This window comes from Dipteris shenzhenensis, chromosome 7, assembly GCF_047967505.1.
Source record: "Dipteris shenzhenensis isolate YYH24624 ecotype China chromosome 7, Dip_SZ_1.0, whole genome shotgun sequence".
NCBI lineage: Eukaryota > Viridiplantae > Streptophyta > Polypodiopsida > Gleicheniales > Dipteridaceae > Dipteris > Dipteris shenzhenensis.
The window spans coordinates 42,927,733-42,999,821 of record NC_141602.1 but is presented as its reverse complement, the minus strand read 5'-3'; the positions used below and the strand labels follow the sequence as shown (position 1 = coordinate 42,999,821).

Below are 72,089 nucleotides of genomic sequence, written 5' to 3'. Positions count from 1 at the left end.
ACCCATCATATCTCAGCCTGTCAACTGGATACTTAATACGAGTGGACCTTCGTACAACTGGATCAGTTGCAGGCGTCTTTAAATCATGCCTGCTTTTCCTTGCACCAGGTGTAACAACAGAAGGAATCCCAAGTTCCTCATCAAGGCTCATTTCAGAGCCGCTTGACTCTCCATCAACATGAGAGCTACCAGCAGACACATCAAATACTGGAGCATGGTCCACTTTTTCTTTTCCCTTATGTGATACCTGCACAACACTATCAGGACTGCCATGTGACGATTCACTAGATCTCAATCTCCCTGTCCATGCATTAGATCCACTAGTAGAAGACTCTTTGGGTCCACTCAAGGCTTGAGATTGCTGCTCTGCATTTATTGCAGCATTCCCATTTCCTGCATCTGCATCTCCTACCATAACAGTTGGTGCATACCAGCTGCTCATTTCATCAAAAACAACATCTCTGCTCACTTGCATTTTGCGGGAAGGGTTATAACAGCGATACCCTTTCTGGTGCTGAGCATATCCAATAAAGATGCATTTTTCTGCCTTTGGATCCAGCTTTGTTCTCTTCTCATCAGGAACATGAACATAAGCTATGCAACCAAATACCTTCAAGTGAGAAATATCTGGTTTTTGGCCTATATACATTTCTTCAGGCGTCATGCCATGGATAGCTGCAGTGGGGGTTCTGTTCATAATATAAACAGCAGTTGCTACTGCTTCAGCCCAAAAATAATCAGGCATGTTTTTCTCATTTAGGATCGCCCGTCCTACTTCTGCAATATGCCTATTCTTCCTTTCTGCAACCCCATTCTGCTGAGGGGTAGACCTGCATGAGTACTTCCTTTGAATTCCCTGTTCTTTCAGATATTCACAAAATTCTTCTGAAGAGTACTCTCCCCCTCCATCAGATCTTAGCACTTTAATATGCACACCTTTCTCTTTTTCAACCATGGCCTTAAAAGCCTTGAAATGGCTGAACACTTCACTTTTGTGCTTCATAAAATAAATCCACACCTTCCTAGTGTAGTCATCAATAAACGTCACATAATAATGGCATCCACCAATAGAAGCAGCTTTGGTTGTCCAAACATCTGAATGGATCACTTCCAAAGGTCTTCTGCTCACCTTAGCATTTTTAGGAAATGCATGTCTGGCCTGCTTACCCATTTGGCATGCTTCACATACCTTTTGCATTCCCTCAACTCTGAATTTAGGCAAACCTGCAACAATGTTTTTCGTTTGCATAGATTTCAGCCTTTGTATATTCACGTGCCCAATGCGCTTGTGCCATATCTCAATATCTGCAATGACACCTCTCCCATGCGCAAACATAGCAGCTTTCACCTCAGGCATATCAACATCCAAGGTGAACATTCTACCATTTTTGTTGCCTTTTGCAACCAAGCGGCATTTATTTTTCAGGTCCTCAACAAAGCATCCATCAGGATTAAATCTAACCTGCAGACCTTGCTCAACCATCTGGCCAACTGAAACCAGGTTCTTAGTGATTTTTGGAACATGAAGTACATCTGCCAAGTACTTCGTTTTGCCATCCTGCATAGCCAATGGCACTTTACCAACCTGCGTAATTGGGTGCGCAGTATCGTCACCTGTTTCAACATAACCTGGCTTATCCAAATTTCTAACATCATGAAACCACTCACCATGACTGGTCATGTGGTTAGAGGCACCTGAATCAACATACCAAACATCATTGCAAGCTACAGCATCTCCTGACATGGAGTTAACCATATGCTGCATCACAAAAAGGTGCTCATTTCTGTCGTCACCATGCCCACTTGATGATGCATAGTTGCTTTGCTGCAACTTCCCACTTTTGATGTCATTCTGCTTTTTATAGCATGTATTCTCCTTGTGTCCAGGCTTTCCACAATAATAGCATTCTGTGCTGCTATTTACTTGCTGGTTCCTTTGCCATGAACCACGGCCTCTTTGGCTCCCCCTGCCTCTAGAACTACCACGTCCTCCTCCATAGGACTGGTTTTCCTGTTGTTGCTGTTGGTTCTGATTTCCTGCACGGCCACCAGAACGGCCTCTTCCTCTACCCCTGCCTCTACCTGTATTCGAGTAGAAAGCAGTCTCTTGAGAAGTTGAGGTGGCTGAACCACCATTCCTTTGCTCTTCACTCAGCAAGAGAGCAATAAGTTCTTGAAAATCAGGAAATGTTTCACGGACTCCAATGGATGTCCGAAATTGTGCATAATCTTTCCCAAGACCATTCAAGGTCACGGACACTAAGTCCTCATCATCAACAGGTGCTCCAATGGAGGCAAGAGAATCTGCAAGGCCTTTCACCTTCAAGGAATACTCATTTATATTCATATTTTTCCTTTGCACATTGTGCAACTCCTGCTTTAGCTGCATCTTTCGTGCTTTGGTATTTGTGCTATACAGCTTCACCAATGTATCCCATGCCTCCTTAGGCGTCTCTAGATCCTGTATATGCACAATCATAGAATCTGAAATGCTAACGGACAGCCAATACAGGCATTTTCTGGCTTTTTCATGCCATTCTTTAAAGGCCTTCAATTCAGCAGGAGTGGGAGCAGCACCCAAAACTGGTTCTGCAGTTTCACCACTGATGTAATCCCAAACTCCCTTTCCCATAAAGAAGTTTGTCATCCTGAACTTCCATGCTTGGAAGTTGTTCTTGTCAAGCTTCTCACTGACAATGGTAGACAGATTCTCAGACATTTTACAAATCACGAATTGCAACAGCAACCTGTAAACACAGCAAATGCCTCAGAAGGGCAAATAGCAAAACTTCTGCAAAGAGCCTCACAGGGGCAGATCTGCAACACTGACGAAAGTGGTATTTCACCACACAGTCACTTCCTCGTGACGATTTTGCATCAACAGGCAACAGGCATGAATCTGCAACTCCCAATATCTCTGCACATAGGCATACGATGCAATTTCTGTGGCACCTTTCCACCGACTAGCCGCGCGGTGGTCGCACAGCAAAAACAGGGCCTTTTTCTGAGTGCCTGCGAAGAACTTCCGCCTTCAAAACGGGCCCCGAAACGGCCTCAAATCAGAAAAATAAAGTCACCAAGGGCTTCGCCCTATCCCGCAGCATATACTGCGCTCTCGCCGCACCGCAAAGGGCCTCTCAATCTGAAGCAGTGCACTCCTGCACTTCTGGCTGTGCTACCTGCAGAGATTTGCTCCCAAACTCGAAATAGGAAAGCTACACTGGTCCTCTTACCAGGACACCACAAACTTGGCTAGCTTTCTTGAGCTCCTTACCACGAACAAGGCTCTGATACCATGTAAAGAAAGAGGGAGAGAGATAGGAGACTCAAGTTCAGCTTTCTTCACAACACACAAAAGAGAGAGGACACAAGGTTGGAGGGTGAAGCCTTTCTTCACTTTTGCACACAACAACAATACAATAGAAGAGGGAAATACCCTATATGTCAAAACCTAGAATACGTGGTTCATATGTAAACCCAAACCAAAAACATACGTGGTAGTCTAACTACACCACGAGTACAACTAACATAGACGGTGACATAAATGATAGTCATCCAGGAGATATGTCGGGGATAGAGCTTGATATCTCAACAGTGCGAAGGAATACATATGCTAGTGAGTGCTCGTGATACAATCTAGTCCTAACTATGGAAGACTTGGGGTCCCCAAGTCTTCACTATTGTCAGGGATGGCTTGTAGTAGTGCTTCAATCAGCTCCCGTTTATTATTTTTGTGAACTGGACTCCATCCAGTGTTTCTAGCAGCACAGCTCCGATGGGATTCATTTTTTGACTCTATAAGGTCCTTGACCTAGAAATTTGAGCTTGCCCATATGGACTTTGGTATTGTACAACAGAACCAGGTTACCTTTCTTGATGTCTTTGTCTTTGAGGTTTCTATCAAACCATGCCTTCCTTCTTCGTTTTTTTGTTGTCATGGCATGGTAGGCAACTAATCTGGTCTCTGTATGCTTCTCTAATTATGGTAGAGTCTTTCTTTCAGTGGTGCATGATCTCCCATAGATTCTTGTACTGCTATGTGTAGACTAGGTATTACAAATTCTTGCGGGACCACAACTTCAAGGCTGTATACCAATTGAAAAGGTGTATTTCCTGTACTGACCTTGAGTGTGGTTCGGTATGCCCATAAGGCTACATTTATTTTCTCTACCCAATCAGAACGCTTTGGTTCTACTACCTTGGTGAGGACAATGCATAAAATTTTGTTGGTGGATTTGGCTTGTCCATTCCCTTGGGGGTAGTAAGGTGTGCTCTTTCTATGGATCACCATAAAGCCAGACAAGAGTTCTTGGATGACCTCATTAACAAAATGTGTGCCTCTATTTGACACAATTTCAATGGGACATCCAAATCATGTGATCACATTTTCGTACAAGAACCTTGCTGTGCTTCTAGCATCTGCCTTTCTGATTGCTTTAGCTTTAGCCCATTTGGTAAAGTAATCAATGACCACAATGATGTAGCATGCATGTGTTCCTTTTGACTCTGCTGGATGGATGACACCCACAAATCAATCCCCCATTTTTCAAAGGGTTTTTGTGCAATGATTGTTGTTATGTGATTGAAGTCTTTGTGTTATGGTTTAGTAGTTCATTGGCATACATCACAACTTTTGACATATTCATAGGCATCTGACCAAGTGTTGGCCACCTGTATCCCTGCGAGCAGGGTTCAAGTAGTCACATAATCACTAGCCTTTTTTACGTTGATAATGTGTGTTAATAACAACTTCACATCATCACGTTATTAAGAGCTTGGTAACAAGCCGGTTTAGGGTGACCCAATAACCTAGAAAAACCCCATTGGGATTTGGCAAAATCCTGCCCGGGCCTATCGAGAAATATGCTTTTCCCACCAGGCCCTGTGGGAAAACTCAAAAGCCCGTCGAGGCCCGCCGGGATAATCAAAAAGCCCGACTGGCTATATATTCTATATATGGCAGGCCCGCAGTAATCTCCCTCACATTCAAATATCTCCCTTCACTCTTCATTGTTTAGCCTTTAGCCTTCAGCCTCTAGGTAAAATTTAAACCTTTAGGCTTTATCATTATGTTATTTTGAATATTAATTTCATAGTTTTGATTTGGCTCTATGTTGTTAATTCGACATAATGAGTCGTCTCACTAGTTTAGGTAGTTAATGTAAAAATAATCGGCCTGATGTCGTACTTTCGACATATCAGGTCATTCAAAAATACTATAACTAGTAAAATAGTAGGCCATATATATGGTACCTAGCTATCGGCCCTTTATCGTTCATTCAGCAAGTTGAGATGTAACACCTTTCTTTCCAACCAATATCTAGGTATAGTTCAGCACTTAGTCGTTTATTCGACTATGTGTGTCATTCTTAGAAGTGTGCACTATTAGGTAGAAGTGGACTCGGCACTTGGTCATTTAGTCAGCCGTGTATGTCATTTCTGGGCAGTAGGGAGTTATGTAGGGTTTGTTTAAGTTATGTAGGATTTTGACACTTGGTCGTTTACTCGGCCATCTGTGTCGTTGCACTAGGTTCGTCTCTACATGAGCTTGGCACTTTGTTGTTCATTCGGCATTTGTGTCGTCTCTCCTTGAATTCTCATTCTCATGCGTGCACTGTAGTGACATCAGACAATGCACATTCCATCTACAATCTACATCTACACAAGAAATTTGTGCTTGATGTTCACGTGCATGCAAAATGAACGCACTTATGTTTTCTTCTTTAAATAATAATGTGACCAACTAACTTCTCTCTCCACATGCTTTGTACTGTGTACATGTTTTAATTTTTATATAGTGTATCATGTATGTGTACATGTTTACTATGCTTATGTTTTGACATCCTTATTTTCTCGCCTACAACAATCTTGTTATCAAGAAGCATGCTCTTTGTCTCATTGTCAATTGGTCTTGTATGCAGAATGGGTGATGTCAGCTATGGGAAAGATGAGAGAAGGGATGTGATGAGAGCTCTTAGGTTGGAGCTAGTCAATGAGATTAGTCACATGTTGCCGACTGCTATTGAGAGCACCATTGAGAATGCCACATCACGCAATGACTTCACTCATGCAATACTGAGTGTGGCAAAGATGCGACTTCAAGGAGAGGGAAAAAGAAATTTAATGGAGGCAAGATTATGGCGCCCGGAAGTGGTCAAACACATGTGTCTCAGTGTCATTGGAAATCTCACTATGTGTGTCACTGACCTAGGACTCCAACGATCAGCTAAAGATATGGAAAGAATATCTTTATGGGATGCTCAATGGGCAAAGGAGAAGTGTAGGATCAAGAGAGAAAAGGACATTGACTCGCAATTGTCGCTGAGCAAATGTCAACGCAAAGCATTAGATGAATCAGGTAGAGGTGGCGAGAGAGAGACAGATGTTATAGGAGCATCATCAGGTGATACAGGGGGTTTGGACACTTGCAACGGATGACAAGAAACAATGAGTGTATTGTAGTGCCATACGATGCTATAGTATGGCAAGAAGAGATTGGGAAGGGTGCATATGGAGCTTATCACAAGGTCCAGTTTGCTGGTGTTTCTTACTTTCCTAGTCATCTAACATACTGTGTAAAGAAATACTCAGCAAGGTCCATAGGGAAACAGCTTGAGGCTTTTGAGATTGAGCAAGGGATGCAAAGACTGCACCCTTGTCTCATTCGTTGCATAGGTAAGACAGGCGAGACTCCATGGGTAACTATCTTTCCATATTTCAATGGTAGTACCCTAGGGAAAATAATGATGCAATTACCTTTCTGCAAAGGTACATATAGGCGTGCACATCTCAAGCTGAAGCAAGGAGGAAAACCTGGGGAGGATCCAAAGATCGAAGCTAATGACATGGCTAGATTACAGGGGTTTCTAGACCATATTCCCTCAATTGTGTATGCCCTTGTGGATGCAGTGTCTATTACTGATACGGCAGGGATCATGCATTGCGATCTACATGCTAAAAATATTGTACTGGACTTTACGAGAGACCACTGTCCTAGAGTAGGTGTCATTGGTTGGGGTCTCATACTAAAGGCTGGTGAGATTAGACCGGCTTCTTATTTTATTACTAGGCCCCAGGGAATGCATGAGGAAGAGTTCGAGCTGAGGAAAGCAAAAGCACAACAAGGGAGGGAGAGACTGAGAGAGTAGGTGGCTCTAAATATTTTGGATCTGACATGCTCCAATGCATACTCCAAGGCCTCCGATGTATACTCTCTCGGTTGGATCATCAAGCAAATGTTCACTTTTTGGAAAGAGTGCCTGGATGTATATCTGAAAGTAGACTACCACTTGCATACAAATTTTGTTCAAATGTCTCATATAGATATTATTGCAGATCTTATGTTGGAAAAGAAGGCAAATACACGTGTTGCTATGATTGATGTCAGAGAAAGAATGAGCAAGTTGAACATTAATTAATAGCTGTTGGTAATGCAACCAATGATTGAGATGAGCCCAAGGCTCTAGTTGGGCATGTTGTATTTGAATTACAATGAACATCTAATTGTACTAGACATTGAATAGCTACTGTGCTTGTGGCACTATCTTATTCATGTACTTGTGTCTGTGTATTCAACTTTTCATCAATTGAAGTTTGTGTCTACGTTTTGAACTTGCTATCTCTACATGACGCACATTGTTTTAAATTTAATTGGTATAGACGAGTGTGGATTAAATTATTTAAATGGTATTGTTTAATTAGTATCCAATTATTTTAAATTTCTATTGTTTGAATGGTATTTAAATGGATGCTCATTGTTTTAAGATTAACTGGTATTTAATTGTTTTTAATTTGTATTGTTTAAATGGAGTGTGTTAAATTGGTATCCAATTGTTTTAAATTTCTATTGTTTAAATGGTATTTAAATGGATGCTCATTGTTTTAAAATTAATTAGTATCTAATTGCTTTAAATTTGTATTGTTTAAATGGTATTTAAATGGACGCTCATTATTTTAAGATTAATATTCAATTGTTTTAAATTTCTATTGTTTAATTTTTATCGCATATTTGCTTGTGTACTGAACATCATGTCCTTTTGTTCTATAGATGCCTATCATCACAATACAGTGTACACGTATACTTCCATGGCTGAAGAACAGGACCTTGGACATAACACAGATAGGGGAAAAAGACCATTGACTAAAGAGGAATTGGAAGAGGAGGTTGCAACAAAGGAGAGAGCTCAAAAAGCATTTGAGCGAATGCGAGTCTTAGCCCTATGAATGGATCCAACCGGAGTGGCTCGTGTTGCTACTAGAACTAGCAAGTGGGCCAACCCTACATCCCTTCAGTGGAAGGAAATCAAGAAGCAAGTTTATGTTGAAGATGTGCATTCAATATGGCCGGTGTCATTGATCGAGCCTCGTTTACCGAGTCTCGAAAGGGATGATGGAAGGTGGACAAGTGCACGAATGATGACATAAAGGAAAACGTTGAGAGGATCTACCTCGAAGTGTTTGGGCATCCCCTTCATCACACCGATTGCCCGTTATTCAAGTCGACCTCTCCATCCATGACAAGCTCACGTATAAAGTGATATTGAATCTCAATGTGTTTTGTGCAAGCGTGGAACACAAGGTTCTTTGTAATTGCCATGCAACTCTGATTGTCACATGATAACTCCGTAAGCTTGTTCTGCATTGCACCCATGTCCCCTAAAATCCTCCTCAACCACACTGCCTCACAAGAAGCAAAACATGCTGATTTGTACTCAACCTCGGTAGAAGAAAGAGCAACCGTAGGTTACCTCTTGCTGACCCATGACATAGCTCTCCAGATCCAAGTGAGAAATAGTAACCTATCACTGATCTCCTACTGTCCACGTCTCCTGCCCAATCCGAGTCACAGAATCGGTCAAGATGTTGTCCTTAGTATAGGTGATGCCATAATCAAGTGTGCCTTTGATGTATTTCAGCACCCGCATCCCTGCCCTCCAATGGTTCTCCCGGGGCTTATTGGAAAACGTGCTTAGTACACCAGTCGCAAAGCTGATGTCCAGTCGCGTGTTGCACAAGTAAATCAAACTGCCCACAAGCCTTCTGTACTCCATTTCATCCACCAGTGGTGATGAATCCTCGTTTGAGAGCTTCACGTCAACCTCCACAGGGGTGCCAAGTGTCTTGCACTTAGCCATGCCAAATGCCTTCAGTATCTCTCCAACATACTTCAGCTGAGAGATAATCTGTTTTGGCTCTTGCCAAACTTCAATCCCCAAATAGAAATGCATCAGTCGGAGGTCATCATTTCAAACTCTCTTCCTAGAAAATGCTTTGTCTACGAGATCTTCTCTTCATGGTTCCCTGTTATGACAAGGTCATCCACATAAAGGACCACGATCATACACCTGCCTCCTTCTCTGAAGATATACAAATTTGCATCAGATGGGCTCCTCCTGAACCCGTTTTACAAAAAGTAGGCATCAATTCGATGGTACCACACTCGTGGGGCCTGTTTCAACCTGTAAAGTGCCTTCTTCAGTTTACAGACTTCACCTTCTGAACCGGGGATCACAAAATCTGGTGGTTGTTCCACGTATATCTCCTCCTTGAGATCTCCATTCAAAAAGGCAGATTTTACATCCATGTGAAACACGGACCAACTTTCTTGTGCTGCTAAAGCCAAAACACTGCGAATTGTGGTTAGTCGAGATGTGGGAGCAAAAGTATCCTGATAATCAAAACCATGTACCTGTGCGAATCCTTTTGCCACGAGCCGAGCCTTGTACTTATCCAACGTACTGTCGGACTTGTACTTGGTCTTGTACACCCACTTGGTGCCGATTACCTTGCGTTTTGGTGGTCGATCCACAAGGTCCCAAGTGTTGTTCTTCATTATAGAGCCATACTCCGACTGCATAGCCTCCATCCACCTATCATCACCCTGTACCTCTTCAAGACACTTGGGTTCTTCGGCATGGATCACATCTATCATCAAAGCATAGTTGACCAAGTGTTCCTGCGCCCTTCTTTGCTCCTCTAATCTCTTGGACCGGTGGTGTTCGGATGGTTCCTCCTCGATGGCTAGAGGTTCTCTACCGTCTAAAAGCTGCTTTACCCACTTCGGTAATGGCCGTTGCCGTTGTGGTTCTACAGGCTCTTCTTCCTCTTCTTTATCTTGAATCCTCCCAAGCACCATTAGGGGAGTTCGGTCTGCTGTTGGTGGTTGTACTGGATGGATATCCTAGTCTTGGTTGTCTGGGAAGGAAGCATCCTCCTCCAATTGATGCAGCTGTTCTGAGAAGACCACATCGCGACTTACTATTATCTTCTTGGTAACAGGATTATAGTTTAATTCATATTTCAAGTCAATATGGATAAAGAATCTGATGTTGATGTTAAATTACATGGCGTAGCGAAACAAAAACTGAACAAAGAATAGAGAGTACATAGCAAACTGAAGACGAACAAAATTTTCCTTCAATACTGATGTAGTACAAATGATGGCTCCGTCCACCCGTGTGCTCCCATAGTGGAGCTTAGATGGCGATCTAGACAAATACTAGGTGAAGAGCTACTAGCTGGAAGATCTCTATTGGAAGATCTAATCTGAACTGATATGATACAATGGACTGGGGAGGTTGCCTCTTTATAGCTATGAGGGCAGTAGTCAGATCAACATAGTCGATGGAGCCGACCAGTCAACCTAGTCAGTGGAACTGACTAGTCGTCCATGGAATATTCAGGGAATATTTCCTATACATTCACCTCGGGGGCTCTTGCTCCCGAACCCCCACCAAGGAGGCCAGCTAGCCCCCAAGCCCCAGCAAGAGTAAGGGGCTCCCACACAATCAAGACAATGTGCCTCCTTGTGCCACTAGCTTACCTACCCTGCCTAGCCCATAGGCTAGACTCACATAGATCACCTTTCTACCATCAACGGTCTCATTGATAGACCTCATCTGACATGCAAGTAAGGATCCATCCAGTGTCCCAGGCTCACACATGGCTTCTCCTCATATGGGGGCCTTACAACTTGAGCACCTTGGACCATTGGTGGTTACTAGGAGGGTGGGGCATTGAGCATAAATGGACACAAAGCCTATCTAGGAGCTTTGGCAAGCACACTCAAATATTGAATCTAGAGGAGCTCGAGGGATATCAAAGGCAAAACAAAGCATAAGTATAAGGCTAAATAAATAATATATGCTCTAATCAAGAAGTGGGAATAATAATCAAAGTGGAGAAGAAAAAAGCTATACATTTACCTGCAAGACTACTTAGTGACCCCTCCATGTTCTCGAGATCACCCATAATTTGGTGCAGTCCCAAGGAGACATCCATGGGATGCACAAATAGACATACTTGATCCAATAGTGAATGTTAATTGGGAAATGATTGATAGGTACTCCATGTGGAATGGTCATATCAACCAATAAGGATCAAAGCACTCGAGTTATGTGACAAAAGAATGGGTAGAAATTTGTGAAATGCTAAAAATATTATTTATTAAATTCACACACACATTTATACACACATGCAATCTACTGAGAAGAAAACTTGAAATCAAGTCTGACCAAAAACTTTATCTCATGTAAGATAACTATGTTACAAAACCGTAATGGGCCCTCCTCATCCCTATGGGGCTTGTTAGAGGACCATAGTCTAATTGTATCTAATTGTATGCTAAAACATGTACAACAAAACACACATGAGCTATCGAGCTTCACAATTATCCCAAAGCAACAAGCCATTGATAAGTTAAAGTTGCAGGAGTTTCTATTGTCACATCGAGCATATCCAATCCAAAATTCATGCAAGAAGAAACGTTTCAACCAAGATAACTGTGCCATGGAATCTAAAGCAAACGAGTTATGAACACTATATGGTCACCCACTAGGTCGTCCAATAGCTTTGCATGCATTGCTCCATGTGTCACCTATGTGCTCATGCTGGATGAGTGTTGTAGTTCTCCAACATTCTCAAGGCACCAATCTCAATAGATGAGCATGTGCATACACTAATCTCTGACCCCAATTGAAAGATAGTCTCATTGCCATTAACTCTCTATACCATAAAGTTATTACACCCATAGGCTACTCTGTATGCGTATTTGAGAAGGTGGTCAATTTGCGAATTCTTGAATCTTGGAAATAAATGATATGGATCCAAATCCTTAAGGTCTAACAATCTAAATCCTTGAGGTCTAGCAATCCAATCCAAAAATCTGAGTCAAGTAGCACAAACAAACATACCAACATGAAAGAAATACCACACCTCCTTAGTGAAAAGAATAGCAAAAACCCTTGATGCTCGAAAATAGGTAACAAAATCAAGCCAATGGAGTTTCTGACCTTGAATGCACTATCCTATGCACCAGCTAAGATGTAGTGAGAACTACAATCATTAGAGGTGCAATGTGTCTATAGAGTAGCAACAAACTTTTTCTTGTAATAAATTTCGGCGAAGGGAATACTTGATGAAAGTGATAGCCAAAAAATAGCTAAGATGCACTCTAGACTACATTTGGCCATTTTTCTAGATTCCCACATCTAGTATTCTAGAGACAGAGAGAAGTCTGGGAGAGTATTCTAGAATATGCTAGAATGCAAAGCTCAACATCTTCTGCTACTGCTTTAGTGCTAACTAGTTGTTGAGCATGCACAAACTCACTATGAATCTTGATCATCTTGAGAAATTCCTTTGTGGAAATATTAAGCTTGGAAAACCAAAATGTGGTCATTGAACAAAACCTCCATACTTCCACTATAGAAAAGAATATTGACCTTATGTCCTACTATCTATCCATAACACATGAGGACCTCTATGATTGGGTCTTCTAGAGCTTCTCCCTTCTATTGTATGGAAGACTGGGCACAAATCTAGGAATCTATAAGCTCCTAGTATCTAGAACATTGCATATAGTTAATAATTAAAATATGATTGAGAAATCTATAGACTGCTATCATTTTGGAGAGACAGATTAATAAGTGACATAAAAGCTATTGGATATCAAAGCCTTTGTGTGAGATTCCTAGATTCTAGAGTGAGTGTCCCAAATTGGAGTCTTGTGGGTCTAAAGTATCCTTGTCCCACTTGTGCAAATGGGACTCTTGTCCATGTTGAACAAGTCTTAAATTAGATTAGATTCCTGTGTGAGGTGGAGGTCTGGTGGCCTCATCTGTGATGTCATGAGAGAGGGTTTACCCAACCCATTAAAAGGTCATGTAAAAATCAATCCAATAGTACTTTGCCTCATACCTATGTCTCATCATGTGACTGCCATTTGCGCTCTCTCACCATGTTTGATAACAAAAGATTGGGAAGATTTTGTATTTTATATAGCATTCAAAACTATTTTAAGTGGTTTAAGAACTTGTAGTAGCAGCCTTTAAGTATAGGCATAAGGGATTATCCTCAAGGCATTCCAAAATCATCCCACAGGATCAAAAAATGACTAGACAGTGCTCTAGTAGATATGCATACATTCTTACCATACTAGGAAGCAAAATGAATTGGAATGAATTATTGCTTTAATAAGTGTTGAATCATACCTAGCTACAAGATTATCTAGCTATCATCCAAGCTCAAAATATGCCTTCATCACATTCCTACTGGCCCAAATATAAAATATTAAGCCTAAAGGGTGCATTTATATGTCTATTCAAGAGACGAGTAAAGTAAATATTGGTTTGAGTTTGTAAACATCTAATTGAGCATAAATGAGCTCGAGAGAGGAAGGATACCAACTAACCTCTTCCTATAGCATACATACAATCTGCTTGAGCAAGTCTAAAGTCATTGGGGATGAGGAGGAAAAAGGGGATGATGCATGGAGAAATTTTGAAGCCCATACCATTTGAGCCAGCAGGTCTAGATTGAATCGGCTCCAAGTACGCGACATCCCTTAAAAGAACTTTTATGAAGTTCTAAAAGGAAGCATTTGCAAGAAAAAATAGATAAGATTTGCGCAAGATTATAACTAAGTCCAGCAAAATAGCTCAATTTTTTAAAAACCCTTTATGTGGTCTATCTATTAATAATGCTTGGGAAGCCATCTTGTCAACAACATATTTATACTACATTTTCACAATTCAAGAGCAAATATTGCCTGTTAGAGACTATTAGGCAATGCTCTCATTCTATTAATAATGCCATGGAAGCCATCTTATAGTAGCTTCTACAACATCTTTACTCTCTACCATTGAAGAGAGACATGCTTGATAAGACCTTCATGATAAAGAGCTCTTTGAGGCCTTGGTGTAGCTAGAGGATGAAATGGCCCCAAAATTAATGGATGTTGCTTGGTTGACATGGCTAACTGTTAACACTAGAGAGGTTTCCTTTCCAACAATGTCAACATTAGGCTTGTCAAATTCATTCCTAGAAGACCCAAAAAATTACCAAGGAGAGTGATTGGAGAAACATTGGCCTAGGACCCCTCCCCTTTTCTTCCAATTCAATGGGAGAAAATGTGTGAAGGCTATGGCAAGGTTCATGTTTCACACATCTTTAATTATTGATGTGGGAAATTATGATGTGATGGCTACCATTCTAAGCCAAAATTGGAAAATTGACCTCTATTGACACAAGATTCCCTCTTTGCAAGTGTGCAATTCCACATTCTTTTGAGAATGCTTAGTTACCAAGAGTCTTTGCAATGTCTTACACAAGACGTATGTTCTTCTCGGCTTATGACCAAATGTGTGGTTAGAATCCAACATGCATTATTTGGTTACATTTAGTCCTTAAACTCCAACTTGTCTTTACTTTGTAGGGATCACATGCTCTATTCTACCTAGCTCCTCAAGGATGAATTCACCTCTAGACATCAATCCTTCATTGGTTATGAGATAGACATATGCAAGAGCTTCTTTTGGTCAGAAAGAATGATATTTCCATTTCTTTCTTAGGCAACATGGCAGGCTCCTCGATCCCTTGGATAAGTTTTAGTGTCCCTACCTTGGAGTGAAGTGAAAGGGAGAAATCATACCCAATCATTGTACTTGTTCCTTTCTTTCAAATCAGAGTCTAAAGTAGTTCTTTTAGTAAGAGAAAACCATCATGTCCCATAAATCTCGAGGTTATCACTACATTTAATGAGGAAAGAATGAAAGAGGGAACTTCTTCCTAAGCTAGCCTAAAGGAGGCTTGATTTGTGAAGTGCTTCTCCCTCCATCATATCTGCAAAGCCCAAAAATTTGCATCTTATCTCTACTCTGTTCAATTGATGTTCATTCAAAATCAACCTTCACTTACCTTTGCCTTGGACAAATCTTTGTGCATTTGAAGATGGATCATGACACCCAAACTACCCTCACCATGTAGAGGATGAGGCATGGTGAAGGGCTTGGACATTGGTTGCAACACACAAAAGAATTCTAGTAATGCAGGAGGAGGAGAAGGAAGGCAAAAAGCTTTGTTTCAATCCCAATTTCTCTTCCAAAAATTAGAGTGATATGATGATGATGGATATGGTATTTTCCCTTTGGGCTATTAGCAGGTTGTGGCAACATCCTTCCATATTTCTCATTAGTTGCTGATGGCTAAGCAACTTCATCAATTGCCTCGCCTCTCTTACCACATTTTAATTCACATGGTTGATGATCAAGAGTCAATGTGCTACCACCATGGTTTTGCATTGCACCAATGCCTTGTCTATCACTTCTTCTTTGACTTTGCATCCAATACCCTCCTTGGGTTCATCCAATAGAACTATCTCTTAGCATCCTTCAATGTAGCCTAGGCTATGGCAATTCATTACTTTTGACTAGCCAACCTTTGAATTATCCTTTTTCTAACCTTTTCTAGTAATACACATTACTTTCACTTGTATATTTGAGTATGGTGGGCACAATCATTAACATCATTGCTACAAACACTCCAAAAGATGCACGAGCGCATTAAATGTGTGCTTCCAACTTTTCATGCAAATGTTCATCTTTCCATCACAAATGGGGCTTGTGTATTAGGCAAGCTTTCTCTTCAATTATGCTCCTACTCAATCCAGTGTTGTTGCATGGGGCAATTTTTATGTAGGCCATCCGACTTCCATATGTCACCTGAAATGCATGCCCCCAATTTGATACCCAATTTCCATACATCGCCTTGGAATGCATCGAAAGTAATGATGTGGTATGCTTTGGTTTCATTTCCACACTATTGGCATGTATTCTTCGTATACAACCTGTCGGAATGTTATGCCCCCAACTTCCATGTGTCACCTAGTGTTGATGTGGTACACTCAGGTTTCATTTCCATAATGTTGGCATATCTTCTCTTATGCAACTCCTCAACTTCCTTTTAATATTGAAGAAGAAAAGTGCTTCGGTTTCATTCCCACATTACTAGCGTGTCTTCTTTGTATTCTACCCACCAAAATGCATGCGGCCAACTTCCACATGTCACCATAGCACTCAGGTTCTAATGTGTTACACTCAAATTTCATTTTCACAATGATGTCATGTCTTCTTAAGCAACTCCTCAGCTTCCTTTTAATATGGACAAGTGGCATGACCCATCTCCAATAAGCTAGGGACACCTTTAAACGATGCATTTCTTGCCAAATCCATTGAAGCAACTTCTCCCAAGCCTCTCTCAATTCATATAGGATAACTGCATGTAATGTCATATTGAGCAACATGACCCATCTACGACACACAATACAATCATTGGAGATAGTTTGATGATGATCTTTTGATGTCCACGGCTGCACCCTTAGCTTGCTTTCATCCACAACATGTCCTTCCTAAACCTAATGTAGGACCACCAATGAACAAGAGCAAACCTAGTGATTCTTTCAAGTAATAGCATATTACAACCCCATCGGAGGGGATGGGTGGTAGCAAGGAGATGGGTCACAAATAGAAAGAAAGTTGCAAAGATTGTTACTAAAGAGGGACGAATTATCCAAAGGAGCCACCGTTTATGGAGGAGGCAACCTCAAAACGATGTCAGAGTCAATTCCAAGAGCTCAAAGAGGATGGGGGAGGACAACTATGATTCAGATTGTTCTTAAGAGTAGCTCAAGCATTGTGATCTTGACCCTTACTTTGAAGAGCTTAAATGTAGCACAAAGATTTTGATCATGAATGGAAGGATGCAGACATAGATAAACAACAAATTATTGAAGATAAGAAAAGATCGATCATGAGTGAAGGATGCTAGATAAACAACAAATTATTGAAGGACTTAGGAGATGCTAGCAAGGAAGAGGAAGATGAAGGAAGGTTTTGAGAGGATTTAGGCCTACAATGTTGTTGACTGCACAAAGAGTCTCATGGTGATTTGGGATATTAATAGGATCGCCTCTCCACTGCTCACCAAATTTGAAGGCTTTGCGTTAAGTATTATAGCAGTCGAGTGAAGGCTTCAGCCATCACTAACCCCTAAGATGTATATTCTCAAGGCTCGGTTGCATTGTGTAGGCCTTTATGGAAGGACTCAAGTCATGCAATGCTTGGAAAAATGGGAGTGTTGCAGTTTTATACAATGCGAGGTTGAAAAACTGCCCAGGAGGAGGATGCTATTGCAAATGGATCATTTGTTCCCACTAAGAACTTAGAAGGAGTTGACATGGGAAACCACTTCCAAATCAGATCATCCTCATCGTCTCGTAATTGCACTCTAGCAAGCTATGGCGAGAGGTTGACCATTCCATGATCTTTCCCTATGCTAGTATGATCTTTGAAGATTATGTCTGTTATAATAAACTTTGTTAGCACTAGTATGCAGATCGGAGGAGGAAGAAGAAGGGTGCACCTTAGAGTCGTTGGAAGAAGACATGTCAAAGAAGAAGTGCATTGGAGGGGGAGATATCTATATTCCATGATTGCTAAAGCTCGCCACATTCATTGGATCCCATTCTTCCCCTTTCATCTCTATCTTCTTGTCCTTAACCCCCATCTTCTTGCTCTCCTACTTCATACTCCCGCCTGGTGATAGTCCTCGTTCAAATAGAGAAATACTTTAGACTCAGTTGCTCTCACAGCCACCAACTGCAGTAGTACTGGTTGGAGCCTCCCAAATTACATCCACCATATCCTTGTTGCTCAACACATCAGACAGAGCAGGGAGAGTGACACAGAGAGAGAGAGAGAGAAGAAGAAAGAGAGAGGGGAGAGAGAGAGAGAGAGAGAGAGAGAGAGAGAGGTTAATTAATATATATATATATATATATATTTATGTCTATATATTTCTATATACAAATATATAGACATAAATAAATAAATAAATAAAAATATATAAATAAATAAATTACTATATATATATAAATTAATTTTTATATATACTATTTATATTTATTGTGTTTCCTTTTAGAGCTATTGGTTGAGTAGAGGTTGTAAGTAAGATTTGGAGAGTGGTAAAAGTTCTCTAAAGGTTGCATCTTCTCATGTATAATGTGAGTAGTTTGGGCGCAAAAATTGTATGTCCTTGAATAATTTGTCTGCTTTTAGAGTCACACCCCAAATCACATGGATGGCACTGAAATAAAACACCATGGCATACCATGGGACAATATTTGTGATGGAACCAAAGCTTTTGTGAATTTTTTATTCTAAGACAGACACAGACACACAGACACACAGACACACACACACATGGCATACCATGGGACAATATTTGTGATGGAATCAAAGCTTTTGTGAATTTTTTGTTCTGAGACACACACGCATGTGAGAGAGAGAGAGAGAGAGAGAGAGAGAGAGAGAGAGAGAGAGAAGAGAACACACGTGCACACACACACACATAGAAATATATGATATAATATTATATATATATATATAAATAGTGATATAATATAATATAATATATATTGAATAAGATATAAGATATTATACTATAATAGAGACAAGAGAGAGAGAGTATAATATTATATATACAAAATAGCATTCTCCCTCCACTCCCTGCAACTAGCGCTCTCCTCCTTCTACCTCCAGCCAATGCTCTCCTCTGTTGTGCAACACATGGCACCCTTTTCCACACAACACATGGCAACGTCTTGCCTCTCTCTCTCTCTCTCTCTCTCTCTCTCTCTCTCCCCTCCCCCCCCCCCCCCCACCCCCCATTGTCAATCAAATTTAGGCACTTGGTGTATGCACGTCTTCAAATCAAACTCTAAACAATGTGGAACGTTTAAATAAAAGTTGTTATGTATGGCTTGAGGCTTGATTGTAGATGGAAGAAATCTCACTCACATCTTATATTACTTATATCACTTATTGCTAATTCGCTTCGAGCCACCACTGGAGTGATGCTCTCTGTACCATCGTCTTTGCCACAAAATAATGCTCTTTGAAGCTGCTTAAAATTGCATTGCTCTAACAATGCATCCTATATTTTCTCTTCTCCCTCATTAATTTTAGCGGGCGATTTGGATGAATTTCATGAGTGAAAGAGAGCTTTCTTGAATGGGATTGGACATTGCAATAGTGATTAACATGATCTCATACATAAAAGCACTTAATCGAAAAGAAACTTCAGCCCCACAAGCACATACAAATCGTCATGAGGGACAAAGGATTTGAATCTCAATACGCATTGGATGCAATAGAGAGGTTGCAATGTGAAGTGTGATCACTAGGTTGCCGCGTTTGGTGAACTTGGCAAGCATCTAAGTGAGGAGCTCTTGATTGGTCACCAGGACTGAGCTACACTCTAACTAACAGAACATTTCCCATCCTCTTGCAAATCCATCTATGCCTATCAGCATTTCCTCGGCCTAATCCCACATCTGGGATCTGAGCTTGATGTAACAACATGGCCTACATGGTGTTGCTTAGCTCAGGATAGGTCCCTCCTCCACGATCAAAGTGCAATCAATTGCACAAGTAGGATGGAGGATGCAAGAACCTAGAACTCAAGAAGTTTGCTAGATTTTTATAAAATGATAGAAGCAAGAGTCGCCCATGCATGTCAACACATGCACACATATGCACACACATAAACATAGACATGCATATGCATAGAGACATATGCATAGCAACACCACATGCGCACATACATAGGGATGCTTTCACTCACATATGTCCAAATTAATCTACATATACACATCTTAAATACATTTTCCATTTTTGAGTGCTTATCTCCCTTCCCTATCGATTTTATGTTCTTGCTCCCATTGGATGATGGCTTTGCCCAAGACATGTTGCATGCAATTGCATAGAAAAGTAACCTTGAAGCCCATGGTTACTACTTGAAGCATTTCAAAAGTCTACTACAGCCATGACGCATAACACGTTAATCTTCCAAGCATTGGAGAGGAATAAAGGTCTCAATAACTATTCCAAAATTTTGCTTCCATTGTTTCTTATGTAGCACCACAATGACATTGATACTAGATTTATGCAACAATGAGAGCACACCTGCAGCTAACAAATTGAAGAGATGGAGGGGAGGGGAGCGGGGCTCTAACCCGTGGTAGACGGGTCATGTTACTCGTCCTTTTGATATAGGCTAGAAGAGAAAAAAGAAAAGAAGAAGAAGAAGAAGATGATCCCAGAATGAAGAGCTGCCTGAGAAATAACTGAGCATGGCTCTCTCTCTCACTTCAGTTGCTCTAGCGAAACGTCCACCACTGCCTGCCCTTCATCAGCCCATCAGTAATGGTCGATGTGCCTCTGCTTCCCGCTTCTTCAACTGTGGCAATGGCTTTCATCGCGGTACGCGACGCATCGTCCTTGATTGTGTCGTCAATCAGACCTACCAAATGGGCGTAATGCAAGGGAGCTTTTCCAGGATTCGACAAGCAGGCGTCATTGCTTGTGTAAGAGCTGAGAGGTGACGCCCAACACAATCCGGCAAATTGGGAAATCGAATTTTCGAAACTTGGTGTCTTTGGAATAGTCGGGGGGATGGCATATAGATTTTAGCTGCGGTTGGAATGACTTAAGTATCGATATCCACTCACGTTATTGGCTAGCAGTGCAGAAGTAGCGCTGGACATGGCACGCGCAGCTCTTGATGGTGGACTTAGCGTGGTAAGCTGTACAAGGAAAGGAAAAGCGAAGTTGTGGAATGATTTGAGCTTTTAGCAATTTATTTAACTCACGTTTATCCTTGCCTCTGTTGCTCACGGCCTGGTATGCTATCGTTGCAACAGCTTGAGGTGACAATGACGACTCCCGGTGCAACAAAGGTTAGCCTCGGTCAGTTTGGGGTTCTTCATCCACGTTTGATTGCATTTTCATCTTTGCGCAACGTGTCTTGCCTATCCAGGTGATTAACAAACTCGTGGAAGAATATCCTTCAGCGCTAATTGGAGTAATTCTCTTTTCTTTACCTTCAATTTTTTTAAATACAACAGAGTCATTCAAAATAATCATGCAACGTGATTGCACGGCACTGGATTAATACAACAGAAGTAATGTATGCATTTCTTTACCCTTCAAATTTTTATTACAACAGACTTAATATATTCATTTCAAAACAACAGAGGTAGGAGAGTAATCTCAATCCCTATCCTGTCAAAACTCAGCTAAGAATAAGAGAATAATGTCCAATCCTCCAAAAGAAATAAAACGGATTACAGCAGAGGAGCTGCAGAGTAGTAGACTCCTGGCATGAAACACAGGTACCAATAAACTATTCTGATGGAGCAAACATGAGTTCTGCTCAGGACAATCAGGATAGCTTGGCTGAATAAAGAGAACTTAAACTGTCCATGCAAAGCGCCACCAAGCATGCGAGAGGAATTTGAACTCAACCTGGTTGTAACCATTGCAAAAGCAAGAGGATCTGACTTGAAACATGAACTAAAGAACCATGAATCGTTGCCTGAAGTTAGCCCCAACTGAACTCGCCACTCTCCCGAAGATTGATGTTGAGACACCTTCCTAAATAAGGTGACAGAAGTGCTAATATACCCTCCATTGTCACAAGGCTGGTTAGAGAGGGTAGGAGAGGCCGGGGGGGAGAGGCAGCAATGGCCAAGCAAGGCGGGGGGGGGGGGGGGGCGGCTAAGCACGACGAACCTCAGCACCACCCCATCTCGAACAGGCTAGGGCTCCTCTGCCCAAAAACCTTTCATGTTTTTCAAAAACGAAATCCAGAATTGTAAGCTGTCCTTTATAGGCATTTACACCATGCAGATGGAATGAGTGTTTAAAAATTGATGGTTCTTTTGATATGTGCACTTTTAATCTATGATTTTGCATACTGTAGGCTGGTACCGTTTTGTCAACAATTGAAGCTGATGGTGCCAAGAATGCGGGAGCGAAGTTTCTCATGAGCCCTGTGGCAGTCAAGGTCTTGCTTTGCAGATAATTATGTTTCTACTTATTTTGCATGATGCATTCCAGCGCTGCACCATTGTCAGTAGTCTTCTTTACTTCGAGAAATGCCTTTTTGTTGGTGCAGGAATTGATAGCAGCACATTGTCATGGGCCTACTCTTTTCATACCTGGGGCAATTACACCAACTGAGGTAGGATTTTTTCTTGTGTTCTTACCACACACTCTGCACTCTTAGGTTTAAGAAGGAAATTGAAAAGGCAATCCCTTGGTCCTGCTGAGCTGTAGCATTAGTTTTAACTTGCTGAAGTTCATTTAACAAAAGTCAAGATTTGAGACTTTTTAAATTGGTGCAGGTGTTTCATGCTTACACCTGCGGGGCCATATTGGTCAAGGTTGGTCTGCATTTTTTTACATGTCACGTTCATGGCCTCTTTTAATTTTGCAAAAGATCAGCGGTCTTTCGGTTTTTATAGAGAGGGATAGAGCAAAATGATAATGATGTCTTTTCATTTCCCCGTAGTACTTGTTATCTCGCAACTTGAATGGGCACCATCCACGTCTTCTTGGGCTGGTCACCTTTGGTCCAAGGCATATTTGTGAAATGGAGACAGGTTCCTCATCTAGAGGCCGAAGTATCTCCTTCCCTTAGAATTGGATGCCCGCACCGTGGCGGAAAGGCAGGGGGAAGGGAGCAAGCAGCAGTTGTCTTAAGTCGGGGAGTGGATAAAGGAGATCACAGTGACTTCTGTGCCTGTGCTGTTGTGCAAGTTTACTCTCAATGCGCCTGTCTAGGACCCCCTGTGTATGTGCCTGTGTGTACAACCATCTTGAGGGGAGTGCTTTGGGCACACTGATCTGGTAGCTGACTAGATTGAGAAAGAGAATCTTGAGCCTTTTTTTGAAGTAGTAATACTAACCCTTTATGTATAGTTCTGGTCATTTAGAAATGGCTCAAGGCTGATTCACACTCTTGATACATGCATGTATAGTTATGAGTTTTGATAAAAGCTGGTGGGAGGACTTTGGAGACCTTGAATTGTATCATAGAAATATGTAGCGCATTTGAGAGGTAGAACTTTTGAGGTGGGAGCTGAAGGAAAGCGTTTGGTAAATTGCTAGAATTAGGTTTGTAGTTATGTTTAGCTATAATTTCTTCATATTTTTCTTCGATTGCAAAAATGACATTGTCTAAATGGAGCTTATAGAAGACCTCTAGACTACGTTGGACTGGCAGGAAGTTGTCCTCAGCCGCCCTTTGTTACTTCTGTAATGAAGGGGAAAATATGCTAAGTTAGTGGGGTTAGCAAAAGGGGTACAATTAGCAGGAGAGCGCTAAATAGGAGGATTTGGGTAAGGACTACTTAAAAGTCCTCAGCCTTCCCCTTTCGGCCTCAATGTGAACTGGACCAACAATGCAGTGGAACTTCTACTTTGACTTGGACTTGCTGATGGAGAAAACCTTTGATTTGATCTGGAATCAGTGCTGGAGAGCCTATCATATCAGAGCTGAAACAGATGTGACACTGCTGTGGTTGTTAAAATAGGTCCGATTACACAGTAAAAGTTGATGACACTTTGCTGATATACCAGCTGAACAGGTCAGAAAAGATGTTTACTCCCAAGAGATCCCCTATGTCCCCCCACCCCAATTTCTACAAGATTTATGAGGCAATGATCAAATTGCAACATGAAAACGCCATGCTAGTCAAAGAGGTCAACCAGCTAAGGACTGCGTAAATGAGCTATGCTAGCAATGGAAAGCAAACTGGGTATGCCAAGGTCAGCAATATGGAACAGAAAATGCTAGAACAAATAGTGCAGGGGGGAGCAAATCAGATCTAGGCCCCACAGATGCCAAAACCACAAGATATCATTAACACATTGACGATTTAGTCAACACTAAGATCGATGAATTAACCTTCACGCTGAAAGAACAGAAGGAGCAGCAAGATAAGGCCCTCAACCTACGAATTGTGGGGGTGGAAGAGAGTGAGAATGAAGATATGGAAAGAGCCCTCACCCATGTCTTTCAAAAAAACAATGCACATCTCAGCAACAAAATGGCAGGATGCCTTTACAGTGGGGAAGAAAGGGGGAAAGCCAAGGCAGATAATTGTTAAGTTTCAGGATATACATTCCTGAAATCACCTCAAGGGGCATCCATTATGGACAAATGAGGGTCTCACAAGGATTCAATACTCCCAGAGGCTCAAGGAACTTGAGGTAATAAAACAGAAGGGGAAGAATGCATACATGAAGGGTGGGAAAGCTGTCATCATAGAAAGAAGCAACAGGGAAGGGAAGCAAACATAGGGACTGGAGGCCCTCAGGATCAAAATATGGAATGCGCGAGGACAGTCCTTGGACACGGCCATCGCAATGGACAAATGAGGGTCTCACAAGGATTCAATACTCCCAGAGGCTCAAGGAACTTGAGGTAATAAAAAAGAAGGGGAATTATGCATACATGAAGGGTGGGAAAGCTGTCATGATAGAAAGAAGCAACAGGGAAGGGAAGCAAACATAGGGACTCGAGGCCCTCAGGATCAAAATATGGAATGCGGGAGGACAGTCCTTGGACACGGCCATCGCACTGGAAGAGGAAATATGAGAAACTGACATACTTATATTTTGGGAGACATGGGAACACAAAAAGGCGCATGGGATAGCATGCTACATCTGCACATCGTGGGAGAAAACAATCAAGGTCATAAAGGGGAATCCACACAAACAGTATATGTGGTTAAAGATAGTGGCAAAAGAAGGAAACATCCACCTGGCAGCATGCTACTTTGCACCTCCACAATCTCCTGTCCACAAACACAACAGCCATATAGGCATTTTGGGGAGGACATTGCCAGGTTTTCTAAAGACCATGCAATTATTTTCGAAGGGGATTTCAATGCACGAACGGGATCAATGCAAGTAGTCATCACAACGGAGGAAAGATACTCCATATGGATGGAAGGAACGAAAAGGACAATAAGAGAAAGGAGGGGCTTGAAAAGGACATCGAAAGACATGGGAGAACTACTCACATGGGGAGACAACTGGTCAACCTATGTGGATGCTTTGGACTGCAGATATGTAATGGCACCTCATTTTTCAAAGGCATAGACTATACATGTAATACCCCTCAAGGTTCAAGCATACTTGATTATGTGGTCATAAGCCCAGATGCAATATACACAATGGAACATTTCAAGATTGAAGAGGAATCCATGGAGTCTGACCACAAAGCAATGTCACTAGCCCTCAAAGGAACAAGGTTTGCTGCAGAAAAACAATGTTAGATGCCTTCTACATGCCAAGCAATGAATGAATGCATATCAGAAATAGTGCACGAAACAGCCCAAAAATGCTTTACAAAAAGCAAAGGGAGGAGCAAAGGCATGCCCTGCAACAATTGGCATGACAAGGAATGCAGAACAGCAAAAAGGCTTTGAAAAAGCAGACATAGTCGGAAAAGAGTTCAAAGCTAGACCATACAGACGGGATGGTAAGAAGCAAGAAAATAGATTTTCTCAAAAGCAAATAACTTGAAAGTTTCAAGGAGCTTAAAAAGAAACCGAAAAAGTGTTTTTAGAAGCTACATGGCAGCAAACATCAAGAGAGGAATGTGTCATGGGAAGACAGTTTTACAATTTATCAAGGACCTCTATGTAAGAGATGCGGAAGAGAAGCTCAACCATGATTTCTCTATAAAAGCAACAAATGACGTCATAACTAAAGAAGATGTGGGGAGAGGTCTAAAGAAGCTAGCAATGGGAAGTTCTAGACACATAAGGGCTAGTGGCTGAGATGTTGACATGGGGAGGAGAGAAGACAAAGGGAATGCTAAGAAGGATTCCCTTCAGAATAGCAGCTTAGCAGGATTGTACCAATCCACAATGGAGGGGACAGCAAGATGGCAAAAAATTACAGCAACAGCCAAGCTGTATGGCACCATTTTTGAACATAACATCAGCAGATGGGTGGAGGCACAAGGAATTAGGGCACCATCCCAAGTAGGATTCCGTCCCAAGCACTCGACAGTAGATCATTTAGTCGCCATAACAGCAGCTACGGAGGGAGACAAGAATAAGAAAGGGGTTGTCTACTGTTGCTTTGTAGACTTCACGAAAGCCTTCGATACAGTTCCATGTAGAAAGCTATGGGAAAGACTAGAGAGGCTCCAACTCCGTCAAGAACTCAGAGAGACCACATACTGACTATACGGGAGGGTTTTGGCTGAGTTAGCGCATCCACTAGTAAATGGATCATTCTCCAGGGGAAGGGTCATCATAAGTAGCGACATAGGGGTCAAGCAAGGCTGTCTCCTCTCGACAACTCTTTTTGGTCTTTTCATTAATGAAATGGAAGAATGTATGAGAATACATAGTAGAGGAGGAGTCCAACTTGCAGGGTATGCCCTACTATTGCCCATTTGCGCAGATGACATAGTGTTCTTCACAAAAGACAAGAGGGACATGGAAGCACACTTAGATGCACTAGGCCAATTATGCAGATACTCGGACATGCAAGTCATCATAGCCAAGACAAAAGTAATGGTAATTGGGACCCAAAATGACAGTTGGAATTCACTTTTAAAGGGGAGCCTGTGGACACAATCACCACATACAAATACCTAGGGCTGGAATTTGAAGATAATTACAAGTGGAATGCATGCATGGAAAGGAGAATTTCGGAAGGTTTGAAAGCTCTATACGCTTTCCAAAATAAGGGCAAGAAAGCACACCTATGGAACTGAAAAATGAGAAAGTTTCAATATACCATGCTTGTGCAAACAATGACCTTCTATGGGTGTCCAGCCTGGGCACCCGGTTTCTCTAGAACTTATTGGAAAAAATAGAGACACTACACAAACACTCTCTCATAGGAGAACTAGGGGTCAAGGTGCACACACCCTTCCCCATCCTACTAGCTGAGATTGGTATGATACTTCTTGAGGGGGAAGTATTATGCCAATACATGGTCTAACTCAACAAGCTTGAGAAGATGAATGTGAACAGGATACCATGCAAAGTCATGGAGGCTACAAAGACCACTAGATGGCACAAAGAAAGCATGAAATGGATGGAGTAATGGCTGCTGATATACCAAAAGATATAAGTGAAATGAGAAATTTAGTAATGCAGAAAATGCTACAGAAACTATGGCAAGACTCGGGGACGAAAATGCAGTTTTTCAATGGGAAATTAATCAGATGGATGGATGTGGTATACAAAAACTACCTCGGGGAGGATATCAATGTTCCAAAGGCATTAAATATGCACAATAAGGACCAGCTCACATGACCTAGAGGTGGAGAGGGGCAACTGGGTTAGAGCCAAGATCCCAAGAGATGTAAAAAATTGCAAACTCTGCACCACAGGGGAGGTAGAAAATGAGCAGCACGTGCTCCTAAAATGTTGAGCCTATGCACACATCAGAGAAAAATATAGTGACACTGGGGACAACCTGAAAACCCATTTGGAACAACCAGCCAAAAAGCTGGGAAGCTACCTAAAGGAGGTTTTGGAACACCGCAACAATGTCCCTGGGCTAGCACACAAGCTAGCCAAGCAATACTCACAACATAGCAAGTTTTTGTAAAGATGGATGTAGAAGTCCACTATTAGTTAAATAGTGGCCTCCAGTCCCATAGTTCCTAAAGGGTCTCAAAGAGGACTTTAATATAATCACATCATATCATCTCTCTCTCTCTCTCTCTCTCTCTCTCTCTCTCTCTCTCTCTCTCTGTGGAACTGTAATGGTACCTTATGGTCAGAACCAGGGAACTTCTCGGAATCCTATACAGGTCACGACATAGTCTTTTACACAAAGACACATCAGAGTCCAGAGCGCCCAATACCAGTTGTCAGCGGGTATACATGGGAGTCTGTCTACAGAGATGAGAGGAGGGATACAAGAGGGGTTCGAGGGCCAAGAGGAGTCGCAGTCCTTTACAGATCCACACTTTTGAGGGCCATCTCAGTGGAGCAGAGAGATCCACACTCAAGGTTTCTCTGGATCCGGATTCGACACATGGATAGCCGGGATTTGTTTATTGCAGTTTGCTACTTCCCCCCCGAGACCTCCCACTTTGCCAGAGATACTCGAGGGGAGGATGAGACATCCCCATTCGCTGCTCTTTACTAGTCCATTGTTAACTTCTCTAGCCATGGGGAAGTCTGTTGGAAAGGTCACCTCCCCATCTGTAAGCCCCCAAATGAGGAGAGCGTGGGGGAGGGAGACCTAGGGCAGAAGATGCCCAGAGAAGAGAAAGGGAGGGGGACTGCCACATGGGCAGCACCTCACACAAAGCAAGAAGGGTACTTGGCAAGTCGTGGAGCTCCTGATGTACAGGGCAGACACGTGGACGTCAGGGACCTGCAGCAGCCTGATTGCGCAGGGATTTCCAGCAAGGACAGACAGCGCAGCAGTACGGAAGGGTACGGTATGCATACGTGGCTGTACGGGGCTGGTGAAGGCCTGGCAGGAGGCAAGGATGCTGCAGCAGGAAGGCGCCTGCATGAAGAAAGATACGGGGCAGATGGCAGAGGCTATGGACAGGAGTACAGCCTGCAATAGGGTCTCCAGCAGCAGCAAAGGGCAGCCTAGCAGCAGCCCAAAAGGGCCTGGGTAGGGCCCTTATATAGGCTGGGCCCTTGCCTTGATTGGAGGGCCAAAAGCCCTAGAAGTGTGGGTCAAAGGGTCCTAGTTTTGTGAGCCCTTAAAGGGCTGGTTGGGCTGAGCCAACCAGGTCGGTTGGGCCAGCCAACCTGGTCTGTCCAGTCGGCCCAGATTGGGACAGACTGGTCGGGTTTTTTGACAGGCCCCTAGGCCTATAAAAGGAGAGGCTTGTGGCCTCATTTCTTATCCAACAGTTCAGCAAAAGCAGGAGCAGATAGGAGCAGGCAGGAGCCACTCCCTTGGGCCTCACACTAGGGGTGAAGGAGAGTTGAAGGTGAGCTGCAGACTGAGTTCCTAGAGGCTGGACCTTGGCTTTCTTCTAGGGCAGCAAGGTGTTGTGATCATCATACCTTCTGGAGCAGCCATTCACAAGCAGGTTGGAGCAGTGGAACAGGGACCTGTGTGCTGCAGACAAAGCTTGGCAGGGGCTGCCCACCTAGGCTGATTCACAGGCAGTAAGGTGGAGAAGAACACACTGGACGGAAAGTCTACAGACGCTCGAGGTGGAGCACGCGGACTCAAGTCTAGAGATAGCCGGCAGATAGGAGGAGGACCTTGTGGTTAGATCAGAGGACCACACCATTGGTGGGACTCTGGATCTATCTCTTTTGTATTGTGGCCATAGTTTTGGACGGAAATATATAAGTTTTGGTGTCTTCTATATCTAGTTGGTTCATTGTCTATTGATGAGTCTGCACATCTATGTGATGCACATTAAGTAAAGAAGTTTGTGATTTCACATCCCACACGCACACTGTGTGAGCTCCTGGGCATTACTATAAGTCTTCCGCTGTGTGTACCCTTTGTTGGGTATTTTCTAACAAAGTCCTCCTAGTTGGGGACTTCAATGTGAGGACAGGGGCTCGTCAGGCACCACTTCTTGACTTCAGGGATGATTCCACTCTACTGCCAGACATTGACCTTGAGGAGGTAGGTATGCTACGAGTTTCAGCTGACAGACGAGGACCGCTCACATTTGATGGGCAGGCACTTTTAGACCTCGGCAGGATGCATTTTTATTATCTATAATGGTCTTGGAAGATGGCCCGCATCAGGTGGCTTCACTTGCTTTCCGCATAGGGGAGGTTGCAATGTTGTGGACTACATCATGGGATCCCCTACCTTCACATCTTACATCATTGACTTTACTGTGGCACCTCTCTGTTGGAATACTGAAAGGAAAGCAAAGAGTGGACACAAACTCAGAATACTTGCTTTACTTGCTTGTAGAATGAAGAAGAGTGAGGTCCTTAAGTAGGCACCTCATACATGCTCACTGACATCACTGATGACTTCAGAGCTCCACAATCATCTCCTCAATCTGCTCCTAGATTCTCTCAATCATCCTATGTGGCTCTTCCACCACCTAACTGTGCTTGTGGGCACCTAACTGTGCCTCTAGCACTCACACATAGAAACCAAGGTGTGCCTGAGGCATACACCTTGAGATATCCCATCAAACCCCCCCTCAAGGAAATGCCTCAGGCTATGTCAAGGATACATCTAGTCTCATAGTTTCTCATGCCATCTCATGGTGGTCAAGGATTAATCTATGGCTAGGTTCTCATGCTAGCAAGGGTTCCCTTGGGTGTAAGGTAAACAGAAAGGGATACAAACAGACCTTCCAATGGTTATCTCCCCTGCATGTACATGCACACAATGTCTGCAGGAGGTACCATGGAACAAAACATACACATGGCCTACATCATAAGGTGACCAGAGGTGTTTACAAAACACACAAAACACAATAGTTTATTTTCATTCATTTTGGAGGACTATCCAGGCTGAGTACCTTGACATAAAAGAGAGATCTGGAGCATACATAGAGATGAGTTTAAAATGCATAATCTTCAAAGGATGCCTCATCTTGTGGAGGCTCATTAACTGTAAGTAGATTTGCATTTTCTGTCTTTGCTTTGGCTCTGCAAAACTTCTCACTATGGTTGTTTTTGCCACAGTGCTTGCATGGATTAACTTTGAAGCAGTCCTTTGAAAGGTGATTTGTCTTTCCATAGTGATTGCAAGGAGTATACTTGCCCTTCTGGAATTTCATAACATAAGCAGTGTCATTGCCTTTCCTTAACTCCATATGCCTTTCTTCTTCTTGGAGAGCTGAGATAATGCCTTCAAGGTTAGGATTGGGAAGATTCTTCAAAGTGCTAACAATGTGATCAAAACTTTCAGGCATACTTTTAAGTAACACTGCCATAGCATCAGGAGTGATAGGAGAGTTGATAGAAGCTAACTGAGTCATAAGACTCCGCATATAGTTGACATGAGCAGCTAAAGTAGTATCACTTGCCATCTTTAATTCAAAGAAAGAGATTTTAAGTGATAGTTTAGATATGTGAGAGCTTGCACCAAAAATCAAGTCTAGCTTCTGCCAAGCTTCCGAAGGAGACTCCAAGTCAGAGATATGATGTATGTAATCATCACCCAAAGCTAAAGCAATTATATCATATGCTTTTTCTTCTCTTGCTGGATCCCTTGCCGGTCGTGTTGGAGTTGAAGATTGCCCAGCATTGGAGGCCGTAGAAGAAGCGGTAGGAGTAGGTTTGACAAGTCCCCATAAGTTCTCCCGCATCAATGCAAATTTCACCTTCATTTGCCAAGTATGGAAGCCCTTTCCATTGAACTTCTCAAGATTATATAAGGTAGCCATGAGAGGGTCTAACCCAGATATTGGGCAGTGTCTATCTCTCTTACAAGGCAAAAATATAACTGAAATACTTCCAAAGTATGAGCAATAGTAGTGACTAGATTTCAAACAATGATGCTTCCTTTTACATGCTTCATAGAAGTGGGTGAAATAAACACTTTCCAATCAAAACCAGGTCTAGCAAGTCAAAACAAAACTGAATCCAAACTTGTACTGAAGTTATTGAAAGCTTCAAAAAAACCAGAAATGCTAGAGTAGCATTTTATGTAGCATCATCTTCAAAAACTTGTCCAAAACTGTCAAAACTGAAAAGCTGAACTTGGAGGGCTTGTAGCTCACTCTTCAAAGCAAGGAAAAGAAGGCTTTCTGAAGCAAAAGAAAGCTCATATACCAGAGAAGGTTTAGCACAGAGGTTGGACGAAATGGTGCGCACTTTTGCCCGGGAGAGTTGCTACAGGCTGAAACTGAGTTTTGACGATTTCTCCCTCGTTACTGAACCAAATGACCTGAAAAATGGCTCAAAATCTTCGTCTTGAGGTCGCCCATCTACTCCTAAGAGGGCTCAGGGAATGGCGGAGCAGGCAGGGAGTATTGAGCAACAGAAGAAATTCGCTGTTTGGAGAATGGCAGCCACCACAGACGTTTTTTTTTCAATTGCTTGTAGGTGGAAGTTCGCCCATACTAGAGGAGTTTCCAGCTCAGAGGGTTTGGGCAATGGCCGTTTCTAGATGGAGAACCAAGCTCTCAAAGATTTTGGGAAGAAAGAGGAAAATGGAGAAGAAGAAGATGATGATGTGGCAGAAATGGGCTCAAGGGGGATCAAAGGGCTCTGATACCATGTTGGAATACTGTAAGGAAAGCAAAGAGTGGACACAAACTCAGAATACTTGCTTTACTTGCTTGTAGAATGAAGAAGAGTGAGGTCCTTAAGTAGGCACCTCATACATGCTCACTGACATCACTGATGACTTCAGAGCTCCACAATCATCTCCTCAATCTGCTCCTAGATTCTCTCAATCATCCTATGTGGCTCTTCCACCACCTAACTGTGCTTGTGGGCACCTAATTGTGCCTCTAGCACTCACACATAGAAACCAAGGTGTGCCTGAGGCATACACCTTGAGATATCCCATCACTCTCCCTCTAGGGGTTGATCACACCTATCTTTTCTTTAGCATTTCTACCCCCCGCCGCACAGCACTTTCTACCCCGTTTAGTTCTCACTCCACCTACCATGATATATGCTTTGATTGCGATCACTCACCCACTTACTCTGGCCGTCTGTACATATTTCTCGCATACATTGACTTTATACTCCTATTAGAGAATCGCGCTGCCGTAGTCACTCGCTCATGGCACGAGGTTGCTCTTCACGTCTTCCCCCATACCACCCGCCCACCACCACCTGGGACCATACCTTGTAATAGCTTGTACGATGATGAGTGTAAGGCTTTACACCGTGGGCTCAGATTTGAAACAAAAAACAGCCTTCCGGGTGAACCAGAGACGCTACGTGAGTACCATTGTCTGGTACGCAGGAAGAAATTGGACTTCGTGCGTCGGAACGAGGGGAGCTATTGAACATTCTGTTCAGTAACAACTCTAAGGACTTATGGCGGAGATTTCTAGAGGGACGATCCCCCCCACCACTCACTGACACTCAGGTGTGGACTGATTATGCACGCATGCTCTATGATACTCGAAATCACCCAGCCCCTAACCTATTACATATGCCACGCCCCATGTCTTGCACCCTCTTCACCCTCTTCACCAGGGGGGGTAAAGGATGCCGTAATGAAACTTCATAATGGCCGAGCGAAGGATCATGAGGGACTATGCACTGAGTTCATTGCATATGGGATTAACCTCCTAGTCCTGATCTCAGCCAAGCTATTTAATGAGGCTGTCTACTTGGGGTTCCCATGCATTTGGACCATCAACACTATCTCACCCATCCACAAGGCAGGGGATCCCATGAACCCGGAGAACTACATGACCATTATCATTGGACATGTCATGTCCAAGATTTATGCATCAGTACTTGATTCCAAGGTCAGCAGATTTGCGGAGTGTCGAGGACTCAGAGCAGTGGGGCAGGCCGGTTTCAGGCGGGATCATGGGACCATGGACCATATTCTTGCGCTTAGATGTATCATCGAGGAGGCGAGGGTACGGAAGCAGAGGGTATGAGACACCGTTCCGAGAGCCCGCCGCATACGACACCTACAGGATTTGGGTTACGACCAGGAGATCATTTGGGCTGTCATGGCACTTTATGAGCGAGTTTCAGGCAGAGTCCGGACAGGATCTGGATGGACAAACAAGGTCATGAGCACTATAGGGGACGAGCTCGAGACAGTGATGCAGGCACATGGTGGGGTAGGTTGCTCCCTTGTGAGCATGCTGATCCAGATATTACTTTACGCAGATGATGTGGCTCTCTTGTCCTCTTCAGCAGAGGGGCTCCAGAGACACCTTGACACACTACAGTCTTTTGTGAGTCTCATGATTTGAAGGTCAACTTGGGTAAAACCAAGGTTATGATCTTCAATACATCTCGAGCGGTCATGCGAGATGAGCATTTCACATTTGATGGGTCCCCTGTTGAGATAGTTTCATCATACACTTACCTTGGGGTCGTATTTTTCGGACCCATCTTCACCATGAGACCCGCGATGCGTGCACGCCTGAGCAGAGGATATGCTTCATTGGCTAGGCTAGAGAGACAGTGCTTCCGCTCTCACTTTTAGGATCCAGGGACCCAAGGGTTGCTCTTTGACTCCTTGGTCCACCCAGCAGGGATGTATGGCAGTCCATGCTGGGGGACCAGACTTGTCGGAGACAGAGTGGGCCAGGGTGGAGCGGCTACAAGTTCTCATGTTATCATGGATGATCCGTGGTAAGCCATCTGTTCCTCACCAGATCATTCAGGCGGAGTTTGGGTCACCCCCATTACAGCTAGATGCTGCATTTCAGGTCATCACGTATCTGTACCGAGTCGGGGAGTATGGGGATTACACATCCGGGCGTAGCAAGAAACCATGGCTAGCAGCTAAAATGCACGGAAAACTTCCCAGACTGATGCAAAACCTTCTTGCTGGACTAGGCGTCCGAGGACAAAGGATGCGGGTCTACTAATGCTGTGTCCATGGGTCCTGCGTACACTGAATCTGCTGCGTCTAGCTGCAGGCCATGAATTACGACTGCTGCAGCCTGAAATTGATGACGATTGGATGGATCCTTGCCCCGAACTGTAGGTGAAATAGCCAAGTATGGGAACTAGAACTACGTGGCTACCTGTTGGGAGAGAAGGATTGGTTCCGAAATTGAGTGACTGAAATAGGAGGTTGAGGCTCTTTATATAGCCTTGATCTGGCTCGGCTGGGTTTGACAGCTAACTGACCGGGTCAGGCCGACCTGGTTGGTCGGTTGACTGCCCTGGTCCGCTGACCAGATCTAGTCGGACTGAAGGGGTCCTGTATGCGACTATCTTGCCTTGCTCTTGGCCTTTGAGTGTCCTCCTTCTGCTGTTGTTATGCCCTTTTTTGGATGGAGGTTGGTTGCCTGTGATCTGCCCTTGTTTGACTATTGTTTTACTCTTTCTTGTGATCTGAGCTTGGCCAGCTAGTGCGTCATCACACAGCTGACATAGGGGTGCTTGTGACATTCCCTCTTGCTTATCTTTTCGTTAGCTGTAGAAACTGAGGGACTGAACTAATCCTCTAACCCTATGTGACCCTTGTGACCTCCTAACTTTTGGTTGAAACTTGACTATCCTTCCAAAGAAATGGGGAATGATAGTCTAGCACTGGTACTGAGTTGGCACTCATCCAAAGCACCGAGGAACCAATGCTCTACTATGATAACATGGTGGCTCAATAAAAACTCTGGAGAACCAGTATTGCCACCGCCGACTGGAAGTTGAATTGCTGCGTCCAATCATCCCACCATGTGACCCCTGCTAGGCAACCAAATCTGAATGCCAAGAAACTCTAGAATACTCAAATGCACTCTTGGAAATTGCTGCTGAGATAGAAAGCTGGACTACACTTGCCTCCTCTGCTGGAGTGATAACTGTTGAGGTAACAACTCTACCACCCTCTTGGAATCTGGAACTATGGATGTCTCTCTAAGAAACGGAGAGAGAATTGGAACTGCGGATGCATCCCAAAAGAGCTGAGAAGTGATTGGCACTATGCAGTGCACCTTTAAGGGATAGACTGCACTGGATGCTGCCCGAAGGAATGGAGGAGCTTTTGAGTACCCCTCTAAGGAATCCACTGAATGGGATGCTGCTTGAAGGGATCACGTTTGGAACTGCTGATGAACACCTCAAATAAGTAGCTGACTTGGATGCACTTTGAAACAACTTAGAGATCGAAGGAATAGATGTTCCTTGGAACAATGATGAACTAACTAGAGCTGAGGACGCCTCTCAGAGAAATGGAGAGGGGGACAAAATTGATGAGCACACCTCCAATGAATCGAGAACTGCTACCAACACCAAGGGAATTGATGGTGTGGACATTGGTCACTGCTACTGCTAATGGCTTGGCATCTGTTGAAGAGGAGATTGCATGACTGACCTCACAAAGTGAAGAAGCATTGTTAACCTCTGTACTGAATGATATTGTAATTGTTGCCTCCCTATAGAGTTGAGGAAGGAGAATTATGAGGACATTGTTTGAATATCCTCATGGATTGTCAAGGAATCATCAACCTCAGTCCTGTTGAGTGCTACAACAGCTACTTTCTTTGCGAGCGTACTCCCTCTTGCTAGGCCTGAAATAGGTCTAGTAGACTCTTGCAATGTCCCCTCCTATTGAGATTGAAGCCCAGTGGGATTGGAAACTGAGCCCACAAGTCCTGAAAACTCATGTTGAGAAGGTGAAATGTGAGTTGTACTGTAGAAAATTGATGTAGCTGATAGAAAGGTCTGATGGGTGGAAGACCCAACAGAACAGTCTGCTGAAACTGGGCTGTCCCCTTGGGTGGAATCCCCAAGAGAACTAACTGTGTGAACTAGATGATCTCCTCGGGTGGTAGACCCAAGGGACTCATCTTATGTGACTGCTGATGGGATTGAGATGACTGCAAGGATAGAAGACCCGTCATGAATGATGGTGAACACCGCGTGATCCTAAAGGAAACTGATGTGGCTAACTGAGATCCCCAAGTGGAAGACCAATAGGAACTAGCTGGACATGATGAAGAGGCCAGACAATTGGAAGACCCATCCAAACTAACTACAAAGACTTGATGATCCCCTCGGTTGGGAGCCCCAAAATGAACTGTTGAAACTGGATGATCCCCATCGGTGGTGGTAGACCCAAGTGAATGTTGACTGAGTTGAGATGTCCCCAGGGATGGAAGACCCCTAAGAGCTAAATGGAGAAATTGCAAGACCTCCTTTGGTGGGAGACCCAAGAGACTCCAGTGAATGGATTGCTGCAGGATAATCCACTGAACAATGCTCTGAGATGGAAGACTCCTGAGTGGATGAAGGATTGCATGTGAATGGAGCCTGCGGGTACTACGGAAGTATGGTCCACTACTCTGTGCCTTAGGGTGTCGATGATGCCCTTTGATTATGCAAGGAACTGCTTGTGCTCAAGGAGACAATTCTACTTCTTGAACGCTAGCATGAGAGCTGCAATGCTGGATGGGCCCGTGGTGGAAGACTAGACCCATCAACTATTGTGACAATGACTGCCAGAGAGAGAAATATGTTCCCTCCTTGTTTTGTCGCAAGGTGTAATTGCATACAGGTGAAGATGGGAGCCGACCCGATAAGCAAGAAGGAAGGGAGGGAAAGGCTAATGGAGTACGGCTCCGGGGTACTGAAAGATCTTGACCATGCTCCATCTCTGCCACGGTGATTGGTGCAGGCTTTGAGATCGGTGAAGAGTACTCAAGTTTCACTGTACCTGCCAGGGCTCCCTCGAACCTTCTTCAGATCCATCTCTGTTATTGTGAATCGTGATTGCTGCAGCTGCAGGCTTCAAGATCCATGAAGAATGCTCAAGTCTCTCTGTACCTACCATGACTCCCTCGAACCTTCTTCAAATCTGAAGGAACTATGGTGCTTTGATACCAATGTAACAATATGGTGCTTTGATACCAATGTGACAATCGGGGACTTACTGCCATGCCATGCCCGGACGTCCAATGGGGCATGCGAGACTATCTACTGCTCCGTGTGGTAGCGAACTGAATGTGTGTACATGAAGGTGTGCCAAAGGACTCAATCATGAAGGTATGATGTATAAATGCAGGCGAAAACGCCCTAACTACTGTCTGTACATGAGTGCCAAATGGCGTACAAAATAGATAACATCACTGCTGTTACATCACTGCAAAAATCAGCGGAAAACAACTCTATCTGATGCGGAACGTTCCTGCTGGACTAGGTGACTTAGGGCGTAGGATGCAGGTCTACTAATGCTGCGTCCATGGATTCTGGGTACACTGTATCTGCTGCAAGAAATGAACTACTGCAGCAGCCTGGAATTAATGACGATTGAATGGATCCCTGTCCCGTACTGTAGGTGAAATGGCCAAGTATGGGAGCTGGAACTGTGTGGCTGCATGCTGGGAGAACTGGAGAAGAACTGGCCCCAAAACTGAGGGACTGAAATGGGGGGACTGATGCCTGTTATATAGCCTTGATCTGGCGTGACTGGGTCTGACAGGCCCGACTGGGTCAGACAGTTGACCGACCAGGCAGCCAGTTGACCAACCAAGTCAGGCCAACATGGCTGGTCGGTTGACTGCCCTGGTTTGATCAGATCTGGTCGGGCTGAAGGGCCCCTGTATGGCGACTGTGTTGCTCTGCTCTCGGCCTCCGCCTCCTGCTGCTGCTGTTCTTCCCTCCTGATGATGGAGGTTGGTTGCCTGTGATCTGCCCTTGTTTGGCTGCTGTTTTACTCTTTCTGGTGGTCTGAGCTTGGAGAGCCAGGGTGTCACCATGCAATTGACATAGGGTCTGTCTCAACGGCAAATATTTAGTTGCTTATCAAAACTATATGGCAAGCAATGTCATGACATCAAAGAGGGCACTTGACCAGCAGCTCACATGGAGGCTATTAAGTTGCCACTTGAGCTTGAGTGTACCATTTCTTTTCTCTACTTGACTTCACCTCGATTGTACTTGTGGGACACCTGTGTGTGTTAGTTGGGGACTTATTCTGTAGGTACCTAGGCACACATTGGCACCCTTCTGGCATTGATAGGGTATCATGGCACCAGGACTATGTGATGTGATGTGGTTTTAGAGAGTTTTCGTCAATGTTGTGGCGTGCCGATATTGCAATAAATTCTTTCTATCTTAAGTGGTGCGTTGCCCTATCAACTAGATGGTCTAAGGCTTAAGCAATTTTTTTCTTGGATGATCATTTGGAGAGACTAAAATGAAATTGTATAGTTTTCACAAGAAGGTGTAGCTTGAATTAAGAGAATGTGGACTACTTTTTGATAAGCCTTCTCCTTTAAAGCTAGCCTTTGTCACGGCTGAGTTTGCCCTTCACCTCCAAAGTGCCGATAGAAGCTCAATACGAAGACCGTTGTATAAAACAGATGCTCAAGTATTTGTGGGTGTGTGGATTTGTATGTGTGAGAGCATATGTTTATACTAGGGTATACACCCACTTTTGGGCGTCGATGACGTTAGTGGGGATGCCATAGTAGCTAGTCCTTGCTATGCGTGATGGAGTTTATGGTTTTCAACCTTATGAGTGAGATTGAAACTGCACTATGTGATGTGGTTTTAGAGGATAGTCTGAGCATGTTCCTGGATTCATCTAGACATATATAGGGATGATGAATGTGGTTTTGGGCCCTGGGGGCATTAGCCTTGTTACTATGCTCCCAAAGGTGTCAAGGACAAGCCCATGGTCCATAAGTTTAAAGGTGCACTTGAGTCTCGAAGTCTTGATGAACTAGAGGATGGCTTACAAAGCACAAAGACTACTTCCATTTCTATCCCAAGGGTGACAAGGATTGGATTATGTGTGTTGGTATGCATTTGCAAGATCATGCCCACTACACTTGGTGGCGCTACATGTGGGATTCAACAAACAGACCTACTACATGGGATGGGTTCAAAAACCTCTGGTTGACTGCTTTCATTTTCCCACTCATCTTGGAGCAATACTTGGTGATTTTTATGCATTATTCCAGGTTGACATGGTCTAGGGCTATATATAGTAGTTGTGGAGACTCCCCCTCTTTGTGCATGAATTGCTGCAATTTATCCTCAAACCATCGAGCGAGCTGCGAATCGTGGTGAGGTTTTTGAACCATGATATACAGGTAGATCCACTTGGCGGTTGCACATGGGAATGGTCTTGTTTCTCACACCCCAAAACGGTGATATGGAAGGTGTCTTGATTGGGAAAGTGCATGTCAAATCACAGAGATTCAAGACCTCATCACATAGGCATGTAGTGATGTTGACTAGCCCCTTCATCTACATGTATAGGGCTATGATTGCCCAAATGCATCAGTGGGGAATTCCTAGGGCATGCAAAAGGATGGTTCAAGAGGGCTCAAGAAATAAAGTGTAAATCCAAATCCTTTAAAAATCAACAAAGAAATTGTGTCTCTGATGCTTTTCCTCAATGATAGCTTAAATGTGAAGATGTGCGCAAGGGTGGAATGATCTGATCCAAACCTGAGCTTGTCGACTCTTTACATACTCACTAAGGAAGATCTTTGTTGTCATTTGACTGATCTTAATCGTCAAATGACTCATTGAAGAGCTCAACGGTGCTCCATGATTCTCTGACATGCATGAGAAACTAAAATACGATCATGATGATTTCTTACTTTTCCCATGTTCAACTACTTTGAGCTCATGGTCCATGCTCCTCAGTAGCTTCCCCACCCCCCACCTTCTCTCTGCCTCTCCCTCTCCCTCTTCCTCTCCCCCTCCCCCTCCCTCCTCTCTCCTTCTCTTGCATATTCTCTTCCTCCTTCCCTCTCTTACCTCCCATCCCCACCCTTTTGATTTCTTCCGCTCCCTCTCTTAAGTTGGCCTTAGAGCTGTTCTCCTAGGCTCTGTACACCCCCATAGCTTTCTTTAACATGTATCCCACCCTTCTCCAAATGTGTCCTACTCCACTCTCTTACAGCAGTATCATAGCTGTTTCCTAGGCTCTGTACACCGCTCTTCAATTTTTCTCAAATAGTCTCACCCAACCTGCTCTCATTCCCCCCTTTCAGCTTGCTCCACTTCACTTTGTAGGCAATTAGGATCTTAGAGGCAGACATCAACACCGACAATAGTCTGATGTGGTGGGGGATTGGAGGTGATGAGCAGCAGAGCACGACTTTAGAGAATCTTCCTGGAAGGCTCATTTATTTTGAGCTGTAGTTGCTACATCAACCTCACCTCCACTTAGCTGCTCAGTTCTTAGTACTCAACCTCACGCAGCTGCTCATTCACTCGGCCGTCCATTTGCGTTGTTCACATCCACGCTACTGTACAGTCCAAATTATATCCATGCTAGCCATGCTACTGAAGCTAGCTGGAACTGGCAGAGCAAAGTGAACCACAATTTTGATGCTGATTACTTCTGCATCCCCACTAATACTGGACCAGTATTTGGCTGCAATATCTAAAACAGGCATCATCAATGAATATACTCAACCATTTTGGAGATTTCCTCCTCCTCCAAATTTGTTTCAAGGAAGGCAGATTAATGTGCACCATTAAAAGGGTTTCATCCTCATTTGGCATACAACTGGAGACCCAACGCCTTAGATGATTGAGCGAGTTGCAAGGCTTGCTGAGCTTTTTGAGCCCAAGTTTGCTAGCAAGGAAAGGCCAAACATGAGCAGCACTATGGGAGCACACTAGATGCTAAAAGGAAGCCGGGTTCAGTGGCATGACAAGAAGGCTGCAACAGCCCCTTATCTAAGTATTCGAGATATAGGCCCTGCTTGGGGCTGGAGAAAACCGACCAGCAGGGGGTCGGCCCCCTGCTTGCAGCACCAACTTGTAGGCTGCCTCCACTGACCTGGTTGGCTGGCTTGGGCCAGCCCTATAATTGGGCCCATGTGCCCAGCACATGGGCTGCTGATGCAGACCCTAGGCGCCGCCATTTCCAGCTCCATATGCTGCGTAGAAGGGCTGCGCCCCTCTCCTTTGCTACGCGGGTTTCCAGCCTGGTAGGTCTTCTGCTCCCCTACCCCCCTACAATCCCTTGCCCCCTTGTCCCCTCAAAACGGGGGCTCACAGGTGGGGTAGTGACTTTTCTAACACCCCCTCTCAATGACACAGCTGTGGGCCAATCCCCATGCATCGAATGAGGTGTTCCATCTGCTCTCTGGGAAGCGCCTTCGTGAAGACATCTGAGATGTTGTCTTTGGTCGGCGGGTTGTATATCAACTCTATGACTTCTTTGTCAATGAGTTCTCGAACAAAGTGGTAGTGGACCTCGATGTGCTTCGTTCGTGCGTGAAACACGGGGTTGTTGGTGATTGCTATGTAACTTTGGTTGTCACACATAACCACAGTCGCATCTTCTTGGGCCACATGCATGTCCTCCAAGATCCACCTGAGCCACAATGCTTCACATGCCGCTGTACGGGCAGCCTTGTACTCCGTCTCTATAGATGACAGGGCGACAATAGGTTGTTACTTACTCAGCCATGACACAACTCCAGATGAGAGTAATAAACAATATCCAGAGGTTGATCTCCGGGTATCAATGTCACCTGCCCAATCACTATCACAGAAACCTCCCAACTCAATGCCTCTGGTATAAGTGATGCCGTAGGTGCAGGTACCCTTCAAGTACCTAAGCACCCTCATACCTGCATCCCAATGAGCCTTCTTGGGTGTGGCGGAGAACTGACAGAGTAATCCAACTGCGTAGGAAATCGCTGGTCGAGTATTGGTGAGGTAAAGCAAACTCTCCACCAAGCGTCAATATAGTGATGAATCAACCGCCTGAGATGGATCACGCACACTCAGCTTCAGACCAGTTTCCATGGGAGTCACTGTTGCTTTGCAATTTTCCATCTCAAAGCATTTGAGCAGTTCCCTGCAATATTTCTCCTGTGAAATAAAGATACTGCTCTTTCCCTGCTTCACCTCAATCCCAAGAAAGAAGTGAAGTATGCCTAAGTCAGTCATCTCGAACTCCTCCATGAGAAGTATCCTGACCTGAGCAATCTTCTTTGTATGATCCTCAGTAATGATGAGGTCATCCACATATAGAATCAATACCAGCCGCAAATCCCCCTCTGTGTCGAGATAAAGATTTGCCTCTGATGGACTCCGCTGAAGCCCGATCTTCTGAAAGAAAACATCTATCTGCTGGTACCAAGCTTTGGGGGCCTGTTTCAGCCCGTATAAGGCCTTCTTCAGTTTGCAGATTTTTGATGGGGATCTTGGAATCTGAAATTCTGGTGGCTGTGCCACATATACCTCCTCCTCTAGGTTACCATTAAAAAATGCAGACTTGACGTCCATCTGAAAAATAGGCCAACTGTGATGAGCAGTCACCATCCTAGCCGTGGGGACGAAGGTCTTGTCGAAGTCAAGTCCTTCTGACTGTGCATAGCCTTTCACCACCAATCTTGCTTTGTACTTGTCCAAGCTCCCATCTGACTTGAACTTAAGCTTGTACACCCATTTAGTCCTGATGACCTTCCGCTTGGTTGGTTTGGGCACTAAATTCCAGGTGTCATATTTCAAAATGGCATCCATCTTTGTCTGCATGGTTTCGTGCCATTCTGGAATATCCTTTGTCTTTTGCAAGGAACGGGGCTCCGCAAGCTGCTGAGCCACCAAAGCGTAGTTCACAAAGGGAGTCTAAAACCATTTCTAATCATCTCTCAAACAGCTCTCTCTCTCTCTCTCTCTCTCTCACTTCCTCTCTCTTGCTGCTGCCGATGATGATGAGGATATTGATGAGGATGCTGAGACTGATATATAGTCGACCATCGACATGACTATGTTGTACTTAGGACTTAGTACCGCCATTCTGCATTTTTGCATTTTGCATTGGTATGGACGCTCGTTTAGTAGCTCCACTACCACAGCTTGTTGTATCAAGATTTTCAGAGTCTCATAGACCCATCGGTCTTCCGAAGACTTTAATAAACTTTCTTTTTTTTCTCTGCAAAACATTAGGACCCAGGACAACATGTCGGGCTGGACCCCCCCGAAGGTCTTTATTCTTGAAAGAGAATCTGAATACAAATTTTAGCGTAGAGTTGTGTAACAAGATTCAAAACATGAATTGTTTTACAAAGAGCTCAAGCTCATTCATTTGGCAAGTTGCCACTTGTCTAATTTCTAGCCTAATTCTAATATCATGTCCATGAGTAAGGTCTTCTGGGGTCTTCTTAGCACTTGGTCACTTAAATAGCTCCTGATTGCTCGTGGGGCTCCGCAATGCCCAAGTCTAGAACCTTTCTTATACTTGCAACAATTAAATAAAGCGCATAACCATGGCACCCATTAATTGTTAGCGCTTTGCATACGAAAAATAAACTGTGGACTAATCCTAGTCACTGTGGGCATCCCCACTGAACACGTGCACAAAACATATAAATAGATTCTTGGGTTAACCGAGATTAATCCCTCTTGATAAATAATTAAAGGCTTGATTATTCATCAAAGCACTTTAATTAATGCCGAGTCTCTCCAACCGAAGTTGGCACATCTTGGTTAATTAAACCAAGTCTTCCTAACCGAAGTTAGGTTCTTTGACCGAAGTTAATTCTTTGACCATAAAAGGGACTCTTTGACCATAATTAACACAAATGGAAAACTCTTTAATTATGATCAAATAAATGGTCAACTCAATACTTTGACTTAGGATATTTACAGCTTGGTGACATCCCCTCGGCTTCTATTCAGTTGACCTCAACTAAAAAACTTCCTTGTAAACATCCAAAAGTTGTGGATGATCGGACAACATGTCTTCATCCATCCACTTGGCATTCAATGCCGAATAGTTCTTGAATTTTACAAGAAATCTGTAAAATTCCTTGCCATGAGGCCCTTTGCATACCGTATGATACACAATCTGTTCTGGCTGAAGGATTTCCTCCAGCTCTTCCACCTCTGGTGGATCTTCCATTATTGGTTCTGAAGGCTCGGGTCCCTGGAATTTCTTGAGAAGACTAATATGAAAAGCATTGTGAATTTTCCAATGCTCTGGTCTGAAGGCTACCTCATTTATCTCTTTTGTAACCTGAAAAGGTCCATAGTACCAGGGAGATAGCTTAACATAAAATTTTTCTTTACCCTTGAGCTTCTTGAGCCTTGCTTTCTCAAACTTTAGGAGTACCCAGTCTCCTTCTTTGAGATGCATCTGCCTTTTGTGCTTATTTGCAGCCTTCTTGTGCTTTTTTTGAGATCTTTCAATGGCTGTCCGAACTGGCTGAAAGTTGTTTCAAGGTCTCTTACATACTCATCAGCTGCAAATATCTCATCTCTGGTCCTGAGTATGGGTGGAAGAATCACCTTCCCATAAATGACCTCAAATGGAGCTTTTCCAGTGGAGCTGTGAACTGTATTATTATAAGCAAACTCCACTAGTGGGAGATACTTTTCCCAATCTGATTTCTGCTCAGCCACGCAGCATTTCAGCAGATCCAAAACTGTTGAATTTGCCACTTCACTCTGACCATCTGTTTAGGGATGAAAAGAAGAGTAAAAATTCAGTTTTGTCCCCATATTATCAAATAAAGCTCTCCAAAATAAACTAGTCATCTTGGGGTCTCGATCATTGACAATGGATTTAGGCATACCATGATGCTTGAAAATCTGTGCAAAAAAGAGCTTGGCCATGTGATCAGCCTTTATGGTTTTGCGCACTGGAATAAAATGGGCTTGCTTACTGAATCTATCAATAATAGTCCATATTCCATCATTCCCAGCCTGTGACCGTGGCAAGTCAAAGATAAAATCCATTGCAATACTTTCCCATGGTGCTTGAGGCACGGGAAGAGGCATCAATAAACCAGGTGTCTTATGTCTATCATACTTGACTTTCTGACAAGTAAGGCATTTTGTGACAAACTGATGTATGTCCTTGCGCATACCCGGCCAATAAAAATACCTCTCAATAGCTTGGATTGTGGCTGCAATCCCTCGGTGTCCTGCATACGGAGGTGCATGGAAGGCCCTGTATGAGGGTGAATGTGTGTATGAACATATGACCAGGCATGGATACGACGGTAACAAAGTGTGGAAGCCTTGAATATGCACGGGCTGTCTTTGACAACATAGTCTCTCGGAATCTGTACTCTTGGAACATTATAATCACTGCCTGTTCCCAGCATGAGCATGGCAACAAGGCTCTGCAACTGTTTCATCAAATGCGGGCCAAAGGCGTTGAGCCAGACAAGATCACCTTCATCAGCGTCTTGGATGCTTGTGCTAGTATGGCAGCCTTAGAAGAGGCTCGAGATATTCATAGTCATATTGTTGGCGCTGGATGGGAATCAGAAATTGTCATGGGGACAGTGCTCGTCACTATGTATGGCAAGTGTGGCAGCTTGGACGATTCAAGGGCTGTGTTTGCAGAAATGCCCCTTCATCAGCCACTCTATTTCTTGCTCCCGGAGTATCGACAATCTGAAAATGATACATTGACAGCATGTTTGCCCATTTCATATGCTTTTTAGAGAGCTTAGTCTGTGATAAGAAATATCTTAGACTTTGGTGATCAGTTTTGATAGTAAAATCTGCACGCAAAAGATAATGCTTCCATGTATTCATAGCATGAGCTACAGCCAATAATTCTTTTTTATAGATTCCCAAGTATCTCTCAGCATCATGCAATCTTCGGCTTTCGTATGCTACTACATGTCCATTCTGATGCAATCCAGCCCCAACACACTCTCCACAAGCATCGCAATCAACATCAAAAGGTTGCTAAAAATCCAGAACTACAAGAATAGGCTCTGTAGTCAACTTCTCCTTGAGTATATTGAATGCTTTCTTGTGTGACATTCCCCATGTGAAGGCTGCATTTTTCTTGGTAAGATCATGTAGTGGAGCTACAATATCAGAAAAATGCTTGATGAATCTCTTGAATTCGTTTCATTGAATTGCACGACACAAAAATGGTGGTTTTCTTTGATTACCTGGTTTAGGTCCTGTAATAGGAGCAGAGTCCCAAAAAACTACGGACTTCATGCATAGTTTTCAGCTCTGGCCATTCTTGAATGGCTCGGATCTTTACAGGATCCATTTGTATCCCATTCTTGGATATTATGTGCCCCAGATAATGGATCTCTTCCAAAAAGAATTCACTTTTCTTGCTGTTGGCAAAAAGCTGATGATTTCGAAGTTCTTGAAACACCAAAGCAAGATGTTCTCTGTGCTCTTCTTCTGTCTTTAAGAAGATTGAGATATCATCAAAGAAAGTACCTGTGAAGTGCCTGTACTTTCGGAAGATACGATCCATCATTCTATTGAATGTGGCTGGAGCATTTGTTAACTCGAAAGGCATCACTAAATATTCATACAACCCAAATGTAGTGCGAAAAGCTGTCTTATGCACATCTTGTGGTTGTATTTTGACTTGATGATAACCACTCTTCAAGTCTATCCTGCTGAAAATTGCTTCCTTGAGCTGGTCAAGCACATCATGTATGCATGGTATCGGAAATCTATTCTTGATGGTCATCTTATTTAATGCGTAGTAATCAATACACATTCGAAAAGAACCATCTTTCTTCTGTGCTAAAAGTACCGGTGAGCAAAAAGGAGATGAGCTGGGCTGAATCAACCCTTTGGATAGAAAGTCTTGCACCTGAGTCATTATCTCCTCTCTCTGAGTCGCATTGACTCTATAAGGTAGTCTATTTGGTGGCTCACTACTAGGCATTAACTCTATCTGATGATCTTTTGGCTTTCGCCCCCCTCTCTCTCCCTCTCCCTCACGTTGCCCTCCCTCTCCCTCTCCCTCTCCCTCTCCCTCGCGCTACGCTCCGTTCCCCCTCTCCCTCTTCCTCTCCTTTCTCCTCCCTTCTCTCCCTCTCTCTTCCCTTCTCCTCTTAATTTCTCCTCTCAAGCAGCATGATGTTGTACTTGGTACACCGTGGTTCCATCGAAAGGAAGTAAAGATAGAATACCCTGAGAGGGTGCTGAGTTTTCTCCATAGAGGGAAAAACCAGCGTTTAGTTGCCAGGAATAAAGGGGAAACTATTCCCATTGTATCTGATGTTACATGTGGTAAAGCAATAAAGTCTGAAATTTTCGCGTACATGGTTTTGGTAAAAGAAAAAGAAAATGATATGCACGCAGAAATGAATGGTGCACGAGGGTGTGCCTCTGCCATTGACACATCATAAGCTGCACTAGGCATAGTTTCTGCTTGAAACAGATGCTGAGCTCTTGGATCCCTTTTGAGTTTTTCCATCTCCTGCATACGAATGCGTACCATCTGCTCAAACTCTTGCTGAGTTTACCGCACAATTCTTTGTCTTGGATGTGCATCCCTATTTTGTGAATCCCACTGGATAGGTGATTGAGCCATCTTTCTACAACTTGTCTGAGCTCTGCAAGCTCTCACACACACTACGTATGCAACTGATGCACTCAGCCTTTGCTTATCAAAGAGAAAAATACCTCAACAAGAGATGTATTGCACCCACAACTTGTGCCAATACAGGCTATCAACTCAAGGCATGGACTCAAAGCTGTGTGCCCCTTTTCTGGCTACTGCAAATGACATTCAAAATGCATCTGTTTTCTCCTTTTTCACTGCTCAAAGGCATGCATATTCTTTGTCTGCAAATCTCTGATTTTTACTGTGTTTCTGCTAATTTTCTGACAGTATAGACTGTCTCTGACAGACAAAGAAAACTGACAGAAAATTTCCCTCTTTTTTTTTTTTTTTGTGTGAACAGTAACCGGATGAGTAATTGGCTGGTTATACTAACCAGACTAACTGATCTGGTCTGGTTATTCTGTGACTGAATGGTTACTGTTTGGTCAGACTGACCAGACTGGTTCTATTCTGGCCTGGTTGGCTCCCAACTGGACCTTAACCCACTGTGGTCAAGTTAACCGGCCTTGGTCTGGTTAACTACACCCAAGGGTTAACTGGCCAAATGTTGACTGTGGTCAACCTAACCTTGCCACTGGCCTGCCACATCAGCTGACAAGTGTGTCTGCCACGTCAGCACCACTCAGCTGCCATGTGTCAGTGCACCACATCAGCCTGCATGTTAGTGCCACGTGTCCTGCTCACTGCCACGTGTGCACAAGTGTGCCATGTCATCACGCACGTGTGGTTACATGTCACTGCCACGTCAGCATCTCTGATCCACCTGGCATTTCTTCTCAGCCCACGCCTACGTGGAAGTTCCAGCGCACATGGAGGTATCTCCGTCAAACGGCGAACCTGCGCGTGAAGGCGTCGCTACGCATGAAGACGTCATCACCACACAGAGAGCGTGATGGAATATTGGCCCTACTATTTGTGTTCACATCTCCCGTCGGATGATTGTGGGCGGAAGTATTTGGAACTCTATTAACATGAAGCTTGAGAGTATCTCTACTCTCGGATGCGCGTACACCATAAACAATATTAGACTCGCGCTATTTCACCAGACACCTGCGTGGAGGATTAGCGTCGTCCATTTTCTCAGTCCATCGCGTCGCGCATCTCTGTCACCCGTGGGTAGCCGGGGTGTCACGTAATCATTTGCTTTGGACTCTCTCCAAGGAACGGCGTAAATCCATGCTTTGACTACTCGCTTAGCTTGCTAGGTACGCCACATCCCATGCCTCTTTGCTTCAGTTGGTAGGCCTTATGCAAGCAATGGAGGTCGCTCTATTTGTGCTATCCCGCCACGCTGCACACCTGTTTGCAAATCAAATGCAAGAAGCATTCTTTTCCCCTTGATCGCTCCCACCATGGAAGGCAAGGAGGTCCCTTACGCTTTGATACCAATTGAAACCATTTCCAATCATCTCTCAAACTGCTCTCTCCCTCTCTCTCTCTCTCTCTCTCACTTCCTCTCTCTGCAAAACATTAGGGCCCAGGACAACATGTCGGGCTGGACCCCCCTGAAGGTCTTTATTCTTGAAAGAGAATCTGAATACAAAGTTCAGCTTAGAGCTGTGTTACAAGATTCAAAACGTGAATCGTTTTACAAAGAGCTCAAGGCTCATTCATTTGGCAAGTTGCCACTTGTCTAATTTCTAGCCCAATTCTAATCCCATGTCCATCGGTAAGGTCTTCTGGGGTCTTCTTAGCACTTGGTCACACGAATAGCTCCTAATCGCTCGCAGGGCTGTGCAATGCCCAAGTCTAGAACCTTTCTTATACCTGCAACAATTTATAAAGCGCATAACCATGGCACCCATTATTTGTTAGCGCTTTGCATGCAAAAAATAAATTCTAGTCACTGTGGGCGTCCCCATTGAACACATGTGCACAAAACATATAAACAGATTCTTGGGTTAACCGAGATTAACTCCTCTCGATAAATAATTAAAGGCTTGATTATTCATCAAAGCACTTTAATTAATGCCGAGTCTCTCCAACCGAAGTTGGCACATCTTGGTTAATTAAGCCAAGTCTTGCTAACCGAAGTTAGGTTCTTTGACCGAAGTCAATTCTTTGACCATAAAAGGGACTCTTTGACCATAATTAACACAATTGGAAAACTCTTAAATTATGATCAAATAAATGATCAAATCAATACTTTGACTTAGGATATTTACAGCTTGGTGACATAGTCTTCATGTTACGTTGAGACCGCCGCGCTCCGAAATTGCTCTTGGGAATGTCCGTGACCTGTGAGTCTACTAAAGTCTTCAAATACCATTGTGGTAGCTTCTTCTCTGATGGAGGTGCTTTTGATAGAGTTGACTTGGGAACTGGCTCTGGAATGGCATGCTCCTCCTCCTCCCCCTCCTCCTCCTCGGGGTCTTCAATCGGCTTCACCTCTCGGATGGTGATCTTAAGTGGGGGTAATGCGGGCAGTTCTAGAACCTCTTCTGCAGGTTGTGGCTCGGTCTCCTCAAAGATCACATCCCTGCTGATAAGGATCTTCTTCTTTTCCGCGATAGGCTTTGGACTCTTCACTGTATCCCACAAAGATACAGCTTCGGCTATGGGAATCAAGCTTTGTCCGCTCATCTTTATGCACATGCACAAATGCTTTAGAACCGAAGGGTTGAGATATGGTGGGCTTCTTACCATAATAAGCTTCATATGGAGTCTTATCATCAATAACCTTGGTCTTGGCTCTGTTGAGGATGTGAACGGCAGTGTTCACTGCTTCATCCCAGTAGGCTTTTTAGAGATTCCTCCCTCGCAACATGGTCAACCTTGTCTCTGTGACGGTCCTATTCTTCCTCTCAGCAACTCCATTCTGCTGAGATGTGCAAGCTGTCTCTTAATCCTATGCTTCTTGCAGAATTTATTGAACTCGGTAGAAGTGAACTCTCCCCCTTTGTCGGTGCGGAAGGCTTTGATTACCTCTCCGCTCTCCTTCTCTACCTGGGCCTTCTAGTCTTTGAATTTCTCAAAGGCCTGAGATTTCTTGGCCAGGTAGAATACCCATGTCATGTGACTGAAATCATCCACTAATGAGAGAGAATACTGCGAACCTGCGAATAAATTTGTTGACATTGGGCCGCATATGTCGGCGTGAACCAACTCGAGCGGCTTCTTGGCCCGTGTGATGGGATATCTCAAGGTGTATGCCCCAGGCACACGTTGGTTTCTATGTGTGTGTGCTAGAGGCACAGTTAGGTGCCCATAAGCACTGTTAGGTAGTGGTAGAAGCCACATAGGATGATTGAGAGAATCTAGGAGCAGATTGAGGAGATGATTGTGGAGCTCAGAGGTCATCAATGATGTCAGTGATCATGTAAGAGGTGCCTACTTAAGGACCTCACCTTTCTTCATTCCATAAGCAAGAATTCTCAGTTTGTGTTCACTCCATGCTTTCCTTTCAGTTTACCAACATGGTATCAGAGCCCTTTGATCCTCCTTGAGTCCATTTGTGCCACATCATCTTCTTCTTCTCCATCTTCTTCTTCTTCATCTTCACCATTTCTTCCCTTTCTTCCCAAATCTTGCTAAAGCTTGTTCTCCCTCAGTTCTCCGCCATTCTCCAAGCCCTTCCTGCTGGAGATACCCCTCGTTTGGGCGAACTTCCACCTGCAAGCAATTGAAAAAAAAACGTCTCTGCTGGCTGCCATTCTCCAAACAGCGCATTTTTTCGTCATTCTTCTGTTGCAAAATACTCCCTGCCTGCTGCACCATTGCTCGAGCCCTCTTAGGAGTAGATGGGCGACCTCAAGATGAACATTTTGTGTCACTTTGCAGCCCATTTGATTCAGTAACGAAGGAGAAAACGTCAAAACACAGGTTCAGCCTGCAGCAACTCCCCCGGGCAAAACAGCACACCATTTCGCCCAACCTCTGTGCTAGATCTTCTCCGGTATATGAGATTTCTTTTGCTTCAGAAAGCCCTCTTTTCTTTGCTTCGAAGAGTGAGATACAAGCCCTCCAAGTTCAGGCCTCTGTTTTGGACAGTTTTGACAAGGTTGTGAGTGTGATGTTACATTAGATGCTACTTTAGCATTTCTGAGGTTTTAAAGTTTTGAAAAGCATCAGTACAACTGTGGCTACAACTTTCTTTTAAGTTGCTATACCTGGATTTGCTTGGAAAGCTTTCATTTAGCCACCTCTGTGAAGCATGTAAGTGAAAGCATCATTGATTTGTAGTATGAAATTTGGTCACAAGTCTTTGCTACATTAAATGCTTATACTTTGAAGCTTTTCAGTTGTTTTTCTAGCCTTGTAAGAGAGAAGACACTGCCCAATTCTTGGGTTAGATCCTCTCATGGCTACCATCTTGAATATGGATAAGTTCAATGGTAAGGGCTTTCACACATGGCAGATGAAGGTTAAATTTGCATTGATGAGGGAAAACCTCTGGGGGCTTGTCAAACCGGCTTCAACTTCTTCTTCAACAGCCTTCAATGCTGGAGAATCCTCAGCTCCGACACGCCCAGCAAGAGATCCTGCTAGAGAGGAGAAAGCCTATGGCATCATTGCTCTTGCCTTAGGAGATGACTATATTCATCACATCTCTGATTTGGAGTCTCCTTCAGAAGCTTGGCAGAAGCTTGACATTATTTTTGGTGCTAGCTCTTACATCTCAAAATTGTCACTTAAGATTGCTTTCTTTGAATTGAAGATCGTTAGTGGCACTTCTTTGGCTACCCATGTCAATTACATGCGGAGTCTCATGACTCAACTTGCTTCTATCAACTCTCCTATCACTACAGATGATGCAATGGCAGTGTTGCTCAAGAGTATGCCTGAAGATTATGATCATATTGTTACCACGTTGAAAAATCTTTCTAATCCTAATCTTGAAGGTCTTATCTCTGCTCTTCAAATGAAGAAAGGGACATGGAACTCCGGAAAGGCAATGACACAGCCTATGCCATAAAAATCCAGAAGGGCAAGTTTTCACCTTGCAATCATTGTGGGAACACTAATCACCTCTCAAGAGACTGCTTCAAGATCAATCCATGCAAACACTGTGGCAAAAACAATCACCATGAAAAGTTTTGTAGAGCAAAAAAGGAAGCAACTACAAAGTCAGAAACTGCCAATCCACTTTCAGTTGATGTGCTTCCACAAGATGAGGCATCCTATGAAGATTATGCTTTTTGAATCATCTCCATAAATGCTCCAGATCTCTCTTTTTGTTGAGTCAAGGTACTCAGCCTGGATAGTCCTCCAAAATGAATGAAATAAACTATTGTGTGTTTTGTAAACACCTCTGGTCACCATATGATGTAGGCCATGTGTATGTGTTTTTGCTCCATGGTACCTCCTGCAGACATTGTGTGCATGTACATGCAGGGGAGATAACCATTGGAAGGTCTTTTGTATTCCTTTTGTTTACTTCACTCCCTTGGGAACCCCTTGCTAGCATGAGAACCTAGCCATAGATTTATCCTTGACCACCATGAGATGGCATGAGAAACTATGAGACTAGATGTATCCTTGACATAGCCTGAGGCATTCCCTTGAGGGGGGGTATGATGGGGTATCTCAAGGTGTATGCCCCAGGCACACCTTGGTTTCTATGTGTGTGTGCTAGAGGCACAGTTAGGTGCCCATAAGCACTGTTAGGTGGTGGTAGAAGCCACATAGGATGATTGAGAGAATCTAGAAGCAGATTGAGAAGATGATTGTGGAGCTCAGAGGTCATCAGTGATGTCAGTGATCATGTAAGAGGTGCCTACTTAAGGACCTCACCTTTCTTCATTCCATAAGCAAGAATTCTTAGTTTGTATTCACTCCATGCTTTCCTTTCAGTTTACCAACACCGTGATGAGGCCTTCTGTGGGAACTTGTCCAGGTGTTGCTTGCCTTCCACGCAAGCCCTGCAGACACGATCATTGCTTGCAATTGGTGGAAGTCCATCCACCATCTTTGTCTTCTGCATCTCGGAGAGAGTGCCATTTTGATGTGACCGAACCGCTCATCACATAATTTGGATCTGCCATGGTCCTCGTGCACCAACAGATTGTTGAGCTGATATAGCCCATGCTTCTCGACACCTTGAGCCACCACCTGTCCGTTTTCCTTGGATGTGACAGTGACTTTGTCATTGTCGAATAAGACCGACATATTGGTAACCACTGGAAGCCTTTGGCCCTGTACTAGGTGGAGAAAGCCACATAAACAGTCTTGGTCCTCCTTATCCCTTAAACAAGAAACTCAGATTCTACCCGTTGGGGTTAGTATAGAAACCTTAGACTCTGGAAATATCATTGTTTTTAACACAAGAAAAACTCTTGACTGTCTAAATTTTTTTAAAAACAGCCTAAAGATAAATCAAACACCTTCAAGATCCACCAAAAGCGTAAAATGATTTTGAAACAACGGAAAAAGAAATAGCTCAACCATCAATGGCACCTTATAGACTAAAGGTTTTCTGCTAAAGAGAGAAGGTGCTGCTAGAGAGAGAAGGTGTCTAGAGAGAGAAAATATCTAGAGAGAGAAGGTATCTAGAGAGAGAAAGAAAGGCGTCTAGAGAGAGAAAACGTCTTCTACTAGAGAGAAAAAGTCTAAAGAGAGCAAGCATCTAAAGAGAGAAAGCAAAACCTAAAAATAAAGAAGCGGTTAGTCAGAGTAGAATACCCCGTTTGATCAAGATTTATGAGCAGTAGAGAGGCTGAAATAGGGCGCTCAAGTCTGCAGCAATAGGATCAAGAGGCGCCATGAAAAATCAGCAAGAGGATGGTTGGAAATACTACGATGAACAGTAGCAAGAGAGGTGGGAGGAATATGTGAGCTCTTGCTGCCCATCCATCGCCTATTTCAAGGCTGAGAGATAGGTGATGGACATCATGAGAGAAGCAGGAGAGGTAGATGGGCAATGGACAGCAAGAGAGGCTGAAGTGCAAGACTAGGGAGGAGTAGGAGCTCAAGCTCCGAATGAATCATAGAAGAAGGCTGGCCGTTAATTTATAGAAGAGCTAGGGGAGAAAAAGGAAACTCAAAAGCTAGGGTTAGGAATAGAAAAAGCTTTTACAAGAATAGGGAACGCTTGGAGAAAAAGCCAAATGTAGAAAAGCTAGACTCTAAATAGAATAAAGCTTAAATCCTAGAAAAGCAAGAAAAGAAAATAACTTTTAGTAATTTAACTTTTTATTGTATACCGCACTACCCATACAAAATAATTAATTAATCTAGGGGCTTAGGACTCAATTAACCCCAGAACTTAAACGGCTTAGATCTAGCTCTAGACAACTTAGAAATCTACCAAACAGGAACCATCTTTTAGCTCTCGGAAAGCCCTAGAAACTAGATACTCATGGACTGGGTTTTGAGATCACTTCCAAATCATAAGATTATGTGATCTAGACTCCTCATTGAATAAGCATCATAGCCAAAACACCAAGGCTCACCCCCAAAGACATTGAAGGTGTTACGAGTACAACAATTGGGTATGGAGAATCCTTGTGGATGTGCGAAGCATGATCAGTCTCGTACGGCATGTTGGTAATCTAATACTAGGTGGAGGGTGATCCAATAAGATATTCATTCAACTCGTAACTTCACTGGTGTGAAGTCCACCCCATGCACTAGCTTTCAACATCGTGTCACTGCTTTCGGAACATTAGAGCTCTTATCGCCTTCAGTGCGATCCGTTGCCTTTAGTGTGATCTAGCGTCACTAGTACGATCTATATTCTACCATCTCTAGTATGGTTTGCCATCTCCAACATGGCCTATCTCTACTATCTACAATATGGCCTTACCATCTTTAGTATGGCCTTTTGTTACCATCTTCAGCACGGTGGCCATGGATCTTCAGTATCCATCATTGTGAACCATCTTGCAACCAGCCTCTCCAAAAACACAGCCCACTGCTCACGGGCAATCACTAGAAGGCATAAGTGCATCCTTTTACCAACCAGGAGCTCAACCCATCTCATTCATGAGCTATTTGCACACCTTCATGGACTCAATATATGCCCTGTCAAGCTGAAAAGTACTTCCATTCAGCCGCTTTTGCAGCAGCCCATATTCAAAGGCAAATGTGTGGTGGTCGTACAACCCGTACAACCTCAAAGCCATCATCTTGTAGGCAATGGCCATCAAGCAGCCCGTACCCTCCATACAGCCCGTACACTTCGTACGCACCAGCCCGTACAGCTGCACTTAATGCTCATGTCCGTACAGTCTGTACAGTCAGCATTGCAGCATCTTTACCCTCCACTGCCAGTCCATATGCGCGGCTGCACCCAGCTCTCAAAATCCTTCCGTACCGTCGTACGGCCACAAGCCTTCTTCGTTTTTTGCGCCCACATAGCTTGTGAAAAATCCTGTCGCCATTTTTCCTTTTGGCCTTCTAAGGCCTTCCTAGGAGGACTGCCCCTCCATATCCCAATCATTGTCTGTCAAAGACATATTTGCTGATTTGCTTTTTAGCAATGTTGTCAAATTCAACTTTAGTATTGGAATAGTTAAGTGTCTTGACAATTAGAAGTTATAACAGAAAATACAACTACCAAGTCGGATATAGCAAGAGCGGGTGTGAAAATGAGAGAGAGGAAGAGAATACGTGATTTGAGTCTGATGGTTGTCGTACAGCCCATACAACCTGAAAGCCATCACCTTGTAAGCATGGCCATCAAGCCTGTACCCTTCGTACAGCCCGTATAGTTTGTACGGCACCAGCCCATACAGCAGCACTTAATGCTCACGTACGGACTGTCCATACAGTCTGTACTGCAGCAGCTTTACCGTCCACTGCCAGTCCGTACGTCCGGCTGCACCCGGTTCTCAAAATCCTTTCGTACCGTCGTACAACCACAAGCCTTCTTCGTTTTTCGGCGCCCACACAGCCTATGAAAAATCCCTTCGCCATTTTTCCTTTTGGCCTTCTAAGTCCTTCCTTTCCAAAAGGGATTGCATGGGCATGCCACATGGCAGACCACGTCTTGGTTTGCCCCCAAGGGCTTTAATTTGCCCCTAGGCTCCCTCTAGTGGGACCTTTTTTAAAACCCTACCAATGACCAACTTCAATTCCTAAGGTTCTGTGGCCCCTCTTGGCCCTAGACCTCTCATTTGTCCCCAAGGCACAATTCCCTAGGGAGAATCTTGCACACGCACATATACCTGTCCTCATCTTGGGTGAGGGAGTCAAGTTGGATGGTTCCAACTATTCTTTGTGGATGGTAATGCAAATGCACTAGCAATGCTCATGTTGAATTTGCTTTCACGAAGCTTCAAAGGATTTGTGACCAGAGTGGAATGGTCAAAGCTGTTCACTTTTGAGGAGATGAGGGCTATTTTAGTACAAGAGGGCAGGAATGAAAACATTTGAGGAAGAAAATTGCAAAATTTTGAACGAAACATTGCAATTGGTTACAATCGACTTTGTTAAAAGTTCGCTTCAATTTTTGTTGTCATGAATTTTACTTGAACCGATGGTTGCACAAGTAGTGATATTCTACAAGAATTTGAAGAGATTGACTTTTTGTATTTTAGCAATTTGTCCTCACTGTATCCATTCTATGGTGTGGTGTGTAGTTGTATCCTGTGGCATTGATGGGGGGAATCCAACTTGTGCAAAGCTTGAGGAAGTCATTACGTCAAATTCCACTTGTTGCCTCACAAGGAATTTCGATAGGTCAGGAATTCATCTTTTGTCCTTGTATGGTCTTGTCCATAAGTATACGCATATGCGTAATCAACTCTTATTTGTTTGCTGATTTGTTTTGCTTTTCTGGGTGATACACCAGAAATGTTTGATCAGTACATTTCAGCAGGGGCCACAGCAGTTGTCTTGTCTGATGCGATTTTCAACAAGAATCTAGTGGCTGCAAAAGACTTCAACAAGATCAAGAAGAAAGCAAGTCTTATTGCAGAAAAGTGTGCTTTGTCTGTAGACATTGGCAGAGGGTATGGCTGGAAGTATGGTATGATTTTAACATGCTTTTGGCTCATGGTTTCACATGTGGTCAGTGCTTGCTGGTTTACAGGGCTGATCTGAGATCATGGTTAAATAGTAGGTCTCTGCATGCAGGCCTGGATACTGATATACCTTACAAAAGAGAAGCAGGTGATACTTCATAACGTGGTTCTGATTAGTAAGGGCCTGAATCACGAGCACAGATTATCTTGCAATCTTGGTGATCATCAAAGTTAAGTTCTAACATCGTCAAAGGCTGCCTCAGTGCAAAACATCTATCACCTTTGTATGTTGGACTCCCCAGTGTAAGCAATCAGTTAAGCACGTACACAATTGTCGTGTTCCAGTGCCTCCAAGATATTGTTGAGGAAGACGAGTGCTCCAAGAGGAATGAGAATGGAAGGATCAAGCTCGATGGCAGGTTGATGCTGCCCATGCTTGGAATGGCACAATGCTGCAAGTCGGTTTTTCAGACCTTTTTTCCCATTCGGCAGTAGGTGGTTCTTTTGAACAAGGTTCGTGGTCATATTGGAATAGAAAGTTTGGAGACTTACGAGACTTATGAGATGAAATGCATTGATTAAGGATTATCTACCAGGTCAATCTGAAACTGATTTTCCTCCTCTTAGCAAATCACTGTACAATGCAAGAGGTAAAAGCACAGCTCGTGTGTGGTCCCAATTGTGGACGTACATGTAGAGTGTCTGGTGTCTCTGTTTTTTATGCAACTACCTTTTGCTCTGCAGTCACTTGTCTTGCACTGGCAGAAGAGCTGATCCTTGCAGGGGAAAGCTATCTGGTTTGACTCTGAACGTTTCTTTGTAGATCCTACTTTTTTGAGTGAAACTTATGTTTTGTGAGATGCGGCCAGTGCTGTTTTGTAGGATGTGTCCTAAGTGATTTCCCAGTATTTCCTGCTCATATTTACCGTACTGAAAGCTTTGTCGCTTCATGAAAATAGGACTATCCAGGTGCAATCATGTATTTCAGCGACAGAAGCCTGTGTGCATGATCAGTTCCTTGGTTTTTAAAAACATAGTTTCTGTGCATGGAGTTTGATTGGTACTGTGTAGTTCAAGTGTAACTTTTTCAAAGAATGTGATTGATGTGAGTTCATTTGTGATGCCAATCAATTTGTAGGGAGTTATTTAATGAATAAATGTTCCTGCAGATCAATAACAGTTTGAAATAATTTCTAAGGTTTGTAAATCACAATATGTGCGTTCTTTACTTGCACTTGGTTTTGTAATCACAATGTCTATATCCCTGCAACAACAGTTTAAAATATTTCATTCGATGTTCTTGAGGATACACTTGTTTGAAGATGTGTGCTCTACTTTACAAATCATGGTAGCATGCTTTTAAGGTTCACGTCTTTGTGCCCCTGGGTTAAGGAGGCTTGTTCTTGCGGTTACATTTTTTGTGTTAGATCAACACTTTGGGCTGTTTCATTGGATGAGTGTACAGATATTGAGTGATTTGAATGATTGTAGGCTTGACGACGCCACCTTATTCTTTCAGTCTCCACCTGATTTTTATTTTGAAGGCTGTTGGATGCAATGTATGATTATGCTCTTGACTGAGGATGAAGGGTATAGCAGGGTCAATTTGCGGTGATCTTCTATCAAGATGCATATTCAAGGAGTTCAGTCTGGGGGTTTTCGAATTAAGGTTGCAGTGAGGCTACCTTGTGGACAAGTGGACGCACGGGGTCGGGCCAACTAGGTTAACTCGTCTTGCAATTTAGTTGACGCTTTGGTGATAACAATACTTGTGCCATTGGTTTCTCCTAATCAAGTGCTTAGGGACATTGCTCCAAAGGGATGCAGCGTAGAGATTTGCGCTTAAATGTGGTATTTTGTAAGCCAAGGAAAGATTGGGGAGTGGTTTGAGGCATATGCTTTACCATAGAGTGGTGGGACGTTCACAATCCTCATGATCGTAACAATCAACTACCTCATATGTTGTTTGCAGCCTAGGCCAGAATAAATGGCCATGGTAGGGGTGTGTGATCTCATAGGTCATATAGAGCAAGCTGCAAGAGTCCTCTTGTAAGACACACAATTTGGCTAGTGGCAGCTTGGCAAAGAGTGGAGAAGTAATCAAATTTGGGTGGCACGGTTCTGAGAGAGAAAGAAAATGTGTCGATAGTATCATAGGTAACCTAAAATTACAAGGGCATGAGCTTCTAATTGAGATTACTAAGGATTCTTATCACTACTGCATGCACGAAACTAAATCAACATACCCACCAAAAAAAAAAACACTACAAGCATGCTTCTCTTGCCCTCCCTCCACATTAGACTACAAGCCTACATTTTGTTCAACATCAATAAACATCACATAGATTCCACTTCTAAGGTGGCAATCACCTCCCATTTTTCTCCAACAAGCATCCTCCCCCCTCACCCTGCTGTTCTCATGCACGTGCTAATCTTTACAAAACGGGCCTCCAATTCATGGGACATTGCATATCAATAAAGGGGAAGGGAAAGCCGTCAACCAAATTCTAACGTTCATGCTACTAGGGGAAGAGCAAGCATTACAATGTGCCCATCAATAACTATCCGTGCCAACCTTGAAACTATGGATGAAACATTTGATGCAACTTGTCATGAAGTGAGACAAAAGAGTATTACAAATTAGTGGACTGGCATTTCATTTATGTGGGCAATGAACAATATGTGCAAAGAATTACAACCAAACTTCAAGAGTGCATGATAGGTGAACTATGGACAAAACGTTGTGTGCGTGTGTGTATCAAGCATCAAAAACCTCTAAGCATTGAAACACTCAGTGATCAGGTGTGTGCTTATATATTTGTATCTTGGGTCTCTTATTTCAAGCTTCCCCATTGCGGATTCAAGAAGTTCTCACTTGATTCATGCCATGGAGTCTAGAATCAAAGTAGTTGAGACTTGGATTGCCACACCTTCTCCTTGAGCGTCTTTTTCCTATTACGCCACATGTGATGTTTGGGGGCTTAACATGAAGACTTATAATGGTCTTATAGGAGAGTCATATGAAGAATAAACAAATGCTTGTGTTAGCCGCCCAGGCTTATCTTGAATTGCCCTTGCAGTCCGAATCCTGGCAGGTACACTGGATTGATTGCAAATAGATTCTGAGGGGGACACTAGTCGTCGTGGCCTTGATTCAAGTCAGAGCTCGAATGAGTTGGGACACACACTTCTTAACTCTGATCATAGAGTCCATTGAGTTGCTTTGTGGTAGTAGTCTTGGTATCCAAATAAGGAGTTCTTGCTCAAGTGTGGCCACCTAAGGGTCGGTTGATCCCTGGTTGACAGTTGCTTCCGCAGGTTTGTTGGTTCTTGGGATAGTGGCACTCGGCTTGAAAGTGAAGGGGCCCAATGTATGTTGTTCTTCCCTTGGAGGGCAAGGGTGGAGAGTGTTGACTTCTAGTGGTGCGCCTAGGTAGAGTCGCTGCTCTTTCTTATATTGCTCAATGATATGCACCACATTGAGATGAACGGTCTCGAGGTGGGCGACAACACTTGTTTTGCTTCATGTGTCCCTTGCTCCATTTTTCTTATGATCCTCACTACACCATCAGTATGTGAGCCATCGAGGGCCTCACACCCGGTGGAACTTTAGTCCATTTTGATAGAGGTATCATATGGCTTGCATTGTATACTGGATGGTCGATGTGTTCCATCAAGCTGAACGAGGATGATCTCGATCACATACCTAGAAGCATCTACATGCACGCGGAATATAATATCCCATATGGCGTCGGAGAATAGGCATCGTGGTCACTCGCTCTTTGAGGTCTTTGAAGGCTTTACCTCGGACCTCAGCCCATTATAACTTATTTCCTTTTCAGTGAGCTCATACAAAGGTGCATCTATTTGAGAAAAGTCTTTATGAACCTATGATAAAATTGATGTAGATGATAAGTGAGTTGAGTTGATGCCAGCTCTGGCATTCGCACCATTGCCTTGATTTTGGATTGTTATCCCTTCTTGAGAGACAAAATGACCAAGTAAGCTCTAGAACTCAATTAGGTAGCCTTTGTAGATGTCGATCATCATGAACCTTTGGAATGTGAAGGGCGCATTACGTAGACCAAATGGCATAACTTTGCAAGCATAGGTGCCCACTCTGTGATGAAGGATGTCTTATATTGATCCTCCTTAGTGATCGAAATTTGATTGTACCCATTGCAACCATCCATGAATGAATAAAGTTGATATGCATCTCCTTGATCTATAATGCTATCTGTTAGTGAGATAGGAAATGGGTATGGTATGGTTTGGCCATTTATCTTTTGGTAGTCCATAGATGCTCAGAGCATACCATTGACTAGTACTATTGGAAACAACCGGTCACTTTTGTCAATAGTATGAACGAAGTAACTTTAATTAATTGGTCTAGCTCAATGTTATCTATTTCACATAGATTGGATTCATGCAACAAAGTTGTTGGTGTACTGGCTTTGCATCAGCTATTAAAGGGATTTGATGCTAACAGATCTGGCCTGTTATGCCTTTGAGTATGCCTTGAGGGTTTTGTATAATCTTGGCAAATACATCCCTATATTCTAGGAATAGATTTTAATCTAGTGAAGTTGGAGAGGAATCATTGCTTGGCTTACCTTAACCATGGAGGGTGCCTCCTTAATTCCCAGGTTGAGATCTTCTATTGGCTTTGGGTTGAATTTATCCATTGCATGGTCTCTCTTAGTTCTTTGTTTTCCCTTTCGCCTTCTTGATCTTCCATGAAGTGCTTGAGATAGAAATTGTTTTGCTCAACTATCAACTCAGCTTGGTGTGCCTGCTTTGGCTTAGATGCAACTTAAAATAAGTCGATTTCACACAATGTAAGATGTTGAGTTCCATGAGGTACATTTCTACGTCTTTTGGCCTAGATTATGCATTCTAATTGTTCTTGGGGGTACGTCGACCACTTGCACTTTGCCTTTTAGGTCTAAGATGACTTGGGTAACTATATCTATTTGTTCCTTCCAAACTATCTCTGTTCTTGGGGCTCTTTTCTTGTTTGCTCCAGGATGGTTCCTTTAGGTCAATTTATTGCATGTACATATGCTAGTGGCACTTATGTTGCTTAAATTAGCATTGCTCGACACTCCATATTGGGGTCCACTTCTCATCTTTCAGTGTTGTTGCATAGGAGTCTTACGTGCTTCCCCTAGAGCTTGTGTTTGCTCTTTGCATGTCCTTCCTCTTCATATTTAAAAAATTTCACCTTTTCTTTTTCTTGATCGTTGTATTTTCAATGGGGATTTTGGTCTCTTTACTAATCTCATGCTCGATGTCAATCTTGGCGATCATGATGCTCCTCGATCTAGGGTTGGCCTTGCTTCTCTCTTAATACTTGATTGGCATCAACGGTGCATTTTTTTTTGTACCAGCACTCAATATCGTTGTGCCTTGTTTGACACAAATCTCAAAATACTTGGTGTGGCATTCAGTCTCCGTGTGGCAAAAACTTGAGCGCTTCTTGCATCACTTCTCATCTGTGCTGCGCCATCCCCGTATTCTGAGCTTTTGAAGAGCCTTTTTCAACCAAGCTGCCAAGCCTCTTTCTTAATCTTTGGAAAAGTTACCTCTTCTCCTAGTCATTGTCTTCTTTTTAGATTTTACCTTGCTTTTTTCTAGAGAAATGGCTCTATTTAGCAATTCATCATAGGTTTGGGTGGGTTTTAAGATGTCCATCAACTGAATATCCATCAATGTGCCACTCAAAAGCCAAGCCATCATAGACTTGTATGGAATGTTGCCTAGTTGATTAAGGAGTACTTGCATTCATAGCACAAAGTCTTGGATTGACTCCATTTTCTTATAATTTATACTATTGAGTTTTGTTCTAACATCTTCCTAAAGTGTCTTTCATTTGTTCCCAATCCTTGAAATAACCCATTGAGAACTTGGAAAAAAAACTTTAAATTGTTTTGCTCAAAGATTTGCCTCAAGTCTCCATATGGCTAGTTTTCAGGTTGGATTTGTGCTATTGTTAGTTTCTCTTGGTTGGTTCCAGAGTTCTCCTATGCGAACTTCCTATAGTGATGCTTGTCATCCTTGCTCATTGCTACTCGGCCATGCTCTAAGAGAATCACATGTCAAGCTGTATACCTTGGAGTCTTTCAGCTCGCTCATTGGACATGCTCTTTTGTAGTGATCACATTCTCTATTGTTGTCTGGTACTCCTCATTCCAAGCACTAGTGATGACATACTTGGTAACAACCTGCACATCTTGAGTTGGTACAGGAGTAAATCTTCAAAAGCAGTGAATGAATCCAAGCAAAAGGCACGTCTTATGCCTAGATAGCATGGTGAGGGATATCTATTCACCCAGTCACACTTAGAAGTGATCACCAAATGTTGACATATTTCATTTCTCTTCCCCACCCTACTCTTCTCATGTGTGTTTTAACTAGCCAAACTATATCTCCAATAAATGGGACAATATTGCATATCGGCAAGCAAGCGGAAGGGAAAACCACAACCAAACTATAACATTAATGCTAGTGTTACAATGCTTCCATCAACAACTATCTATGCCCTCCTTTAAATGATGGACGAAACATTTGATACAACTCGTTATAAAGTGAGATAGAAGAGCATTATAGAGTCATGGATCGGCATTCCATTTATTCAAGTGATCATTAATTGTGCAAAGAAGTACAACTAGACAAGAAGTCAACAAGAACGTCTAGACTATTGTCACAAACATCCTCTCTGTGCATGTGTATCAGCACTTAAAACCTCTTGGCATCCAATTGCTCTGAAATTGGATGCGTGCTTCTACATTTGTACAATGGGTCCTAGATTTCAAACTGCCTCATCACTGATTCAATAAAAACTCCTCCTTTGATTCCTACCAAGGGGTTCAAAATCAAAGTGGTTGAGATCCAGATTGCTACATGCACTCCTCATGCAACTTTTCCATTATTATGCCACATGCAAGTTTTGGAGGCTTAATAGATACATTGAGGTTTTTTGTAAAAAAACACAAATATATATGATAACAAAAAAAAAAACAACAACATTGTAGTGATTGGTTAGTTCAAACTCCGAATTTACATCCACTTCTTATTCACTCTATTTCTTTTCTCGTATAGAAGTACTAATGTGTTGATAGCACAAAATAGTACAAAATTGCATCAATTAGTATATTAACTTCAATTTCTCCCACCAAACTATCAAACTTAGGAATGGCTTTGGTAATTTTGTACAATTTCATCTATCCAAACAATATGGTTGAACATTTAATTCAATACTCTCCTTTCACCTATCCCCGCCCCTTCCCCCTTCTCACCTTGTTTAATTAAATTGGAATTAGTAATTTTTTGAGTAGGGGAGCACACTTATCAATTTGTGCTTATTTCAATGATGATTGAAAAAGCCACTATTGCTTGATGCAATGTGGACTTGAGCATCTCATAATGTATAGAATTCCCAATTATCTATACAACTTTTGTGAACGCACATTGATCAAAAGTGGATGTCTATCAAATATGCTGAAATGATTGAATATGCCTCCGCTACAAAGCCCATTTGGTTGGATTTTAGTTTCGCCAAATACATGAATTTCAATCAATGAACCTCTAAGGCCATTGCCAACCATACACATTGGAAAGTTAGGAGCCATTGATAGTCCTCTTTGTTCAACGTCCAAAAAGAGCTTATTTTGGAACAAATAAAGTATGTGTCAGAATGCTTAAGTTGAACAACCAAAAGATTAAACAAGCAAGCTTGAAATCCAAACTTTGGTCTCCCCATCCAAGAAACTGTCGATTCTAAGTGTGTAAAATGGTAGAAACAAAGCTCTAAAGTAGCTCATCAAATCTAAAGGCAAACTTTTAATTTTATAATTAAATAGGACTCTAGAGACTGGAGGCTACAACTTAAAAATAACTAAAGAACAAAGTGCTAAGTAGGGGTGATAATGCTACCTCCTGATTCCAAGCCTCAAAGTATCCAAAGAGCAATGAAAGCATGTGGAGTGGCCCTGTTCAACCTCATATTCAATAATTTAACATGTATGTAGTATAATGCGATGTAAACTTGGCATTAGAATTAGGGTTTGAATGGAGATGCTTTCTAATATTGTAGGTTAAGGTGTGATTCTTATTAGCATTCTATGTTTTATCAAGATCACCCCATCTTTTATGCCATTTTCATTGTCTCAATAAGTGCTTTCCACATATGAATATCAATTCAATCTCTAGCTATTCCTACTTATAATAAGTCATTTGATAGTTGCTTACACAAACCAAGGAAAGTAAAGTCTTCCTTAGATTATTCAAGAATAATTTTATCTTGTGATTCTTATTAAGTACCCAAAAAACGAATGCTATCATTCTCATGTCATTCATGGAGGGTGCCGAATGTAAAATGTTTGAACATGGCAAGATCAATGAAGCACAAGCCAAAGGATAACCAAACCTCACTTATTATCTGTAGAGTAAATTAGCATTGTTGTGTGGGAATATGCCAACCTAGAGAGGGTACTACTAAAACTCTTACAAATTAGGATCTCCTTGAAACTCAATGCCAAGTTGATTCATCAATGGTTGTCTTCGACAATCAAGTTACACAAAGAAAGTAAAATCATACATTAACCAACTATTTCTATATGCTTCATTGATCTATGGATAATCCTGGCTAGTTCTTTTTTATTATTATGCATTGAGTAAGAATGGTGCAAGCCATGTAGATTACCTTTGTGCAACATGTATAAAATCTATTGTAATTATTTCTAACCAAAGAAAAGTGTGGATTTTTTAATTTGTGCCTTGGAAGAACATTGTGATCATTAGTTTATTTTAAGTACTACCAAGCTAGTGTGTTTAACCTTGTGACATAGTCTCATATCTAGTCTTACTTGAGTTGCTAAATGTGTAGAAAAATTGGAGAGAATCAATTCCAATGTGGATGTAATGTATTTTCTTAGAAGGATAGTTAGAGTTTTGCATTATCTTAGGTTTCATTCACTAAATGCCTTTGTGATCTCTCTCATCATCCAAATCATGCGAGTGTATTAGATAAATCCCTTGAAGTTCAAAGGAAATAATCACAATTTTATGTAAAGGAGTGGTTTTCTCAAGAACTTGATTGTTTCTTAGATTCTAAGGCCTCTTTAGCTTAGGTACTATGTAACATATGTTCCTTTTCCCTCTTGGAAATTGTAAACTACACAAGGTGATGTACATCGTGTAGAGTTGTAAAATGGAGTGTCCCAATATTCTTAGAGGAAATCCTAAGGGTTAGTGCATATAGTCTATTGTCTCTTTTTAATTTATGAGGACATCTTTCACTTTTACACTTGCATCTTCTTGAGAGTGCCTCTACTCTCTCTCACTCTCATTCTATCTATGATGTCAAAGCTAATGCTATTCTTACTCAAGCCATTATAATTTCTCACCTTGCTCAAGCTATAGTACTCCTTCATGCTTATTTCAAGTTTCAATCATACTATTGAGCATTGTAGGTCATAGAACCTCTTCTTTCTATCTAACCATAGGCTATGCAAGTGTAAAGCATAAATACCTTACAGGTAATATAGCCTCATCTAAGGGGGTAGACTATAATGGCATAGCTACCATGATACATGATGTGAGTATTGGGCATGCACATTTTTTGAAATTTCTAGATAGTCAATTAAAGAGGAGAAAAATATGGTAAAAGAGCCACCAAGGTGTGCAACATAATGCTATTCATAAAAAATTTCATTGGCATAGCTAGGCACGCTAGTAATCAAAGAGATTTTGATTGGCTTTACGGTTATCCATGGAAGAAGCACAACCTGTTGAGAGTTGTGGTGCTATGAGCACATGTAGAGCAAAGGTATGAGTAAAGGGAAAGCTGCCACATGGCATGGAGGAGATATCCCACATGTGAGCAAGCAAATGGATGTAAGTACCCTCACCTATAAAAGGGAGGTTCATTTGAAGTAATATCAATCAAGCACTTTGCACTATCTCAAGATTCTCTTTATGAGTCCAAGCTAATCTATCTTGGAACCTAATTGACTTGAGATACATGTCATGAGCACTCTCTTCATCATGTTTCCACATAGGTTCCATCCACCTTAGAGCGCTCCATAGATCCTGAGGCACACATGTTCCATCATGGTATCAGAGCATAGGTTTAGCTCTCCTAGTTTAGCTCATTAGTAGTTCACTAGGATTGCTTCCATTCCTAGATTAGTTGTAGGCATGTCTTAGAAGCTCATGAGTTCTCCTAGGTTAGTTTTAGTATTAGATTGAAAACAAATTTTCGTCCCTAGAGAGAGAAAATTTCCGTCCATTGATTCCTTCCATTGCAATGAGGGAATTCCGTCATTGGGAGAAAGAGAGTGTCATTCTTTCTTTTGAGATAGAGTTCATATGTTTGCGAGAGAGAGTTCATTTGGAGGAATTCTACACCATGAATAGAGCATTGTGTGAGAGAGAAAAAGAGAGACCTGCAAGCAAGCAATAAGCAAGGCCAAGCAAGCAGTAAGGAGATCACAGAGCGGCCCAAAGCAGCTCGAAAGCACTGGGCCTCATCCAAAAGCTATCAGCAGCTGCTCTTCAATGGACTTCAACATCTCCAATGCGACCTGCAACGAGCTACAAACAGCGCTTATGACCTGACGGGCTCCATAAGTCTCTACTAGCTCCAACACGAAGGCAAATTACTGCCTTCCTCGATGGCGGCTCTCTCAACAGACTCTCCAAGCCATCCACCAGTGATGCATAGCCAGCTCCTACGCCACAAGTAGCTGTCAGCGGTGGCTGCTCTAGCCCAAACGACCGCTTCTACAACTATAGCCTCGATGGCATCTGTGATCACCGACTCGAAGGCAGCCTCTAAGTCCTTAAGCTCTAGCTCGTCAATGCTCAGCTCCTCCTAACGACAAAGAAATGGGACTTCAGTGACTCAACAGCTATCTTCCAACCACTTAGCCTACCCGACTGCTCAACCGAATCGTGCACCTCTAGCCTCCTCATAGAAGCTTCTGACGGCTGGACGACCACGGCACCCTGGCTTGCTCCAGCAAACAACGCGCTACCGGCCAGCCATCCTGCGACGTTCTACGACATGCAGTGACCTCCTTCTCCAAACGGACGAACGCAAAATCTCACTACGGGCCTTCCACAGCTTGTCACAACCAGCAAGCATACATACGCTCCAAGGCAGCTCCGTCGCCACGCCCACGCCTCCGACGTCGATGCAGAGAAGCAGAGATTTTATTCTTCTCTAACCTTAAGACACGTGGAAAGATAGGAACTAACCATGGTTAATTGACTTGGACCATGGTTAAGTATGGCATTGGGTTAAGTTGCTGGCTAGAGTAAAGTTACTATGGTTAGGTTATTGGAGTTTGGTTAAGGTCCTACCACATGGCTTAGGGCCCCTTGCTAAGCACAGTATGGAATTCAGCATGTGAATCCCTGTGCCACATCATCAAAGGCCCCTCTTCTTCACAAAAGCTTCAACAAGCCATAACTTGCAATCCAGGAAGAATTTGCACACGCTCCAAAAAGGAAAAGTGATCGGCTTTTTGAGCTCTATGCGCCTGTCAAGTCAAATTCATTGTATGCAATTAGACACTGCCAATATTGAAAGAAATCTATTGGTAAGACCTTTGCAACAATTGGAAAAGCAAAGCATGAATGCAAACATCGATGTAAAGCCGAAAGCACAAGTGTACGAGATGACCATAGCCTGAAACATGGCATCCACACATAAAGCATTAAGGCACATGGAAGAACAAAGCATCATGCATCAAGCGAAGCAGACAACAAGGTCATCATCAAGCCATGAGCAGTATGACAGGAATAACATGTATTGAAAAGCAAAAAACCTTGCCAACCTTGCCTATATTTTTGTAATCAAACCTGACCACCTGAGAGTAGCTATGAAAGCACCCAGGGGAGGTATTGACATGTAAAATCCACACTTGACCACCTTAAGTAGCAATGCATGCACTAAGGGGAGGTGATGGAATGTAACTCACATCTGACCACCTTGCAGTAGCCAAAGGATCATGGCACCAAGGGGAGGTGTTGAGAGTTGTGGTGCCATGAGCACATGTAGAGCAAAGGTATGAGTAAAGGGAAAGCTGCCACATGGCATGGAGGAGATATCCCACATGTGAGCAAGCAAATGGATGTAAGTACGCTCACCTATAAAAGGGAGGTTCATTTGAAGTAATATCAATCAAGCACTTTGCACTATCTCAAGATTCTCTTTATGAGTCCAAGCTAATCTATCTTGGAACCTAATTGACTTGAGATACATGTCATGAGCACTCTCTTCATCATGTTTCCACATAGGTTCCATCCACCTTAGAGCGCTCCATAGATCCTGAGGCACACATGTTCCGTCACAACCTACTATCTTTAAGGTAACAGACAAGTGAGTCCACCAATAAAAAGTGGAACTAAAGAATTGTGGCTGGGCATAAAACTCAAAGAACGTAGGATTTATGCCTTTTCAATTGGTGTATGGACTTGAAGCACTAGTCCCACTGGAACCTACACATAGTAGTACAAGAACACATCAAAGTCCTATTAGAGCAGCATCAAATAGTATAATTACAAGAAAGTTTGATGTAGAATATGATGAAATAGATGCATTAGCATCGTTCTCTCATGATCAAACATGCCCTGACAAATGGCAATCCTATGCATGCACCACCTTCATGTCAAAACTTCCCATTGTGTCTTTGCAGTCATAGTTGATACCCTAGAAGTGCAATTCACATCTTTCTCATGATTGCTATCACCATCTTATTTTGCGATGGCAATCCCCTACTTCGTGTTAGCTGACACTCATTGGCACTATTCTTATGCTTACCCATTGCATTCCCATGATTAGTCCACTCACATGTTTGCATGAAACCTTTTACCTTTACACATTGACGTTATGTTTATTTTCAATAACAATTAGATTTTCACTTTGGAACTCACATGTATCACGCATATTTGCACACATGACCACTTACATTCATCTTATTCCTTTGCACTTGCATGCACAAGTTGCTTATGCATAAGACTTTTGATCTTTCATTGTAAGTCTACATGTGTGGCCACATTTTTCAAAATCTTAGTATTTGATCAAGTAAACCTCCATAGTTGGGTAGTGAATCATTTACAAAAGATATTATCCTGTTTTAATTCACATTCATCTTATTCATTTGCACTTGCATGCACCATTTTATTTTTCATAAGAATTTTGCTCTTGCACTTGCAAGTCAATGACAAGTGTTGGCCCATATTTTTCATAATCATAGAATTTGATCAACTAAGGCTCCATAGTTGGGCAATGAATAATTTACAGAATGATTGGAGAGGTTTAAGGTTTTTGGAGCCCCATGTATGTGGCCACCTCAACTATTGACATGTCACCATTTTGGTGGGTGCTGCCATGCAAACATTGTAGTACCTAGAACCTAAACACTTTGATTAGAGGGGGTTGGGAGAATGCTCAAGCCATCAGTCCCCTTCATCCACCCCCTCGTCCATTCTTAGCTGATAGGGGCTCCCTTCTCATCCAACCTCAGCTCCCTCCCCTTTCTTGCATGTGTCTCAATGGATGCTGACTCTACTCCCTTGCCCAATTTTTGGATATGTTCGATGCATTGGTGGGCTGCCTATTGTCATAATTCCATCTATATGCAATGATTGATAGGAAATTGAGACAATGATAGGTGTGATAAGCTTGTAGGTAATGATTGATAGGAAATTCCATCTATAGGTAGCCATTCATAGGCTGATTATATGGTTTGTGGAATTGGTAGGCAATTCAATCAGCACATAGCAATTCACAGGCTGATCAAGTGGTTTGTGGATTGATCCAGCATTGAAGATATGCATGAAGTGATAAGGTTGTTTTGCACTTTGATTTGCCGCTACATGTTTTTCCAAAGGAATTTGCATTGTGAGCTATGGATGTAGGGGTAGGGTCATTTTGCACTTCAATTCACCAATGCATGTTTGTCCAAAGGACTTTGCAAGGTCATATAAACTTTGTTTTGCATGGGTTTAGGGTGTATTACCGACGCCATTTCCTCTAGGATCTACCTCCTTTTCCCTTATCCCTCTTAAACTTCTTGCACCTTTTGTTCATATTTCCTCTATTCTACACAATGAATTCCTCTACACACTA

The 72,089-nt window shown here is 43.0% G+C and overlaps 1 protein-coding gene across 4 annotated transcripts; it reads left to right on the top strand.

Annotated features, from left to right (window-relative positions):
• The first annotated feature begins 20,283 nt into the window (after positions 1-20,283).
• LOC147900378 (uncharacterized) lies at positions 20,284-58,851 on the top strand. 4 transcript variants are annotated; one of them, XM_087377259.1, is made up of 10 exons: positions 20,286-20,715; positions 20,861-20,915; positions 21,038-21,073; positions 21,154-21,198; positions 22,099-22,182; positions 22,294-22,359; positions 22,523-22,561; positions 57,566-57,665; positions 57,778-57,937; positions 58,062-58,851. In XM_087377259.1, the coding sequence occupies exons 1-10, from the start codon at positions 20,468-20,470 to the stop codon at positions 58,072-58,074; spliced, it is 846 nt and encodes a 281-aa protein (XP_087233385.1). In that variant the 5' UTR covers positions 20,286-20,467; the 3' UTR covers positions 58,075-58,851. The 4 variants fall into 4 exon arrangements, with proteins under 4 accessions (XP_087233384.1, XP_087233382.1, XP_087233385.1 ...); XM_087377257.1 differs by having other exon boundaries at positions 57,778-57,954; positions 58,062-58,849; XM_087377256.1 differs by lacking the exon at positions 58,062-58,851 and having other exon boundaries at positions 20,285-20,715; positions 57,778-58,049.
• The last annotated feature ends 13,238 nt before the right edge of the window (positions 58,852-72,089 follow it).

Excerpts from the sequence above, each read along its gene's own strand:
- LOC147900378 (XM_087377256.1), top strand. The coding sequence starts at position 20,468 with ATGGCTCTCTCTCTCACTTCAGTTGCTCTAGCGAAACGTCCACCACTG. Across the intron at positions 21,074-21,153 it reads CGACTCCCGGTGCAACAAAG|GTGATTAACAAACTCGTGGA; the intron begins GTTAGCCTCGGT and ends TTGCCTATCCAG. Across the intron at positions 22,360-22,522 it reads GGGCAATTACACCAACTGAG|GTGTTTCATGCTTACACCTG; the intron begins GTAGGATTTTTT and ends AAATTGGTGCAG.